Source organism: Emys orbicularis, chromosome 1 (assembly GCF_028017835.1).
Source record: "Emys orbicularis isolate rEmyOrb1 chromosome 1, rEmyOrb1.hap1, whole genome shotgun sequence".
In the NCBI taxonomy this organism is placed as follows: Eukaryota; Metazoa; Chordata; order Testudines; family Emydidae; genus Emys; species Emys orbicularis.
This window is the reverse complement of record NC_088683.1, coordinates 314975956-315041372: the sequence shown is the minus strand read 5'-3', so window position 1 is coordinate 315041372 and position 65417 is coordinate 314975956. Positions and strand designations below refer to the sequence as shown.

Here is a 65417-nt window from a genome sequence, read left to right as displayed (position 1 = left end):
GGAGACACAACAATGACACAGGGACACTGAAGAGCCTAACATGCCTCCAGTGCCTTCTATGGCTGGTTTAATCCTTGTCAAGGCGAGAGAGGCAGTGAAGGGGGGAGATCAGGGCTGTGGAACATGCAGGTGTTGAGAAATTATTTTTTTTAAAGAACCAGGAAATTAATTGCCCAAAACCTTTGTTAATGCAGCTATAAGATTGCCTAGTGGTGCTTTGTGCCTTTCCAGAATATCAGCTTTAGTTACGTTTAAGCATCTGAAAACCAGGAAATACAAAGGTAAAGGTACACACCACTCCTGCAAGGCAATCTTAACTATTCCCTCTTTGAGTGATGCCCCAACATGCCAATAACATACATGCTAGCATTCTTTCCTTATAAGTACTACGGAACACTGAGAACAAAGCATAGAGGCACTGTAGGACAAAGTCTACAGGGATCGCCAGGGAAAGCCCCTGGCGGGCCGGGCCAGTTTGTTTACCTACCGCGTCCGCAGCTCCCACTGGCTCACCGTCCCAGGCCAATGCGGGCTGCGGGAAGGTCGGCCAGCACATACCTCGGCCTGCAGGGCTCCGGAGGCGATTTAAAGGGCCCAGGGCTCCCCGCTGTGGCAGGAGCACTTGGCCCTTTAAATCCCCGCACAAGCCCTGCCACCCCGTGGGTAGCAGCAGCATGGCTCCCACGGTGATTTAAAGGGCCCGGAGCTCCGCGGCGACTGGAGTCCCAAGCTCTTTAATTCACCCCTGAGCCCTGGGGCTCCCAGCCGCCTCTGCAGCTGGTAGCTCCAGGGTGATTTAAAGGCCCTGGGGCTCCCAGCCACAGCCGGAGCCCCAGGGCCTTTAAATCTTGAAAGGCCCCGCCTCTTCTGGTTGAGGCCACGCCCGCGCTCAGGACTCCGGCGTACCGGTAAGTCCTTTAAGTTACTTTCACCCCTGGGCAGGGAAAGGCTCCGTCAGCTGGCAGAGCCTTTCCCCACTGCAGTGACAGACTCCTGCAGTGGGGAAAGGCTCAGCAGTGGGGAGCCTTTCCCTGCTGCCTCCCCACTGCTAGAGCCTTTCCCTGGCACATGTAGCTACACACCACAGTGTGGGCATAGCCTCCTTGGTTCACTGCGGCGTCTGCCCAAGAACATGTTGTTCCTTGATGCCAACAAGGTTTCTGAAACAGAGTGTTGGAGCATTAAGCAAATTGAAATATTGAATATTGAAACTTTAAGTTGAAATATATTTAGTGTTCTGCCTTTTCAGTTTTTACTGATTTTCACTGATAAATTACCAGATTTTTAATAAAAGGAGTTCAGTTGTTACTGATTTACACCCATTTATTGATCCAGTCAGTATTTTGGGGGAGGGGGTACTTCTTTTTGTTAAACACTAACACTTTACGTGACTGTTGTGTCCTGCAGTTCTGAGATTGCAGCAGTTCTATAGAGTAAAGCACAGAACACATACAGGGGAGGTTGGGAAGAAAAATCAAACGTTAATATTGCGCAGTGATTGGCTCGCAAGGAGATGCTGCCCACCTATTTCTGTGTGTCAATTTAGTGTAGCGCTGAATTTAAACAATCAAGCCTCCACAGATAAAAATATGTAATGCTCCTATCCACCCGGATACCTCCTTTAGTGTCAATCTCCTTACGGGTTTGGCTGGACTGGGCTGGGTTCTTCTGGATCCCCACACACCCAATCCTGCCCTTTCTGTGGCTGGCTCCAGACTACCCCCAAAATGGCTTCTCCCCCCTCCAGGGATCCCAGGGGAGGGCATTTCACTCTCAATTGGTCAGGCTAGCTCTTCTTCCTGGGCTTTCCCTTGCCAATCATTTCACTCTGCCCCATCCTCTGAGCAGGACCACCTGCAATCCTTCTCCAAACCAACAGGCACCCCTGTTCTACATAGTGCCTCTCTTCTCTCCCCCTTGGCTATCTAGCAGAGTCTGAGTTTGACCTTGGCTCTTCCTTACTATCAGGGACAGTGTGTCTCTCCCTGAACTACCAGCACACAGAGCTCCAGGAACCTAGGTAAACTTCTTGGTGGTTACAGATAGATAAGCTAAAAAGGTAAACATGGGGTGAAAATGCAAATCTATGCCTGAATACCAACAAGAAAATCAGTGCTTATTAATTTTCAAGAGAAGTAAAGATGAGCGTGAAGAAGACTCATTGCACTGCAAGTACTGCAGCATTGAGGTCAGTGCTCATGCTGGCCAAATAAAGGAGCATGTCGAAAGCAAGCGACACAAGCAGCTTAAAAAAGAGAGCGAGTGTCGGGATAAACAGTCAGTATCAGGATCTTACACCAAGGCTTTAATGAAGAACACAGCACAATTCTGTCAATGAATTTGTGTGTGCTCTTTGTTTTGCCAGACAACCGCTGTTAATTGCAGGAGCCTATTGGTGACTTTGTGTTACAATACTGTCCAGCAGCAAAATCCCTGCCTAATGCAGACAATCTCACTCGTACGAATCTAAAAGAAAATGATGCTTTAGTATCTAAATCGATGGAACAAATTGATGGAAATGTGGTGTCTAGTCTGATTTTTTACAGGTCTCCTAATGCCTTGGACCGTCTGATTCTTGGCCTTGTTTTCATTTTTTGATTTCAAAGCAAATAAACCCGCATTGTTTTGTGCTGATGTGACATTCATCCCTTCTGCTGACAGCCGTTTTGTCAATGCAGCAATCACTGACATGTTTGAGATGTACCAACTAACTTGGGAAAATGTGGCCACAACTAACACAGATTTTGCTTCCTACATAGCTACGTTTGCACAGATTTAACTCAATCAGAAACCAGAGCTGCTAAGCATTACCTGTCCTGCTCATCTGATTAATGTTGTGCTGTCAGCAGCTACTGTTACAGAAGAAATGAAAGACATGACATTTTGCCATCATTGGATTCGGGGACGTTTTCAAGCATGCGAACAACTTGAAGGCTTTGTTTTACACAATGCGAGACAAGTGCAGAGCTAACTGCCGATTACCTACCCTTCTTGTGCCACATCAGTGGATGAGCTTGGATTTCACTGCCCATCATGTAAATAATTCATGGGCTGTGCTAGTGCGTCTCCTAGATCATCCTGAGTTTGTTGGTTCTATAGCAGAAACTCTGAAGAGACTGGCAAATAACCAAAACGACCGCCAGATTCAGCACACAAAGGTAATGTTCATTGTTGAAACGCTGGAGTTTTCTCTGACTACTGCCAACACGTTTGCCAATACCGACATTTACCAGATCCTGACAAGCAAAATCTCAGCTGAATTGAGCACAAAAGGTGCAAGAGAAACATATGGCAAGAAAAAACAGCTGTTTTTGGAAATCTTTCCAACCCCGGAACATGAGTAAGCCAAAAAAGCATTCAAAACCTTCAACACATCGCTCAGTGAAAAATGGGAGGGGACCATGGTCCCTAAGTTTGGTGACAAAGATTGTTTTTGGAATGTTGCCCGCCTTCCTCAGGGTGAATTTTGCAGCAGACTATGACCGTTATGCCAGAGCATTTCAACCATTTGCCTCTAAAGATGAAATTTCAAATCTGAAAAGGGAATTTACTACTTTGCCTAACCCTGACAATGTGAAATTGGATGTGCTAGTTTTTTGGAACAGTCATTAAGACACTTCCCACTTCAGCAAAGTGGCACAGCAAGCTTTGAGTGTATCCTCTGGATCTATTGACACAGAGTGCATATTTTCAAATTTGGACTACCTCCAAGACAGCAAGAGACTCAACATGAGTGAGGACACTTTGGAAAAAAAAAAAAAAAAAAATCATGTGAGCATACGCAAACCACGATTTAGAGAAAAACTACTAGCTCTGAGAGAGACAAAAAACACCTTTGTACAAAAAACAGAAGTTTCAATTATACTGTAGTAAAATGTGTATATTATGAAAGTTTTTGGGGTTCTCTTTTTTCCCCAATGTTTCTCATTTTTTTTAAACTCGATTTCATCCCGGTTTTAATATTTGGAAAATAAACACAAAAATATTCCCAGAATTTTTTTTTTTAAACAAATAAAAACTGAAAACATGGAACTAAATATACTGTACTGGTGATCACTGTTGCTTGCATTAACAAAATCAAGGTTACTGAAGTTCCTTATCTAATACTGATTACAGTACTCTATGGTAAAATATTCACAAATCAGTAATTGATGTGGGAAAGAGTATGGGAAGCAAATTGACATTGGCTCTTCTGGATAATTTTTAAATAGGCTTTTCCTTGTATTAACTCCCAAAGGAAAGCCTGTACATCTGGTGTGAACTAAAAGACAACACTTGACCTGCACTTGGATGCCTGACCCAAGACATTCTAGTGCTTTATAAAATTCATCTCCAGAGAGTTTAAATATCTGCTGTATCTTTGGAAAACGGAACTAACTGAGGTGGTTCACATTTTAATACAGCTGGGTCAGAAACAGTCTCCCTACATGGGGAGTGAAGTGGGTAGCCAGAATCACATATTTTGTAGCCAAACCACAGCCAAATTTTCAAATTTTCTATGTATTGTATACAAGTATCATATCTGATGCCTAATATTTGTTGTAAAGCACTATAAGAAGATTAGAGATTTTACAGGCAAACTCAATGACATAATATACCATGGCCAAATTTGGATTTGATGGAAACAGGTACAGCAACTGCACTGTCTTCAATGGAGTCACAACCACTTACACTAGATCCAAATTTGGCCAATTGCCTTAATGTTTCTGGACATGTACTACATATCCTAGCCCCCAAAATGGTGCAGGTTCTATGTTTGACAGTATCTATCCTCACTAACACACAATGCTTATCTTCCAAGATATTAAATTGAAACAAGAAACCTTATCTGTTACCTTATCTTCCTCCTCCTGAAAACTAACCAAGTGCTAGACAGTAATAGTTGTGCAATGAAATACAGTTTTGGAAAAAGACAGCTGAACCCACAAGATGACCTCAAAGAAAAACGAGGCTGCTCGGCACACTCTAGGATTGAGCCCAAGTTGAAGAAAACATTGAACAGACATCTCCTCTCCCAGCTTCAGTATCAAAGCATGTATGCAGCAACTGTTCTGTCTTGCTTTGGAAGATTTTCATACACTGATAAGTTAGATTTCAGACATTTGAAAACAGCTGTGTCACTCTTATTGCTGTTGAGAGTTACATGCAGTTTAAAGTATTATAGAATCAAATAATGTATTTAAAATACTGCTCTGATTCAGACACACTCAGCAGGATATTTGTTGTATTATCGCACTGTTTGTTTTTAAGTAACTAAATTATTTCCAGCATAAAATTCTACATTATACCATAGGATCTCTCATTTCGATTAATCGAAAGATAAAACTTTAGGAAATTTTTTTGTAAAAAATTGTTTATTCAAGTGTTTTATAAACTACTAGGCAAATAGTCACTAAAGCCTTTGTGCCATGAGTGTAAACTTATTTTAAAAAATTGTGTTAAAAACTAATACAGGAATTCCCATTAATGTTTTAAAAAAGTTTGTTCACACATTGAAAGAAAATACATTAGCAACGTCTTCCAGCAGAATCCATCTTTAAAAAAGTAAAACTCTAGGTGCAGAACTGTTCTACAGTATATCTTCTACAGTTTATTTTAAAACCACATGATTGCATATCATCTCTATTGTCTTTTAGAACTTGATCAAGAGTTTTTCTTAAACAGATGATATTCAATGATGTGTTACACACTGCCACAGGTACTACAATTATTATGAGTGCACACACTGCATTTTACTTACAAAGCAAGACCTTTCCATATGCTGTGTCATACCATTCCTAGCCAATGCAGTTAATTCAGTTATTTACCTTTAAAATCATGTACGTTTTCCAAAGAAAAATGCTAAAAATCCATAGCCCAAATTCTGCACTCACTTACACACTTGCTATTCCATGGAATATAACCAAATTTTGGTTACATGAGTGTGAGAGCAAAATTTGGTCCATGACTGTAAACATTCACAAAAGCCTGCAGCAAACAGTGATGGATAGGTAGTCTATGTGCAATACAATTACTTCCATTAACATAGGGGGATGGTAAAGAGCATATCCTGGAGACAAAATGAAAGGCTTGTTTGCATTTCTGTAAAGAAGTGTTCCTCACTAGCTAAACTTTACTCAATTAAAAGTAACTAGTTCCTATCCCAGAATACAGTACAGCATCATTGTCTGGCTTCCTTCTGTTCTGACTCAGATAGAGGAGTATTCAGCAGCAGGTCCACAACAGTATTTCATATGGCATTTTAAGAACCTGATCTAGTCTCCCCTCAACATACTATTGATACTAATAAAGAGTTACTCATGCATATGAAGGAGAGAATAAATCCCAAGAGCCATACACGGACCTTGATCTGTGCACATAACTCTTACTGATGGTAACGAGAGATGTGCATCTACACTAAGGATTGTCTACAGCTTTAAGTGTCTAATTTCAATCTAGATGTTCTTTCTACATTACCACACATACCATACAAATTTGAAAAGAATGATGGGTGAAAAATACCACACACTATTTAGAATACCATTTTCCCCATACCGTTTGGCTGCCAATTGTTCTAATTACACAGGAAGTCTGTGTTTAAAGGGCCTGGTCCTATGAGGAACCAAACACCCAGCTCCCCAGCTACAGAGGAAGTTGAGGATGTTCAGCACATCACAGGATCACATCCCAAATTGTTTAAAAGCAAGAGTAATCATGGATTTGTTTGTAATCTGACACAAGAACAGTTTCCCAGAAGCTCTTCACTCTCGTCTTGCTTCTCTGTCCCAATTTCTGGGCCAGATCATGTCCCCATTGAAGTCAATGGGTATTTTGCCATCGACTTAATGGCAACAGGATCAGACTCTGTCAAGCCACCACTTCAGTCTTCAAATATGTCTTGCTTGTCAAGAAAAAGATGATATTTATTGCCATCCACTCTGGGGTAGACTTGTCTGCAGTGAAAATGGTGTTCCTGGTGCAGAGGGATAGCTAGTAAAACCATCAGGCTGAGCTGGATAGTTCTCTAGAGCTGAAGCTGAATGTGCCTTCAATAAAGAGAAAACAAGCAGGTTAGGAAGGAACTTTTAAAAAAGCAAAAAGCCATGCATAGAACTATTCCTGTTCATGGTACAGAACTTTTAACAAGAGAAGTTTCAGAATAGCATGTTGGGTGTGCTGCAGAGGAGGGAGATGGGAAGGAAGTATATCTAAGCGTAGGCAGTTCTTTAACAACCCCTCAGGGATTGAACTCACAACCCTGGGTTTAGCAGGCCAATGCTCAAACCACTGAGCTATCTCTCCCCCCAAAATCTAAATCTTCCTTGCTGCAGATTAAGCCATTACTTGTTCTACCTTCAGTGGACACGGAGAACAATTGAGCCCCATCCTCTTTATGACAGTCCTTAACGTAATTTGAAGACTTTTCGGGTCCCGCTCCCAGTCTTCTTTTCTCAAGACTTAATATACAGAGTTTGTTGGGGTTTTTTTAGCCTTTCCTCAGCGATCAGGTCCTTTTACCATTTTTGTTGCTCTCTTCTAGACTCTCTTCAGTTTGTCCCTATCTCTCCTGAAGCGTGATACCCAGAACTGGACACAGTAGTCCAGCTAAGGCCTCATCAGTGCCAAATACAGCGGGACAATTGCCTCTTGTGTCTGACACAAGATATTCCTGTTAATACACCCTAGAATGATATTAGCCCTTTTTGCAACTGAATCACATTGTTGATTCATATTCAATTTGGGATCCACTGTAATCCCCAGATCCTTTTCTGCAGCACTACTGCCTAGCCAGTTATTTCCCATTTTGTAGATGTGGATTTGATTTTTCCTTCCTAAGTGTAGTACTTTGCACTTGTCTTTATTGTCTTGTTGATTTCAAGACAATTTGTTACGGTTATTTTGAATTCTAATGCTGTCTTCCAAGGTGCTTGCCACCTCTGCTACATTTTTATAAACACACTCTCCACTCCATTATCCAAGTCATTAATGAAAATATTGACTAGTGCCCGACCCAGGACAGACCCCTATGGACTCCCACACACACACCAATACATCTTCCAAGTTTGACAGCAAACCATCGATAACTACTTCTTTGAGTAAGTCTTTGACCCAATTTTGCACCCACCTTACAGTAATTTCATCTAGACTGCATTTCCCTAGTTTGATTATGAGACTGTCCTGTGAAACTGTATGAAAAGCTTTAGTAAAATTAAGATATCATGCATACAGCTTCCCCGCATCCACTAGACCAGTAACCCTGTCAAAGAAGGAAATTAGGTTGGTTTGGAATAATATGTTCTTGACAAATCCATGCTGACTATTCCTTACAACCTATTATCCTCTACCTGCTTATAAACTGATTGTTTAATAATTTTTTCCAGTATCTTTCCACGTATCCAAGTTCAGCTGACTGGTCTATAATTTCTCCAGGTCCTCTTTGTTCCCCATTTTAAAGACAGGTACTAGATTTGTGCTTCTCCGGTCCTCTGAGGCCTTAACCATCCTTCATGTGTTCTCAAAGATAATCATTAATGGTTCTGAGATTGTTTCAGCTAATTCCTTAAGTACTTTAGGGTAAATTTCATCAGGCCCTGTCAATTTAAATACATCCAACGTATCTAAATAGTCTTTAACTTGCTCTTTCCCTATTTTGGCTTGCATTCCTTACCCCTTGTTGCAAATATTAATTTTGTTATGTATCTGGCCACAATTTACATTTTTAGTGAAGAATGAAGCACAATAGGCATTAAACATCTCAGCCTTCTTGATGTTGTCCATTATTAGCTCTCCTGGCCTGCTAAGTAGAGGACCTACACCTTCCTTTGTCTTTCTCTTGCTCCTGATATATTCATAAACCCTCTTCTTATTGCCTTTTATGTTCCTTCCTAGGTGTGACTCAGGCTATATCTATGCTACAGCCACTACAGAACACTAGGAAAGCAGTCTGATTCACAGAGACGGTAAAGAGGGGTGGTTTTCCAGATGGCTTCATTTGAGACTGAGGTTTTAAGAAGAGTTTCACTAATTTTCTAATCTTAAATCTTCCTTCACAACCTTATTGTATTTTTAACTAAGATCTATATTTAAGTTATAATTTCAGTGATCAAAGCATGCAAACAAGAACAATGTCTTCTATTCGTACAATATATATGGGTATAATTTTAAAATCCTGTAGGTAATTCTTTGTTCCCTTATCATTTTCCATCTGTAGATCTTAAAGACTTTACAAAGCAAACGGTTTCTCTGTCTGTAAAAATGAAGCACAGATTAAGTGATTTGCCTAAAATCACAAAATTAGTGTTAGGAACAGAACCCAGGTCAGTGCACTAGATCAAGATATTACAAATTTTACAAGTCAGATCTGTCCCCTTCTTTCCTCCTCCCCACTTTTACAATGCCACCCATAAGAAAGAATTTGACACATCCATAGTCTTTATAGAAAGTCAGCTGAAGTGCCATTGATGATAGCTGTTGCTCTTGGGGGACAGGACTATCTTCAGACAACTGGATGTTGGATTATCAGAGTGTACTGTATCAGCCTTGTAGCCAATTCTTTAAAGTAAGCTGTACTTTCTAAAAGCGAAGATTTGATTGAACAATTAATGCTCCAGTGGGGCCTTAAGGCAGTGAAATATCAAGACATATGCAGCTTACCTGTAGTAGCGCTGATTGCGCTGCTGCACTATGCTGCAATTCCTGCAGGGAAGACTGTGCGGCACTTTGGGTAAATCCAGGGATACCAGGAAGAGACAAGAGTCCAGGGAAAACTGTATTTCCTGGGGTTTGCAGCCCAGAAGTCAAGCTGAAATAATCAAGACATGGCAGTCATTAGGAACACTTTCAACAATATTTTATCCTAGATTTCTTATCTTGCTAGAGCACCAGGGTTTCTAAACCTCAGTTAACTAAGTTTCCCAAACAGAACACCTAAGCTGCCACCCACACAATGTTTGCATGTACAAGCCAGGACACTGGTACACACCTGCAACTTGAGCATGCAAGCCAGTATCTTGTGTGCGGTTACCTGCTTGTGCATGAATATTTTGTAGGTGAAAATGTAGTGCTGGATGTTTTTCTTGACACAGAAAAGGCTAGGATATTGTCTGCTATTACCTGAGTATGTCAATTGATACATATTTTAGACCCATTCTTGCAAAATCCTAGCATGTTGTAGGAGATGCCACGTACCCTCAACATGGCGCTGAGGACACTCATCACCTTGCAGGATTGGACCTTATAGAAACTGTAATCCTGTACACTAGTTGCAAAATATAGACTGGCCTCCTCATTTAAATTCTAAAGACAGATGAAAATCTACTGCTGAAGTAAGCATTTAAAATATTAAAAGTACTTTATAACTATGCCTGGAAATACCATCTATGTCTAAAGTAAATCAGTGTTTTGCCGAGAAAGAAATGGTTTTGACCTCCTTCAGAAACAGAAACATACCCAGCCTGTGCAACAAGTGCAGAGTTGAAGTTTGAGCTAAAGGCCGAGGCAAACCCTGGCAGGACCGGAGCCGGAGATGGGGCTGTGGCAGCTGCCGGCAGCGGTGCAACTGCTGCTACTGTAGAAGATGCCTGGAGGCCAGGGAAAGAAGGGAGAGCTGGAGTGACAGTGGGTGTGTTAGAGACAGGGAAACCAGGAAAGGATGGGTTTGATGATCCCAGAGGCCCCTGGGTGACAGAAAATAGGGAGGGGACGGCACTGGACAAGTTAAGCGGAAAGGGTGGAGCAGAGACTGTTGCTGAAGCAGAGAGTCCGGAGAGAACAGCTGCTGTAGAATTCACATGAGAAGCAGACACAGATGAAGCAGTTGTAGATGGAGTGGCTAACAAAGACCCTGGGACAGTGACCGGTGGTGTAAGTGCTGGGTTACCAGTAAAAGCAAAGTTACTGGTCAGAGACGTGAAGGGAGGAAGTCCATTAAATACTGGGGCAACTGGAGCAGAGGAAGCATGTGGGGCAAGGGAAATGGAGGCAAGAGACGTGGAGCTGTTTAAGGGAGCACTCAAAGAGGAGAGACCTGATAATGCTGGATTAAGGGAACTAGGTAAACTGACTGGCACTGAAGTTGCAGAGGTATATGCACGCCCAAGCGCTGACAATCCTAGCGTGCCATGAGATGGGCCAGCCGAATGAGAAGGGCCTTTGAAGGCTGAGAGAGTAGGGCTCATGGGTTCAGTTTTGACCAGAACTGGAATACCTGTGGCAACTGGGGCTGATGAAATCTGATGCTCGGGATTAGTAGGGCTCGCACCATGCAAAAGCGCAACAGAGGCACCACAGCTGACTGGTATAATAGATTGTGAAGTGGTTAATGGTGACTGAGTTGGCAATGTTGGGGGAGTGGAACTAGGATTAGCTACAGAGGGAGATGGAAGACCCGGGAAAATGGCCAGCCCTGGCGTGGAAGAACGTTGAGGTGTAGGTGTGGCAGATGGGGTATAACATTTGTTTACAGAAGAGGCAGGAGGCTCAGAGCTTTGATTAGCAAGAGCAGATAAAGAGGCAAGCTCACTTGTCACAGCAGAAGGTAAAGCACTGATTAATGAGGTATCATTTGATGTCAGAAATCCCTTTAAGACAGACAGAATTGGATTAGGCAAGCTAAGTGGGCCAGAGATGCTAGTGGCAGGAGAGCTAGCAATTGCAGAGGGAATGGGACTAGACACCCCTTGAGGAGTGGGGGTCAAGGACAAAGGGAGGCCAGCAAAAACTGATGACAATGGAGCAGGATTATTAACTGAAGCAATTGAAGAGGTTGCAGAAAAAGGGAGGCCAGCAAATGGTGCAGAAGCAGATGCAAAAGCTTCATTAGAGGCAGGTGTGGCACATGGTGTGGAAGAAGCTTGTGGAGCTGGCGTAGCAGCAGGGATAGAAGCCAGTCCAGAGAAAACTGCAGGAATAGGGATGGAGGTTGCACTATGAACAGATGTGACAGGAACACCAGACAATGAAAGGGATTTGATGACAGATGGGGTTGGGGTGGATGGCTGAGATGTATGGATGGAAGAGGAGACCTGCCCTGGGAAAACAGGAAGCACAGGGGTAGACATGCTCATCCCAGGGATGACTGCATTGGCAGGTGCTAATGGATGGCTTATCGCCTTGACAGGGGATGGGGTAGGGACTGGAGTAGCAGCAGGTGTTGAAGGATTAGAACCATGAGGAGTAAAGAGCTGATTCGCTTGTGCAGAAAAAGCTGCAAAGAAACAAAACTGGTAAGAATACTTGAAACCCACAGAAATGTTTCAATTAAACAAATGCATCTTATATAATTATAAAATATGATACACAAGCAGTAACTAACATGTTTGTATATACACAATCTACATGGAAGGCTATGAAGATAAAATATAGAGGTATCTACATATAGGTGATACATGCCAAGCAGTATACAGTAAGTAGACTACATGTATCTATGTGTCTCCCTTCAACGATTATCTATTGGGGGAGGGATAGCTCAGTGGTTTGAGCATTGGCCTGCTAAACCCAGGGTTGCGAGTTCAATCCTTGAGGGGGCCACTTAGGGATCTGGGGCAAAAATCAGTACTTGGTCCTGCTAGTGAAGGCGGGGGGCTGGACTCGATGACCTTTCAAGGTCCCTTCCAGTTCTAGGAGATAGGATATCTCCATTTATTTAATTTTTTTTTTATTTATTACACGCACTAGCAATTATGTCTAAACCACTCTATAGCATTTACAATTTCTTAATGAGCTAGTGCAAGAGAGTTTAGATCTTCAAACATGCTCCCAGAGATATCGCTATGTAAGACAGGTAAACAGCTAATTCCTGCCCCTAACATCTAGCAGCACCCATAATAGCATGAGCATTCTGCTCTCCACATGAGCTCTATATGAAGGTCTACACTAATTCTAGAACAGGTAGATTGCCAGGATTTTACAGAGGTTTGTTGGAATCCAGTCCACAACTGCAGAGTACATAATTTTAGGAGAAGTTTGGTTTTTATTTTATTGGTAGGTAGGTTTAAATCTTTCACTGTTTTTGATTCTGGATATCACAATCTGGACAGTAGAGGAAGTACACTACGAGATTCATGTGTGCTACAGGTGTACTAGCTAACAATGAAACCTGCTCATAAAAACAAAGTCTCTAAAAAACAGTTTGTTCCAACTGAGGACTAAATGTCCAATCTTCAAGTACCAATGCACTATAGCTAACACCAAGAATTTCAGTTTATATCAACCCTACAAAGTAAATAAAGAGGAATGTTCTCTGGAGGAAAGCAGGAAGGCACACTACCAGATTAAATGGGCGAGAGGACACTAAGTCTAGGTCTGAAAGCTGGTGTCTCAGAGCTCATTATGGGTCTTGAAACTCTTACTAAATGTGAGTAGCCCCATCACCTTCAATGTGGGCATTTCCATGAGTAAGAACTGTTTGACCTCAACACCCCAAAATTTGTGCTAAACTGTGTTTTAACTAATTTGGAGTGCTATGTAAATACTACACAAGGATTGAGCCCTTTAATTCTAGTAATTTCCATAGCATTTTTATAACACCTTGCTCTCCCTATAAATGCTATCATGTTCTTTGTTCCCATTATTTTTAATATAATTCCCTTGCGGATTAGAAATAAGGCATGTAGTAATCTAATCACTGGTCGTTTCCCTTAAAAAACAACTTTTATATTTTGTTAAGAAATTAACATTTTCTGTTTAACCATGAACAGAACACTGACCCAGGAGGCAAAACTTACTGCTTCTTTAACTCCATATTATATCTTAAATTTACCTCTCCCCCCTTTATAACCTTAAGTTTTCCACCACTGAAAACTCAGCCCTAAGATCTTCGGATACTGTTTAAATTGATATAGGCAAATACTCTTAATATTCTGAAACTTAAACATTTTAGATATTTGCAAACAAAATGAAAAAGGTTCACTTCTGTCCTTTTCTACAAAACCAGGATCTGTGCCCCATGTCCTGGACTCTCTTTCCACAACCTCATCCTGAACTCCAAATTGAAAATTAACTAGGGCTGTCAAGCAATTAAAAAAAGTAATCGTGATTAATCACACTGTTAAACAATAATAGAATACCATTTATTTAAATATATTTGGATGTTTTCTACATTTTCAAATATATTGATTTCAATTACAACACAGAATACAAAGTGTACAGTGCTCACTTTATATTTGTTTTTGATTACAAATATTTGCACTGTAAAAACAAAAATAGTATTTTTCAATTCACCTAATACAAGTACTGCAATGCAATCTCTATCATGAAAGTTGAACTTACAAATGTAAAATTATGTACAAAAAAACCTGCATTCAAAAATAAAACAATGTAAAACTTTAGCACCTACAAGTTCACTCAGTCCTACTTCTTGTTCAGCCAATCGCTAAGACAAACAAGTTTATTTACATTTGCAGGAGATAATGCTGCACGTATAATTCTCCCCCAAGGAGTTCAGTCACAAATTTAAATTAACGCATTTTTTTTAAACGAGCGCCATCAGCATGGAAGCACGTCCTCCAGAATGGTGGTCGAAGCATGAAGGGGCATACGAATGTTTAGCATATCTGGCAAGGAAATAAATTGCAATGCTGACTACAAAAGTGCCATGTGAATGCCTGTTCTCACTTTCTGATGACATTGTAAATAAGAAGAGGGCAGCATTATCTCCTGTAAATGTAAGCAAACATGTTTATCTTAGCGATTGGCTGAATGAGAAGTAGGACTGAGTGGATTTGTAGGCTCTGAAGTTTTACATTGTCTTGTTTTTGAATACAGTTATGTAACAAAAAAAAGTACATTTGTAAGTTGCACTTTCACGACAGAGATTGCACTATGGTACGTGTATGAGGTGAATTGAAAAATACTATTTATTTTGTTTGTCATTTTTATAGTGCAAATATTTGTAATCCAAAATAATATATACTTTGATTTCAATTACAACACAGAATACAGTATACGAAAATGTAGAATAACATCCAAAATATTTAATAAATTTCAATTGGTATTCTATTGTTAAACAGTGCGATTAATCACGATTAATTTTTTTAATCACAATAGTTTTTTTTTTAGTTAATCGCGTGAGTTAACTGCGAATAATCGACAACCCTAGAATTAACTAATGATCACAGTTCTTGGCTCTGACCCATTAAAGTTGGTATCAGAGAAATCTAGGTTCAAGATAGCCAAGGATTGTTGTTGGTACTCTGGTTTTCAATGAGGATGTTGTCCTTTTAATTGTATTGATTTACCTGTGTATCTGTCATAAGCGTATAACTAAGTGTGTCTTTAAGTAGCAAAATTCCTGAGCAACTACACGTGGGCACAGAGGATGGAGACAAAACAGACAGAGAACATTCTCCCAGAATTTTTAATGTTAGCTCCTTTAACAGGGCCATTTTACTTTGTTTTGGTTACTTGCTTGTGTGCATAACAGAAGACAAATTCAGCTTGAAAAAAAGTTCAAGTTATTTTGTTTTTAGTTTCTGCCACATAATAGGAATGGCACAAGTAGCAGCAATGAAACCTTCCCCACATACTGGATTTAAAAAAGTTACAAGCTGTGAACATATTGTGCTATCAGTAAAATTTGGCGGTTGTGCATTCAAATCTCCCACTGTGACTTACATACACAAAAATCCTACTTGCCCCAGATTAGGCAAAAAGCAATTTTTTCAGCAACTGAAAAACAGTTGCTAATAATGAATTTCCGTGCACTGCATTTCTAAGAGTATTTTGTCTTAGTTGTTTGCTATATTATCTGGACAAATAGGCACACAATTAAAAATACAAAATATTAATGTTCATTCAGATTAAGTTAAAAATCTTGAGGTTTAAAAATAATTTACAACTTTCTGAAAGGAATGCATTAAATTGCATCAAAATACAGCAGATTTTCCCTGAAGAGCTGCACTTTACCTTGATTTTGGGAAGGTTTTGCCTGATTGGAAAGGTCTTCGTTTTCTATGTAGAGAACAACAGTTATTTAAGGGCAGAACAACTTCAGAAATAAGTTATCCATTCTCACATTTAAAAACATTTGTTTATGCCAACATTTATACAGACACACATGCTTTACCTGATCCCACTTGATTAGGGGTATATGGTGGAGGAGCTGGTAAGCTTGGTGCTAGGACACTGGCCATTGGAACTAGACCGGCACTGTTGTAAGCACCTAAAAAAAACCCAAACACCACACATATGCGTCAAACAAAAGTCAATAAATACAAACAGATGATTTAAGGGTGGACTAGTCAGTATTATTCTGTTAAAAGGATACTTTCAAGGCTCTAAAATGTTCCCTTATTAGTTAAAGCAAAGCCACTTAACCCTCCAGGCTACATAGGATGAGAGGCATGTGTTCCAATGTAAGTTTTAGTTAGGGTAACTCTCTGATGGCTCATAAGAACAGTGTCAACGGAAGACTGAGATAAATGTATTTCTTGCTCTCTGAAGCAATCTGGGAGAGCAAAATTCTTGCCTCTTTCAATTCCATGCTGTCTTACAAGAAAAGAGATGGGAGAAAGGAAGTGATACGAAATGCATATGTGGGTCACAGTATTTATTGTTATTGTTCCCACCCTAACAACTCCCACCCCAAAGCTGTGACAACCCTTGTTTTTGGAGGGTTGATAATAAAAAACCCACCAACACTGGCAAGGAGATGTACATGAAAAAGAGAGTCCTTTCAAGGTAAATGTCATACTTTGGAACCGTCGTCCTTCAACATCTCTTTAAATGATAAGGTACTAAACTGGAATAGCAGGTGATCTTGATAGATTAGGTATAGTAAATGTTTCCTATCATAAAAATAGCTTATTGTCCTATAATGTATAGTAACTGACACACGCTGTTGTACTGTTTTAGCGCTTAGTTACTGCAGTGAAGAGGGACATCAGAGCTTATATAAAAATATGTATCCACACCCCCACAAAAGGGTGTGAAAAACATATATGCAAATTCACACATATAAGATACAGACAGCACTATCAACACCACTCAAAACATGGAAAGGAGCTTTTCAACATCAAGTAACTTCCGATATGTGCACTTTTCATTCATGCTACAGGTATTAAAATTCCTTGCATGACTGTTTATGGCAAAGATCTAAGGAGCAGTTTATATTCACTGAGGGGACAAACACTCCCCTCTGATATATACCAAAACACCTTACACATAAGTTTTGCTCATGGCTTAAAAACAGTCAAGTGAAGCAAGGCTCAGCTCACTTTATTTACTAACTAATTACAATGCAGTTTCTTAATGCAGTGTAGCATTTGATCAAAGGAGCTTAAAGCAACTGAAATAAACTTACTTCTGCTTGACCATGTGGTCTTTGCCTTTAAGGATACATCTACACAGCCTGGGGCAGCGAGCCTCTGAGCCCAGAGTGACAGACTCAGGTTCACAGGGCTCGTGCTACCACACTACAAATAGCTTGTAGATGTCGTGGCTCAGGCTGGAGCTCATGCTCTGAAGCCTAGAGAGGGAAGCGCGTTTCAGAGCCCAAAGTTCTAGCACAAGCTGCAACTTAAAAGCAATCTACACAGCTATATTTAGTGGGGTAGCATGAGCCCAAGACTGTTGGCTTTGCAGACATACCCTAAAAGGGACAGCATATCTTTTTCATGGCCAGATTCAAAGAACACATCCAGCTTTCCAACAACAAACTTTGTATTGGCATTTATGATACAGAATTCAAATATTTATATTCAATTGAGTTCTAAGAACTCTATAGTTATCATCCTCATCTTTTCTGAAACGCATGTCACCTCCAGTAATAAGAGATTCTACAATCAGAATGGCGTTGACAGTTCTCTGAATGATGCACAAGCTGGAAAAGAAGCCAACACACTCATCGTATTGGCTTTACAGTGGTAACAGGAGAAGTTAGAGCTAGGACGCAGAATACACAAAGGGAGCACAGTCAACTAAAAAGCTAACTATGGTCAGAAATGTATCACCACACTAGAACCTTTTTAAAAGAAAACAAATAGATCAAATAATAGGATCAAGCTAAAGCACAAAGAAGCCTTACTTGGTGCAATAGTTGCATGTGGCCGGCATGGTGGGATGGGGTATGGAACAGGTTTGTGTGGGTTGTACGTTGCTGGAGCCTACGTTAAAAAATGTGAAAAAGCATTAAGTAATATGTTTCTCCACCAAAAATTATAGCATTTAGATCAGGGGTTCTCAAACTGAGGGTCGAGACCCCTCAGGGGGTCACAAAGTTATTACATGGGGGGGTCGCGAGCTGTCAGCCTCCACCCCAAACCCCGCTTTGTCTCCAGCATTTATAATAGTGTTAAATATATAAAAAGTGTTTTTAATTTATTGGGGGGGGGGGGGTCGCACTCAGAGGCTTGCTATGTGAAAGGGGTCACCAGTACAAAAGTTTGAGAACCACCGATTTAGATGCTTAGATACTGTACAGATCATTGTTATTTATCCTGGGAAAGAGAATTTGCTGTATCGAATCACATTGCTGACTCATTATGTTTGCTACCCTGACTCTAAAGCTGCCAATACTTGAATGCTTCTAAAGAAGGTGAAATACTGTGTTGTAATAACATAGTTGTGTAATATAGCAATAGGAAAGGAAAAAAGGAAAGTCTTTCCTGATCCATGCAGCTTTCATGCCCTGAAGCACTGGATTCTGTTTCCCTTCTCTTAATTTGCACAACCACAAATGTAAACTATGGCCATAAAATTATCCAGTCCTTAAAATAAATACAATTAAAAATACAGCCACTAGATTGGGAAACACCTGGAAACAGAAGTACTAGTCATACATTTCTGCAATACTTCTCAACTCACACTGAAAACGTCAGATTCAGTACTTTGCTGTCCATTTGTTACCAAAAAAAAAATTTTAATCAGAAATTTAGTTGTGTTGCCACAGAATAAATTTCCTCATAACGCACCTTATTTCAGGAGTTGTATATTAGATTTTGATGTGGAAAAGCCTCACAGATCATGAAGCAAAGCCAGAAAGGCTGTTAAAATTTCTAGACGAGGTCATGATGGAACTACGGGATCCAGCTTGGCTTTCCTTACTAGCCTAGTTGATATTGTGTCCTAGAATGCATGCATAGTGTATCGAATGGAAGCCCCTGCAGAATTTATTTCTTTATAGTTAATAAAATTATAGAAATACTGGGACACTGCATAGCATTCTTATTACAGTTAAGAAGAATAAGTAAAGCCATCAATACTTAATGACAAGAAAGTAGAGATGCAGCTTCCTCATACCCTCTTCAAGTCTTTTTATTTTCTAGTGATATGACAGCATTTCATAAGGAAAAAAAATCATAAGGCTTAAGGCGTACTGGTTTGGATGGTCCAAGTATACGGGCTGCAATTCCCTTCCCTTCATTAGTACATTCTTCAGTCTCCTTTTTGATAGGCGTTCCCTAAGACATAAAAAACATCAGTTATTAAGCATTTTATTTAGAAATAAATAGAAGAAAGCAGAGAAAGATTTTCACCTTAGTCTTATTCTGAATAATATTCAAATTCACAGCTATTCTGATAGTCTCAATTAATCACACATTCCAAAATACAGAACTGTGTTCTGGATTAGTTGCATCACAATTAAAAAAGTTCCAATTAGGCTGCATTATAACACTGGGCTTTTGTATGCAGAAACATATTAAATAGTCACAGTTTTTGCTACACCTGGAATTCTGCATTCAATTCTGGGGTCCTCGCCACCAGAAAGACAAGCTATAAGGAGTTCACAGACAACATTTAGCATAGGACATTTAAAAATGAGCTGAGATTAGTAAATGTATTGCAGAGACCAATCACATATTATGTCAAAAAGTTCATCTACTAATAACCCTTTTACACCTTTAGTTTCCATGATTCTGTATAGCAAGTTTGTGGTACAAGTTTTTCTATCTATTTCTTGTATAAAAGGAGGTTTTACATAGAACTCTGAAGGAAAGAAATCAGAGTTCTTTTTAATTGTTCACTATGAATGGTTACTGGGCAATACATGACAAAGTTATTGCTTTTAATTCCACTCATGCCAAGTTGTCCTCCTTTCATTTGATTGAACAGCAGTTCAGGTATACTACAGTACATTCTAAATCAAAAGCACTTTTGAAGAACTTAAGTAGACTTCACATACTGGGAAAATTCCATTTATCCGGCTTGGTTTCCCCTTGGGATAAGGGTTTCCAGGAATCATGCCACAGGAAGATATCATAGCGTGAGGGGCTTTACAACCTCCTTTGGAAGCCTGCAACATAACCAAAGAAAGTAGCATTAAAACTCTACAAATTCAGACAGTATTGCATTATTTAGTGTCTGAAATTCAGCACTTTTAAAAGGATATGAATTGTGATATTCAGCCTTCATGAATAATGAATGTACCTACATGGAAATCCAGATTCAAAGCTCTCCATAGCTTTGCTTACCCTGTATGTTAGTTCTTCTTTCCATCTACTCCTCCCCTATTCACTGCATGCTCTATCCAGTCCCACCTTGTTTTGATGGCTCCTTTGGGCCCAATTCTGCTCCTACTGAAGTCAATGGCAGTACTCAGAATGACTTTAAAGAAAGTAGGACTGTGACCCTAGTCATCTCTCACATTATCATGGCTTTTTTCCTACACAACCCTTGTGTGAAAAAGTCTTCCTCTTCTCGTACAACCACCAATTATTTGCTCTCCTCCTTCACAGAATCACTTCCTTCAGATTGTCAACCAACAGTTTCCATTAGCTATTAATTATATGGGCCCTGATCCTGCAGTGACCATATGGATGGAAATAACACAATATCAGCGAACATCTTCTAATACCTGCTCAAGAATTCTCCTGCACCTTTTCTTCTCTGACATGTTAATCCTGAACAGGTCCTCAATAAGGCGGTAATTCTGAGCATCAACAATGTTGCTACAAAGGAAACGGTTGAACAGTTACTGTCATTTCTTATACCTATCACACACACATGATCAGGAACTAGCAGCTGAAAGCCCATGCAACTGCACAGGCATGGGGGGGCGTGTGTGTAAAGAGAAAATGTCTGAGAAGTTAAAAATTGGATGGTAACAGATCACAAAACCCAGTGATGGATCAACCTGGTGATATTCTGAACCAAAAGAGCTCTCGACCATGCTTGTAGCTGCTTCCACGACTCTACATTATCTAACCAGACATTTTAGGCTTCACAGTGACACACAGAGTGACATTCCTGGAATATTATATACACCTCTACCCCAATATAATGCGACCCGATATAACATGAATTCGGATATAACGCGGTAAAGCAGCGCTCCGGGGGGGCAGGGCTGCGCACTCCGGCGGATCAAAGCAAGTTCGACATAACACGGTTTCACCTATAACGCAGTAAGATTTTTTGGCTCCCGACGACAGCGTTATATCGGGGTAGAGGTGTACTAATCATTTTTGAATAGTGCATTATTTGTTCAAACAGTTCTCAGTAATATATTAATATATATAATTAGTCTGTGCACAAACTATTATTAAACCTGTGTAGTGCTTGATTTCTCCCTCTTACAGGTCAAGAAATGAATTCAGCCTTACATATGTCACCAATGCTTATGTCTTGAAATAGGGTCTCTCAATTATTTGTAAATTAATACAATACACAGGAAAATACAAACTTGAATTTCTGAGTGGCCAAAACAGCCATGTTGAAAGGATGAGTAAAACCTAAGTTTATTGTCATAGTTCACATTAGCAGCTCTCACTCCGACTGATGCACAATTCTTATCACAGCAGCAAGGCTGCAGCTACCAGGCTTGGCACAGGCTCCTGCTCTCCACCATCTGGTGGCCTGGTGACAGATTCCTGCAGGATCAAAAAGAGGCTCTTGGCAGTTACCTCCATGCTGTGGAGTGGTGGTGAAACACTGCAAATGTCACATCAAAATTTAAATAAAGAAATATACCAAACAACTAACATTTCAAAGTGCAGCAGGCATCCCAATACCTGGTGTCACCGTTTTGCCTAATGACCCTGGTAGCAGCAGCCACACTGCTGTCACAGATGTTCCAGACTAGCAGCAGGGAGAGCTAATAGCAAAGAACAACTATGATTATAGTTACTTTCCATTAAAATAGATTTCTTGATAGAGGAAAATGTGGTGTAAATGGGATCATCATGGTACTGAACAAAGCTGTTAGCCACACACAAGCACAATGGTGTAAAATAAAAGTGGATCAACTAACTTTTTTTCTGGTTTGTTAGTTTGCACCACAGCCATAACATGAACTTAGTATATTTTTTATGGTGTTAGTGTTCTTTGTTTTAACAGCTGCTCATATCAAGAATTGGCATACTAAGAAGTCCTCAAATAGGCTTTAACACTGAACCACAGTACAAGAGTCCCCAAATATAGATTTATATGATAGACAGATCCTGGAGCAGTTGTGTTCCATCAATAATCCCAAATGTATGTTTACATGGAAACCTTTTAAAAACTGTTCTGACCTAGCAACTGAACGTGCCTATTTAAATAGGTGTTTACATACTTTTAAAAATGTGAATTATTTGCCAAGTGTAAATAAATACTTAGGGAGCTTTTAAAATGCAGAAGGCGTTGGGTATTGGATAGATGACAGTGAGCTAATGCCCTGTGTAGGAATGGCTTGATATGAATTGTTGGACATGGGTGAGGCCTCATCCCTTGGGAGAGAGGATTAGAATCTGCTGACTGGAAACAGAATGTCTATACTAGATAAGATAAGGGAGGGGGGAATACCCAGGGAACCATTTACAATGGACAAGATAACAATGGATAAGATAATGCTAGAATATAAAATGAGGTAAAGAGTAATCCTAAATGCATAGTGCATGATGTACAGGGATTGGTTCCTACGACGAGACTAAGCCAATCCCAAAACGTGTGATACAACTGATAGTATATGCAATATAATGTGTAAATGCATATAAAGGAAGAGGTTTGCTGTGTAACTTTGGATGTGTCGTATGCCCTATACCAGAGGTTCTCAAACTGGGGGTTGGGACCCCTCAGAAGATCGTGAGGTTATTACATGGGGGGTCGCGAGCTGTCAGCCTCCACCCCAAACCGCACTTTGCCTCCAGCATTTAAAATGGGTGTTAAATATATAAAAAAGTGTTTTTAATTTATTGGGGGGGGGTTCACACTCAGAGGCTTACTATGTGAAAGGGGTCACCAGTACAAAAGTTTGAGAACCACTGCCCTATACCAACCCCCTATGCTTGAGTCCGATCAACTCAGCATAGCTTTGCCATGTGCCAAATAAAGGTATCTGAGTCGGACTGAATTCTTGGAGAACCAAGTGGGAGAGGTCTCAGGGGAACCCTAATACACAGTTTTAACCCACCTGGACTACTTTTGGCATAGTTCAGTAAGTGGAAATGAGTTTGATAAGCTCTGCCAAGTTTCTAAGTGTACATCTACACTACACACTCCTTATGGAGATATACCCATGCTATTGGGGGGCATGTAGTGTAAACAGTAGTGTAGACACTGAAGCACGGCTTAGGTGACTAGAGTAAAGGCACATCTGAATCCACAGGGTCTGTACCCTACATGGCTCTCTACACATCCAAAGTCTCCTGCTTCTCTTTTCTTGAGCAGGTCCTGCCCGAGGGTGCTCTCGGCCCACCTCTCACCCTGGCCCTCTAGAAGTTGTCATCAGGCCCCTGCCTGAGCCCCTCTGGCCATTCCAACAAGCCACTTGAATAGGCTGAATGCCATCCAGCTGGTCTATCTCCGAACTGCACCCAGAAAACATCTGTACACATGCTTCATACCATCCACTTCCTCGCCCTTGTGTCCTGCCCCGACACCAAGTTCCAGGACCTGCTGACACCTGAGGCGGGTGAGGAACCTCGGTGGGCCAGCCTGTACTCCACTCTGATATCACAGCCTGCTGGGGATATTAGTTGGCAGCTCCTCCATGGAGCCGTAAGTACAAGCATGTATTTGGCATTATTTACGAACTCCCAACACCTGTTCTTTTTGCGGTGAGAGGGAGACACTGGCACACATTTAACGTAGAGTGCATCAGGCTGCAGTTCCTCTTCCAGCTCCTCCAGAACCTCTTACTGAGGCACTAGCTGCACTTTCCCCCTCACTTGTTTATCCTAGCACATTCTAGCCGCAGCCCCACAAGATCATGAGACCTCATCAACCTCCTTTTCGTGCTGGCCAAGATGGCCAACCATCAGACCAGGAGGAGGAGGAAGCTGGATGGCAGGTGCTCTGCTACTGTGGGACCTATTTCTGGTTCCTTGTCCAATCCCGGGCAGAGTTCCTCTGGGTGGTGTCCACTGACTCCTCAGACACCTTTGAGGAGCAGTGGGCATTGTCAGGGATTCTCTGCTCAGGATCCTCCTCTGGATCCTTGATTTTTAACCTTTAAGCTTCACTTCTGTCTCTTTTTTCCCTCATTTGTTGTCCTCAGTATTTAATTGTGGCCTGGGTTCAATGGCCCCTTTCCTTCGGTTGAGGGAGCAAGCCTTTGGCTTTGAGTGGGCTTAGGCCTGACGTCTCCCAGCAACCACAACAGGTACACGGCCAAGAAATGCCTCCCCCCTCTACACTGCTAGTTTTAGGGTTGTAGTGTCCCGCTGCCAGAGTCTTTCCCACAGCAGGAAACGCTCAGGCAGCGGGTAGCCAGTGGGAAAAGGCTTTGGCAGCGGAGAGCTGCTGGGGCATTTCCCTGTTGCTGCCCCGCCTGCCAGAGCCTCTCACTGAAGCCTGTAGCTACACACTGCCCTACATGCTGCTGCCAGTGATATGCAGTGTAGACATAGCCTAAAAGGCTTTTGAATACATCATTAACTTTGGCACAACAGTCAGTTTTCAATCGGGTAGCAGGGGTATTGCAGTTCAGGACAGATGAACTTAGGAAGTTTGGCAACGCCTATCTCCATTATTACAAGCTACAGCTATTACTTTTTCCATTCATGAGCACCAAATCATTTTAAAGCAAGTAGGTGTTTTGCCTTAATTGTCCAAAGTGGTTCCTCTGAAACTTTCCTTTGTCTGACATATTCAGACATGAGTAAAAACGGTAACATCTCAATAAGTAAATACAACACATAAAAGAAATACTTACGAAGCTAAGAGTTCTAGAGCAACAAGCTTGTCTTTACTAAAGGTGAAGCAGTTAAGGATATTAACCACTTTTGATGCTTGAACAGCTACCATTTTCTGACAACACAAGTAGGGAAAATAAAAAATAAGACAGGATTCTTATTTTTAGTACAGTATGTAACTTTAAAGTTATTATCAGGAATTTCAATAAACAATCATCTTACACCCTCTGAGGAACAGTATTCTTATGTGCTAAGTGCTGAAAACATAATAGAGCCCCAATTCTGGGGAACTGTATGCTACTGCAAAACATTTAAATTAGTCATAATTACCAAGAACTAGATTATTCCCTGGGATATATGGTGCAGAAAGTGTACAATCAAGATACTCCCGATAGAAGCAGAGAGTAAGAGAAGCAACACAGCATAATGCCATCATAAGAGAAAGCGGTGAAAAGGAAAGCACACAGATTATAAACTATGCCCATGCAATGGGAATACAGATGTGGTTATGGAAATTAAAAGCAGAGGAAACAGGTGGGGACACTTCAAAGGATTGCTCCATGAAAACATACATGTTGTAAAGCCTTCATTGCCTTTAGTTGTGGTTCAGCCCAAGAAAAGTATCTCAGTAATTCAACAATCTGAAACAGAAAAACATACAGTTCACCTCTTTATATATATATATATATATATATATATATATATATATATATATATATATATACACACACACACACACACACACACACACACGTTCTGCTGACAATGTTAAATATCTTTGCTGCCACTCTACTCGTTGAGCGTGGTGGGATTTTGCTAGGCACTGTGTGCATATATAGGCAATATTTGATCAGGTGTTATTACACAACAGTATCAGCCATTAGCCAGGATGGGCAGGGATGGTGTCCCTAGCCTCAGTTTGCCAGAAGCTGGGAATGGACGACAGGGAATGGATCATTTGATGATTACCTGTTCTGTTCATTCCCTCTGAGGCACCTGGCATTGGCCACTGCCGGAAGACAGGATACCAGGCTAGATGGACCTTTGGTCTGACCCAGTAAAGCCGTTCTTATGTTCTTGTCCAGTGTGTTTTTTTGTTTCATCTAACCCTTAAAATCCCATTGGGTAGCAAGGTAGATTTTGGGGTAATTATTTTAATATTCTTGTTTTTATATACACAAATATCTGACCAAATATCACACATGCTAGAGTATTATAGACTTTTAAAAAAGAAGCCTTAGAGAAGATTATAATCATTTAATTTCAAAAAGAGTAGCATCCAAATTTATACACAAATATATATACAAAAAAATCCTGTAACGTTATCTTACTTGGCACCAAAGTAACAATCTTTACTTATAAGCTTAGAAGATAAAGACAGGTTCAAAATATCCCATCATCATTAAGGTCCTGAATTCCATGATAATTAACTACGGATATTTCCCGCCCACATGCTAAGAGCCAAAATCTGATCTCTATTAATTGGTACAATCTGGACCCCATTATTATGTTACTCCAGATTAAAACTGGTGTAACTAAGAATTTGTCACAAATCTCCTAAATTAGTAAAAAGGCAACTAGTGAAATCTGATCTGGCTTTGCATAGAAGGAGGAATTGTCTATGTACATGAGTGTATAGATCAAATCCTGAATTTTACATTTTCCATAAATACATAGCAGTATGTAGAATATTACCTGTTCACTAGAGAAGTATCCATGCACATATTCTATAGCTTTTAATTTGTATTCAGTCAACACAGCCTAAAAGGCAAAGAAAGACATTTAGCTGACAAAAAAAAAAAAAAAAAAAAAACAATTAAAAACACACCATCTGCAAGACAAATGTATTCCAGAGAAAAACATCTAATCTCACAAAAATTTGCATCAATTATACTGAAAGATTTCTATACCACAGAATATTCCTTGAACAATTACGTGAATATTTTCAAGCAGAAGGAGACTTAAAATCTCTTTTACTTTGTTAGTTTCTCTATTAAGAAGTTCACTCTGTTTAGGTTCAGACTGGAAGAATACCATAATGGTCCTCCTTTCAAGCTTTAGATACACTGGCTTTAATATTAACTCTCTAATGGCTCTTGAAACCAAGAGATGGCAGTTAATTACTTCAAACTGCAGCTTATGTATATTCCTATTTAAGGCATTTAGTTGTACATCTTGCTTTAGTTACTTTTATGAAGAATCTAGAGCAGCAATCGGCAACCTTTGGCACGCGGTCTGCCATGGTAAGCACCCTGGCGGGCCGGGCCAGTTTGTTTACCTGCCGCGTCCGCAGGTTCGGCCGATCGCAGCTCCCACTGGCCGCGGTTCGCCACTCCAGGCCAATGGGGGCTTTGGGAAGCAGTGCGGGCTGAGGGATCTGCTGGCCGACGGTTCCCACCGCCCCCATTGGCCTGGAGCAGCGAACTGTGGCCAGTGGGAGCCATGATCGGCCGAACCTGCGGACGCAGCAGGTAAACAAACTGGCCCAGCCCGCCAGGGTGCTTACCATGGCAGACCGCGTGCCAAAGGTTGCCAATCCCTGATCTAGAGCCACTCACTCTGGGCATTTCTTGGGGACAGGCTGCTAGAAATATAAAGGTGATAACTAAAATTATGGTCATGAAAGTTAGCTCTAGAGAATGCTGCGATCTTGTCAATATTCTCCTGTTACACATGTTTAATACACACTTGTACAAAACATAGGGAAGCAGAGTGGCACAGTGGTTAAGGAACTGGACTGGTACTTAGGAGATTGGTTCTATTCCCCTTTCTGCCACTGACCTGCTGTAAGACCTTGGACAAATCACTTCACCCTTCTGTGCCTCTGTTTGCCCATCTATAAAATGGGGATAATAATTATCTCCTTTATAAGATACTTTGAGATTTGCAGGTGAAAAATCACTACATAAGAGCAGTTATAATAATTAGGCCAGGTCTTGGGGTCATGTTTGAGCAAAGGGTGTTCTAACTACTCCAACAGTCCAAAACTAAAAACATATTCAGTGATCATCATTGCATGAGGGTGTCGCAAACCTGAGGTAGACAATCCTGGGGCAAGTTATGCTATCTTTAGGCCCCGCACAAAAACTGTACTAGACTGACCCATTATTTTTATATCAGATGTTTTTTGATACCATGATATCTGTTAGATGTCTAAGCTTATGGCCCATGGCAAGATCTTCAAAACTAGAGACAATATTATTTCAGTGCATTCCTACCTAGCAAACATAAGTATTCTGTTGTGAAACTCCACAATCAAGTTGTTAAACCCAGCTTAACCATAACAAAAGTAATCACGCTGGCTTTATCCCCTCTAGAAGTTAAAAGAAAAGGTAGAAAGGAAAGAAACCATCTCTTTGTGTACAGTACATAGCCTCTCCCCCCCGGCCCACAGTTCAGGCCTCCAGGGACTACAACAAGAAGTGCTCTCTCTCTGCACCATACCACTCTAGTATGATCAAGCTATTTACAAAGAAAATTCATCTCTACACAAAGTTGAGGATAAATAACCCCATTCTTACTGAACTCCTGCATTCCTATTCCCCTGCTTCCATTTAAAAAGTTATTTCCAGAAATCAAGACATCATCATAACATGTGGTATGTTTGAAGGAAGTGAAATAGGTTACAGGCCTTAGAATGATACGAGTATCTCTTTTTTTTTTCTTCTCCTTTTCTTTTTTTTAAGATTCTGGGAGATTCTTATTTACTTATACTATGTCCAAATATCCAGGAAGATCGCATAAAATTTCAAAATATTACACATCTACACATCTGAAAAAATCTTGTTTCAGAATTTTATTCAAATACAGTTCTGAACTTGCTCCCAGAACTTTGTTTTTATTTACAGTAGAACCCACTATGTCCTAGGCGCTTTAAAAACAATAAAAAAAGGTCTGTGCTTGAAGGAGTTTAGTCTCAGGATAGAAACAGACTGACAGGGAAAGAGAGGTCAACAGTCACTGTAAGTAGCACAGCAGAAGTGGTTCTTTCAAGGGGACTTAAATGAGGAGTTTAGAGGCCTTGTTGATGGTCATATGAATAGGGGGCTGTGTGGAAGAAAGTGGGGAAATGATTGTGTAATAAGACAAATGGGTCAACAAGGCTGAGAGCACTAGCAGAGTGGAGATGGGCAACATGAAACTGGACGGAGGAGCAAAGTTACGCAGAGATTTACAGGAGGTGACGAGACGCTTAAGTTTAATGCAATAGCAGACGGGGGACCAGTGGAGGGATTCAAAGGTAAGAGTTATCGGATCAAATACGTGTGTTCCAGAGATCAGTGATGAGATTCTGAACAAAAAGGTTTGGCTGCAGGGATGGAAAAGAATAGAATGGAACTTGAAGGTTCTGAAAAGGCAGCAGCAGGAGGATTCGGATATGGCCTTAATATGCGAGGGAGCAGAAGTCAAACAGTCACAAGATTATAGGCCTGAGAAATGGCGAGCATGTTGCTGACAGTGATGAAGAACTTCTGTTTTGGGCATATTCAATTGGAGATGACAAGACATCCAAGGAGAGAGATATGATTGGAGGGAAGGAGATAGTGGCGAAGCTATATCTACAGGTCATCAGCATAAAGATGATGCCTGGTGTCATGTGGTTATGTCTATACTACAAATTACTATGAATAATTTACGTCGCTCAGCGGTCTGAATAATCCACACCCCTGCCCGATATAAGTTATACCGACCTTAGCACTGGTATGGACAGTGCTATGCCGGCAGGAGAACTTCTCCTGCCTACATAGCTACTGCCTTTCACGGAGGTAGGAGTTAAGATGACCAGCTTAGAGCGTCTTCACCAGAAGTGCTACAATGGCGCAGTTGCACCACTGTAGCTGCTGTAGTGTAGACATAGCCTCAGACACATAACACAGTTGCTCAAGTTCTTTTCCAGTTAGGAATAAGTTATTCAAGATGCAGCTCAAGCACTGGACTGTTTCCTTAATTACACCCCAGCACTTGGAAGCCGGCATAATTATGCATGGTCTCAAGTAGCATTCTAAAGCTACAACTCTTTGGGAAAAAGAAAAAAAATATCAGTGATATTGTTACAGCTTTAGACTAGCAGTAAATGCTGCACATTGGTAACTCCCCTTGAAAACAAAAGAAATTGAAAGGATATATTCAGGGGAAGAATGAAGTGATATTCGTGCCAAAATAGGTTGCTGTTCAATTACAGATCACATTTTAAATTATTTATTTGCAGTTTCATAATAAAAGGATACAAGAATTATTTGTCATTGTGGTACAGAGCTGGTCTTAAAATTTTTACACAAGTGATTCTAGTCAGTCGATGGGGCCTACTCATCAAGAAAGGGACTTGGATTGTAGGTACAGTACTTACAAGAAACAAGGATAACCTTTACTTCATTCACATGTTCAGAGCTAAGTTGCTAATAGTTTGAGTAACAATAGCATGATAAAACTTGCATTTAAGGTATTTTAAATTAAATCAATAAGCAGTTGGTATCTCTAAAATATAACTCAGAAAACTGAACTTTATTTAATGGGAGGCTGTGTGAAAAATTAATGCTGACAAAAAAAATTACTATTGTTACAAGTAGCATAAGACAACTAAAACACTACAGAAAGCTGAGGTTTCCTTTCATTGGCATGAACCTTTCACATAATGAAAAGCAGAGAGAACATATTTTTAAAATAATAAAATAAAATTGCAAAAATTTACGTGTGAATTCAGGGAGACACACAGTATCTGATACTGTACTTTCGATACATTTTTAAAGTTGACTAGATTTCAAGTTCACCCTGAATACTTAGTCTCTCTCTCATATACATATATACCACTTAATTACTTCTACCGTGCCTTCAGTACTAGGATCTGAAATCACTTACAAATAATTAGTTAAGACTCACAACATATCTAATGTTGGGACGTGTTAATCCCATTTTACAGATTAGGAAATGGAGGCAAAACAAGTTAAGCAACTCGATCATCAGTAGTTAGCTCAGCAGAAAATTCCAGTAGACCATTTCAGGCTAGCGGTTTGTCAGACAAGTGAATGTTTAACCTACTTTTAAAGATTAGAGACCCACATTTAATTTAACCAACTAGCAAGCTATTTTTAAAATTGCACTTTTTATGAATTTCTTCTTCTACCGTTGATTAAAAAAAAAAATATTTGCTGGGGAAGGTTTAGCCTCATGCCCATAATAAGTATTTAATGTCACTAACACTAGGTAAAATTTGATTTTTCAAAGCATTATATCCTCTAAAAGAATTGTAGTTTCAAGATTAACAAAAAAAAATAAATAAAAAAAAATGCCAGTTTAGGCAGGGCCTTTCACTAATGGGGTAACAAATTAATTCAATGTATGATTAACTTTTAGGGGTGCTCTTTTAAGATACTGAATTAATTTTACTTGCAATCAAAAACTGTATTTAAACATGAAACTGGATGTTGCTGCCACTTTAAAAACAACTCAATTCTAAACTGAACACCTACGATGTACAAATCTATATTAAAAAGATAAAGTGTGGGAAATAGATAAAAATAAGATGTATTACATATAAGGACAAATACATGTCAGTGTTAGTCAAATTTCACATGGAATAGTAGCAGTATTTAACTTTCCAACTACCTTCTATCCCATGAATTTTTAGCTTAATGTAACTTTAAAACATATTCCTTAAATCTGGTCAAGGAAGAAAGTGATGCAAATTTAAAATATACCTAAAATAAATGGGTCATTTTGGTGTTCCTTAAATCTTCATCACATCTGGGATGAGAATGCAAGCTATAGAACAGACTAGTCCACTTAAACAATTTAAAGTTCGCCAGTATCAAACAAATGTTTTGCTAGAGCATGATCCAGTATACTATTAAAATGCCTGTCATTTAGTCTCAGTTTTCTGAGCAAATGAAAAGCGTTCGAAAACTTGTTCATACATGACCAAAAGTCAGGGAGGGATTACACATACTTCTTTAAAAAGCACAAAATGCACAATATAGCATTAATATTGAAACCTTTATAATATGTTGAACTTCCATAAAAACCTTTCATCTAAGAATCTCACAGCACTTTATAGACATGAATGAACTAAGTCCCATAGCATGCCTCGTTCTATGTAAAGACTGAGGAAACCTGAGGTTTCAAGAGACCGAGGACTTGTCTACACTTACCGGGGGATCCACACGTGGCGATCGATGCATCAGCGGTCGATTTAGCGGGTCTAGTGAAGCCCCGCTAAATCGACCGCAGATCGCTCTCCCGTCGATTCCTGTACTCCACCTGAACGAGAAGAGCAAGAGGAGTCGACGGGAGAGCATCTTCTATCGACATAGCGTAGTGTGGACCCCGCAGTAAGTAGATCTAAGTACGTCAACTTCAGCTACGTTATTCATGTAGCTGAAGTTTCATAACTTAGATCGATCTCCCCCCGTGGTGTAGACAAGGCCTAAGTAACTAGATAGACACTGCACAGGAATTCTAGAACAGCAAGAAATATAATGCAGATCTTCTGTCTTTCACTCTCATGCTTTAACTATACAATATAATATATACTACTTACAAGTCCAGAACAAAATAATTTAAAACAGTGATTTTCAACCTGTGGCACTGAGCTCAGGGGTCCGCTGACTATATCTAAGGGGTCCACAAAAGGCTGTCAATATACAACAGTGGTTTTCAACATGTGGTCCGCAGACTAAGATTTCCACCTCCATTTGAAATTTTTTAGGGGTCTGCAAATGAAGAAAGGTTGAACCCACTTTTTAAAAATATCTATTATACAGTTATATTTTAACCTTTTATGAATTAGTCAAGTTTCAACACAATCTCACAAGATACAATCTCTGCCATGAGGCATGCAGATGGAAACAAACATGCCACACAAGAAAGAGTCTCAACTAGACTAAATTTGGTTTACATTCAGCAAAAACTAGTATGTCTTATCAGCATATCATTCTGCTCTTTGAAGAGTGGGCAATAATTTGACTTTTACTGCCTTCCAGAAGGAACAACAATTAAGGCAAACTGTGTTTAACCAACTGTACTCCAGCAAGGAGTTTTGCATTTACACAACCAAACATGTAAAAAGATAAGTTACCTTTCTAATTTCATCAAGCACGGTCTCAAATGATTTCTTATCCATCTTTACTCGTTCATCCAATGTAGATTTTTATTTAAAGAAAAAATACATCCAGGCAAGACTCTTTACTGCAGAAGCGTCTTTTTTATTGTAGAAGAAAAGGACCGAAAAGCGACACTTTACAGAGATGAAAAAAATCTTTTAAAACAGTCAATAAGAAAAAGGGTCAGGGCAGGGGATGCGACTCTTTTGGACAGAGGTGCGGATTTCAGTCACGATATAAATGCTTGGTCCAATGCACGGTTCAGCAGGAGACGGAGATTAACGCTCCTTGCCTCGGAACTGGCACATTAAAGGGGGGAAAGAGTTACATGGTTTTGTGAGGACGGAGAGAGAAAGGGGACGAAGAAGAAACAGAGGAGGCGCGGAGCAGGGAGAGAGGGGACCCCAGAAAGGGGGGTGAGAAGCGGGGCAGCGCCTGGCTCAGGTGCCGCCGGGCATACGGGGCGATAGAGCTGTGCAGCTGTCTCAGCCTCTTGCCGCTCCCGTCAGCGCGCGGCCCTCAGGCCCGGCAACCCCCGGACCCCCCCGCTGCCCATCGCCTGCAAAGCTCCCGGCTCTTTGTTACCAGCAGCAACAAAAGCCACAGCGCTGCGCGGCTCCGGCACAAAGTAGCCCCGGCTCCGGACCTAGCACAGCCAACCCCCAGCCCGCGCCGCACCGCGCCCCGGGACCGCCGCCGCCGCCGCCGCAAGTGAACTGTAGAGCGCCCTGCACAAGCAATAACCATCGGCGACGAGGTTCCTCCTCGCCACTGGGGTCCACAATGCCCATGAATCGCACTCCAATGACATCATCAACCAACGTCCATTGTATCTCTCGGAGGACCCCTCATGCGGCAGAAACCCTAACAGTAAGTTGCCTGAGTAGAATGCCTGAATCCGGGCGGAATGGTCCCTCTGTTACAGCGATTATAACCCTAGCTACTGTGCTCCTAGCATCCTGCCGAAAGGACTGGTATCGATTGCTTTAAAATTCCTGGATACCGGCCATTGTTCTCCTGCGCTCAGGCACTCAGGCGGACAACCCCAAAGGAGATTAACAGGGTATAAAAAATTGGGAGGGAGGCCTGACCTCGCCATCTCCAAGTCACGTGACTAACATGAGCCTCCTGTTGTCATGTGACAAAGCTGCCGTCTCCCAGACAGGAACCAGTAGGAGCCGTGGCTCTGCCTGGAGCCTGCCATAGCATGCCCGGCTCGCGCACGCTGAAGGGTGGGGCCTCCTGCTGACGTGAGCCACCAGCGGCTCCGGGATGGGGGCGGGGGAGACCGAGCCCCGGCGGTGACGCTGTCCGGGCTCCATGAAGCTGCGCGGCAGGCCCGGCCTGGCGGTTGCCATGGGCAGCGCGGTAGTAGCGCTGCTGGTTTTCTATTGCGCGCTCTCGGGATCCCAGGTGGGTCTGGGCAGGGGGGCGGGGCTCCTCGCTCGCTAGGCCCCGCGGAGCGGGCGGGGGGGTCCACCTACAGGTGGGTGGGGTGAGCTTGGGCCCCCTGTGTCTGCTGGCTCCGTACCCCCACCCCCCCATCTTCCGTGTCAGTCATCCCACCCTGGGCCACAGCTGCGCTGGGGGGCTGGGCCACGGCCATGGGCAGGAGATGGCTGCTGGAGGAAGGGGGAGCCCGCTCCCTCCTCTCTGTCTCTTCCCAAGCCAAACCAACAAGGAGTCTGGTGGCACCTTAAAGACAGATTTATTTGGGCATAAGCTTTCCTGGGTAAAAACCTCACTTCTTCGGATGCATAGAGTGAAAGTTACAGATGCAGGCATTATATACTGACACATGGAGAGCAGGGAGTTACTTCGCAAGTGGAGAACCAGTGTTGACAGGGCCAATTCAATCAGGGTGGATGTAGTCCACTCCCAATAATAGATGAGGAGGTGTCAATTCCAGGAGAGGCAAAGCTGCTTCTGTTATGAGCCAGCCACTCCCAGTCCCTATTCAAACCCAAATTAATGGTGTTAAATTTGCAAATGAATTTTAGTTCTGCTGCTTCCCTTTGAAGTCTGTTTCTGAAGGTTTTTTGTTCAATGATAGTGACTTTTAAATCTGTAATAGAATGACCAGGGAGATTGAAGTGTTCACTTACTGGCTTTTGTATGTTACCATTCCTGATGTCCGATTTGTGTCCATTTATTCTTTTGCGGAGGGACTGTCCGGTTTGGCCAATGTACATGGCAGAGGGGCATTGCTGGCACATGATGGCATATATAACATTAGTAGATGTGCAGGTGAATGAGCGCTTGATGGTGTGGCTGATGTGGTTGGGTCCTCTGATGGTGTCGCCAGAGTAGATATGGGGACAGAGTAGGCAACGAGGTTTGCTACAGGGATTGGTGTTTCTGTGGTGTGGTGTGTAGTTGCTGGTGAGTATTTGCTTCAGGTTGGGGGTATGTCTGTAAGCAAGGACTGGCCTGCCTCCCAAGGTCTGTGAGAGTGAGGGATCATTTTCCAGGATAGGTTGTAGATCGTGGATAATGCGCTGGAGAGGTTTTAGCTGGGGGCTGTATGTGATGGCCAGTGGTGTTCTGTTATTGTCCTTGTTGGGCCTGTCCTGTAGTAGGTGATTTCTGGGTACCCGTCTTGCTCTGTCAATCTGCTTCCTCACTTCCCCAGGTGAGTATTGTAGTTTTAAGAATGCTTGATAAAGATCTTGTAGGTGTTTGTCTCTGTCTGAGGGGTTGGAGCAAATTCGGTTGTATCTTAGGGCTTGGCTGTAGACAATGGATCGTGTGATATGTCTTGGATGGAAGCTGGAGGCATGTAGGTACGTATAGCTGTCAGTAGGTTTCCGGTATAGGGTGGTGTTTATGTGACCATCACTTATTTGCACTGTAGTGTCCAGGAAGTGGATCTCTTGTGTGGACTGGTCCAGGCTGAGGTTGATGGTGGGGTGGAAATTGTTGAAGTCCAGGTGGAATTCTTCAAGGGCCTCCTTTCCGTGGGTCCATATGATGAAGATGTCATCAATGTAGCGCAAGTAGAGGAGGGGCACTAGGGGACGAGAGCTGAGGAAGCGTTGTTCTAAGTCAGCCATAAAAATGTTGGCATACTGTGTGGCCATGCGGGTACCCATAGCAGTGCCATTGACTTGAAGGTATAAGTTGTCCCCAAATCTGAAGTGGTTGTGGGTGAGGACAAAGTCACAAAGCTCAGCCACCAGGCGTGCTGTGGCCTCATCAGGGATACTGTTCCTGACAGCTTGTAGTCCATCCTCATGTGGAATATTGGCGTAAAGTGCTTCTACATCCATGGTGGCCAGGATGGTGTTTTCAGGAAGAACACCAATGCATTGTAGTTTCCTGGTGGCAAATTTAACACCATTAATCTGGGCTTGAATAGGGACTGGGAGTGGCTGGCTCATTACAGAAGCAGCTTTTCTTCTCCTGGAATTGACACCTCCTCATCTATTATTGGGAGTGGACTACATCCACCCTGATTGAATTGGCCCTGTCAACACTGGTTCTCCACTTGCGAAGTAACTCCCTTCTCTCCATGTGTCAGTATATAATGCCTGCATCTGTAACTTTCACTCTATGCATCTGAAGAAGTGAGGTTTTTACCCAGGAAAGCTTATGCCCAAATAAAGCTGTTAATCTTTAAGGTGCCACCAGACTCCTTGTTCTTTTTGTAGATACAGACTAACACGGCTACCCCCTGATACTTCAAGCCAAACCCTCTCCTACCCCCACCTTTTCTGTCTCGCCCTCCCAAAGAGCTGAACTTGGTTCTCTGTTCCAAGCTCCTTGCTCCTGGTTCCTAGTTAACTTAGTCAAAGGGCAACATTATTTTAAAATAATATCAGTGTAAGAGTCAGTTTTTAGAAATATCACCTAATGGGGGAGGGGGAAATAGTTCAGTGGCTTGAGCATTGGCCTGCTAAACCCCAGGTTGTGAGTTCAATCCTTGAGGGGGCCACTTAGGGATCTGGGGCAAAATCAGTACTTGGTCCCGCTAGTGAAGGCAGGGGGCTGGACTCAATGACCTTTCAGGGTACCTTCCAGTTCCGAGATAGGTATATCTCCATATATTTTTATATTTAATGTGAATAATGTAAATTACTCATTACTTTACTAATTAATCAAGTAAGAAGCTGGGTGTTGACTGGCTGTGTGTGACCATATAAGCCTCAGGTCACCTAACAGGCGTGTCCCTGCAACAGTCAGCCTGTTCTGAAGGAGCTGGGGCACCTCGCTCACTGACCCCAAAGCTTTGTTCCTGTGCAGTGTGCTGTTGCATAGCACCCCATCCCACTTCCATAGTGTAAATGGTGATGGATTAAGGAAGTGGGTTTGACTGGCTGTGCATGACAAACTCTTTCCCAGGTCACCCAAAGTGACACATTGCCACAACCATCTGAATGTTCGGAAGGAGCTGGGCTACACTGCCACTCACTGACCTGAAGCTTTGTTCTTGAGCAGCGTGCTGCCACTTGTTATGCCCCCACCCCATTTCCATATTGTAAACAGTGCTTGAATAGAGAACTGGATTTTGACTGGCTGTATGTGATAAAATAAGTCTTTGGTCACCCTAAGTGACACGTCCCCACAATCATTAAGCTGTTCTAATGTAGCTGAGACATGGAACTGCCTTACTTGAAACTTTTATGGTGCAAAAAATTGTGGCCCATTACCCCTTCCCCCCACCCCAACACAATCTCTCGTGAAATAGGCTGCACTTTTTGCAAAGAGTTTCAAGTAAGGTACAGCCAGTCAAAATCCAATTCCCTAATCAAGCACCATTTACAATATGAAGTAGGATGGGGGCATAAGAGATGGCAGTAGTTAGGGTTTGCTGTCAAACTGGGGGGATGTATCTAGTGGGGTCCTGCAGGGGTCTGGCACTAGTCAATATTTTCAGTAATGAAATAGCTAACGGAGTGAAGAGTATGCTTATAAAATGTGCAGATGACACAAAGTGGGAGAGGTTGCAAGGTATTGGAGGAAAGGAACAGAATTCAAAATGACCTTGACAAAGTCAAGAATTGGTTGGAAATCAACAGTATTAAATTAAATAAAGACAAGTTCAAAGTGTCACAGTTCATGGCAACTGCATTTGTATTCCTCCTCCATGGTCCCACAAGGGAACCTGCTCCTGGCTCCTCAGCTGTCACTTCTCTTGAGTAGAGACCCATATTTTTCTCCCTCCTAACCAGGGGTGCACAGTTCCCTAGCTACACTGTGAGATTTCCAGCATCTGCAGTTTGTTTGCTCTTTGAAGGCTATGAACAGCATAATTGCCTTCAGTTGCAAGTTACCATATAGCCCTTTATAAGCAAGCACATTTATTCTTAAGGTGAAAGCATCATAGAGAAAACATTAAAACAACAAAAGAACCTACATGCATACCAATAAGCGTACTACTGATCACCCTCAACTCCAACAAGGACTCTGGTAGGAGACAGTCCTTCAAACCCCACAAATGGGTTTTTCTGTGGTTACAAGTTCATAACAACCTCAGCTCACAACCAGAATTGCTAGGAAAGTTCACTCTTTCATTGATCTTCAGATTCCAGGAACAGGTAATCAGTAGACAGTGAGCCCCTCTGAAGAGCATAGCTTCAAAAGTCTGTTTTTTTTGCATAACCAGAGGTGGGAAATTTTCATTCACCTCCCCCTAGCGATCCTCAGGAAAGTCACTTGACACTACCCCAATTGTCCATTCTTGTCTGGCCCATTGTTCAGTATACTCCTCTGAAATTATTAACACTTCCTGATGTTTACATCCTATCTCTCCCCTAGAGAAGTACAGACAATCCTAGTCCACAATAATACATAACCATTGCATTTAATGCAATGGACTCAAATATACTTAACCTTAATTCAGGAAGGTTTCCCAAGGATATTGCAGGAAATTGCCATATCTGTCACACAAAATACTATACATAGGAAGGAAAAATCAAATGGATAACTATAAAATGAGGAATAACTGGCTAGGTGGTAGTACTGCTGAAAATGATCTGGGGGGGTTTAGCGGATCACAGATTGAATTTGAGTAAGGCTACATTTTAGTCACTGGTATTTTTAGTAAAAGTCACGGGCAGTAAACAAAAATTTACGGCTCATGACCTGTCCATGACTTTTATTATATACCCCCGACTAAAACGTGGGAGGGTGCCATGGGTGCTTTGCGGGGGGTGGCTGGGGGAGGGCATTGCAGGTACTGGGGGCGGTGACCCGGGGGGGAGAGGGGGGCGCATTGCAGGTGTTGGGGGTGGGGTTTGGCGGGGCTGGGGCAGGCTCCCTACCCGGCTTCTGAGCTCCATGTGCTGCCTTGCCTCCGCTCTGCCCCAAGCCCCGGTTCTGCAGCTCCCATTGGCTGGGAAGCTGCGGGGGCGGTGCCTGCTGGTAGAGGCAGCACATGGAGCTAGGAGCTGAGGGAGGGAAGCCCCCCCCTCCAGGTAAGCACCACTCACCCCAGCCCTGAGCCCTGCCACACCCAAACTCCTGCTGCTGAGGGGCTGAGGTGGGGAGACTGCCCCAGCAGCAGCCGGTGCGCCTGGCCCGGGGCGTTGCCTGAGCTGAGGTTTGGCCCTCAGCGGGGCTGTGGGGTATCCCACCGCCTCGCTCTGGTCTGCTGTCAGTCCTGGTCCAGCGGTAGTGTGGGACAGCAAACACACGGTTAGGGGCTCAGGCCCTTAAGCAGGGGCTGAGCCAATAGGTCAGAAACAGCCCCGGGCCCTCAATCAGGGCGGGGCAGCAATCACGCAGTCTGGAGCTCAGGCCCTCACGCAGGGGCTGAGCCAATAGTTCGGGAACCCAGGCCCTTAAGCAGGGGCTGAGTCAAGGGGTTGTAGCGGCCCAGGCCCTAGGTCAGGGCGGGGCAACAATCAAATAGTCAGTCAGGAACCCAGGCCCTTAAGCAGGGGCTGGGTCAGTGAGCAACAGGTCCCAGCCTCTCTAGGCCAGGGAAAAGGGGGAGTCTGCCTCCCAAGGAGTGGGTGGCAGGGGGGACGCAGGCCCTCCCACTCCACTGCGTCCCAGCCCGGGGCCCTAGCAGCGGCGGAAACTCGCTGCTGTCAGTGGGGATCCTGGCCGCAACACACTGACATAGTCTCTGGCAGTGCTGCAGCCAGACTGGGGTCGGCTGCCCCCGGGCTACTTCCACACTCCCCCTCGTAGGGTACCTGGACCGGACTAGTGTCCTCGGTGCTCTACACCAGCATCAGTTCCTCTGGGTAGGTAGCGAAGGGTGTGCTCGGCTCCTCGGGATAGCAGGAAAGGGGCAGGCTCGGCTCCTCCTTGGGGTAGCTGGAAAAGGGCAGGCTCGGCTCCTCCTCGGGGTAGCTGGAACGGGGCAGGCTTGGCCAGTCCTCCTCGGGGTACCGGGCGAGGGGTAGGCTCGGCAGGCCTGGTGAGTCAGCAGGTCAGTCGCGGCCTGCGGCTGTCTCCCAAGCAGGAGCTCGGCCACAGACGTCTGCTCTCTCCGCCGGCTTGTCCTCCACTGAGCTCTGCAGGCGGGCTTTTATACTTCCGGGTCGGCGCCGTGACCTCTGAGGAGCGGGCGCCGGACCCGGTGGCTCTGCCCACGTTGGTGTTAGGGGAGGTTCGGCCCTCAGCAGGGCTGTGGGGTATCCCACCGCCTCGCTATAGATGGTCTAGGTATACTTGAGAATCTATGAAACCCTGTTACTGGCCCTTCTGCACGCACACCTTTATCAAAGTTTCCCCCTCCATGTGGATGTTTGGCGCAATAGGTGGTTGTGTCAGGATTACAGACCATAAAGCAGCAGACAGCACCAGATTATGCAGCAATTCTGTGCAGAAATTTATGAAGAAACGTCCTTTCTGTGCAAAATGGGGTCTGACCATACAGATCCTTAGGAATGCTTAAATATAGGTGTCACCAATAATCAGCACTAACAACAGCAACCATTGCTCAGTTAATTAAAATATTATAATAAATAGCAACATCTATACTTATTTTACAATTTCAGAGTAAACATGAACATATGCAATGGATTACGTCTATTGAGTACACATCATTTCATTAATGGTGACCCATGCATCTTATTCATTATTGTTAAGTCTGATAACAGAAAGATTCAAAAATTTTACCGTGGGTTATTTCCAGCAGAGATTTCCAGCATGATAGCAAGTAAGTTGAAAGACAACAGATGCATTTTGGTGGATGTTTTTCAGAGTAGTGACTTGTCTTTTTCAAATACCATTTATTGAATATTCAGACAAAAATGCAGTTCCCCTACCACAGAAAAATACGCCAACTGCCCTTCCTGTAGTACCTTTTTATGTAACTTGAATATAGTATTAATATTTACAGTGTTTCAAATATTGATTAGTTCAATAGAAGTCATCAATATTATTTGTATCAACAGTAAAGCTTTTTTCTTGTGTAATGAGCAAAACACACAACTCTAATAAACACAACTGGGTTTATGTGTGTAACAGAATTTAAAAAAATTTTATACCTTTTTCATCTAAAAACAAACCAAAGTTCTTCATTTGTAACTATCATATAATTCCTATGAAAACATTACGGCCTGATTTGCAGCAAATTCATTGAATACTGATTCTGTTGATTTTTATATGCAATATTACATATTGTATGTTAACTAACAGAGAAAACACACACAAAAATTAGGGCAATATATCTGTCAGACCAGAAATAAAGATTCGCCTCTGGAAGGGGCATATCCTCATCTCTTCATAATGAAATAACTGTTGCAGGGACTTGTCACTTGGAGTAACTCAATACGTATTTTGTCCCATACAACCAGTCAAAAGCCAGCTTCTTATTCACACTCACTATGTACAATACGGAACTGGGGTGGGGATGAGACGAGTGGCAGTATATTGCTGAAGAACAAATCCTTGGGTTGGCAAGTGGCATAGAATCCTAGAACCATTGGGTTAAAAGGGACCACAAGGGTCATCTAGTCTAACCCCTGGCATGTCTCAGCTACTTCAGAACAGTCTGACAGTTGTGGAGATATGTCACTTGGGGTGACCCAAATTGAATTATCTCACGTATAGTCTGTCAAAACCCAGCTCCTTATTTAAGCACTATGTACAGTATGGAACAGGGGTGGGGGAGCATATAGCCCAAGAACAAACCTTGTGGTCGGCAAGAGGCATATCCCAGCTCCTTCAGAACATCCTGACAGTCGCTGGGCCATGTCACCTGAAGTGACCTGAGACACATTTTGTCATATACAGGCAGTCAAATCCCTGCTCCTTATTCAAGCAGTGTGGAATAGGAGTAACATGTGGCAGCATATTGTGTAACAACAAAGCTTCAGGTTGGCTAGTGGGATCTCCCAGATTCTTCAGAACAGTCTGATGATCACAGGGACATGTCACTTGGGATAACCCGAGACACATTGTACAGCCAATCAAAATGTGATTCCCTATTCAATCTTCATATACAAAATGGAAGTGGGTTGGGGGTGTGACATGTGGCAGCACATTACGCACGACCAAATCCTCAGATCGGCGAGTGGCATGGCCCAGCTCCTTCAGAACAGCCTGATAGTCATGGGGAGGTGTGTCTCGGGTCACCCTCAATGACATTTTGTCATGTACATTTAGTCAAATCCTAGTTTCCTTATTCAATCACCATTTATAAAATGGAAGTGGAGTGGAGGTATGACATTTTGCAGCATACTATGCAACAACAAAGCTTTGGGTCAGCGAGTGGGATTCCCAACTCCTTAAGAACAGTCTGATGGTCACAGGGATGTGTCACTTTGTGTGTCCCTAGACTCATTTATTCACATACAGTCTGTCAAAACCCACCTCCTTATTCAAACTCTGTGTACGATATGGAAGTGTGGTAGGGGTGTGACATGTGGCAGTATATTGCACAGGAACAAAACCTGGGGCTGGGGAGTGACTTCTCCCAGCTCCTTCAGAACAGTCATGTGGGTCAGAACAGAACATGTCATGGGGACATGTCACTTTGGGTGATCCAAGACTTATTTTGTCACATGCGGGCAGTGAAAACCCAGCTCTCTGATTATTTACTTGATAAATAAGGAATTAGTAATTAAAATGATCACATTGTCACATTAATCTGATGACTTTTCTAAATATTTCATCTTACATTGATGTATTTTAAAATAATGTTGGCCTTTGAATAAGGAACTGGGAACCATGAATGTGGAGCTGGTACCACAAATAAGGAACTGGGAGTAAGGAATCAACTTCAGCCTTGTGTCTCTCCCTGACTCTCTTCCCTTGATTAAGAAAAAGAATACCAGCTATATTACAGTAAAGGGTGAGGTTTTAGAAAACATTTTCTCTCTCTTTGTTCCCTCTACTATATTTTCTATCAGGTGTCTGCAAGTCTAACTTTTATTAGGAGAATGCCAAATTAAGCAGCCATAGAATTACAGAGTCCAGTGGGCCCTGATTGAAATGAATGGGACAAGTCACCCCATCAGAGCTATTGTTTCAGGCTCCCTCCAGATGCTGGTAGATGATGCAGACAGTTTATGCTTGGCTCACATTTGAGTTTTCCTCCGTGATTGTAAGGGCTAGAACATACATTTTATATATATAATATATATATATATAAATGTCAGATTCTGGAGCACAGTTCTATGGTAAGGAGATAAATTCTGTAGCAGATTCCATTGTCATGGAATCATGGAGTGTCCAGGGCCCTGCATATTCCTTGCTCTTTTTCTTGTCTTTATGCTTCTTGCCCTCCTGATCAGTCTATGTTCACAGGATTCTGGCTTTTATCCTTTTTTTCACTTCCCTGCTCATTCCTTCTCTCCCTGTGTTTCAACCTATTCCTCTCTTTCCGCTTTCTCTTTGCCACACTCATTCTCTCTGTACTTTGTTTTCCCTCTTCTGTCCTCTCCTTAAACTAAGTCCCCCCCTCCCCCCGCCGCCTTTGCTCACTTGCCCTGCACAATCCAGCATTTTACCTTTGGAGAGAGGAGGTGAGGTAAAGCATAGATGCCTTCCCAGCTCTGCCAGGATCAGTAGCCAGCTGCATATTGTGGCCAGGAGGCTGAGTTGCTTGCAGGGCTACTAATCAAGTGTTTCCTTAAGAGTTTTGGCTCTCCTTGTGTGTAAGGAAAGGCTGAAGGTCTGTATGGGAGGCTTCTGGGAGGGTGGCAAAATGTGTTAGACCTGGTTGGATGTGGTCTTTGAAATGCACGTGTGCTCATCCTGTCTACTGTCACCCCCTTCATCTCCAATGAACCGTCTCTGATCCTTTCGTCTATAGTAACGTTCTGGTTTTATGTGTACAAGAGAGTGAGCATGATGTTGTCCTTCAGTGAAGACCACCAAGAGCATAAGGAGCCTACTACTAGAATAAGCCACTAGAGATCTTCTTTAGCTTAAGTTGTAGAGAGCTGTAGGGAGCTGAAGAACTAGAATTCCAGGCTGGCTGTAGCAGAATGGAGTCATGTTGAACTCTGTGGTTGTGGCAGCAAGAGTCTTGAGATCCATTGGATGCTTTGTGATGGAGCTGTCAACTACCTATTAACACAACCGGGTGTTATGCAGTGAAGGTCCCTTGATAATGGAAACCGCTTTAGGAAATTAAATCTAGCCACCACCCAGTTCACACAACCTCTTTAAACACAGGTGGTATGACTTGTTTCCATATTACCCAATTCAAAACTATATTACTGCTCAGGGTGCTTGGGGTGAATTGTCTTGAACATGATTCTGATCAACATGGTTTAGCCAGCACATCAGATACAGCTACTGGAAGGCTATTGTGGACATACCATCCAGAATTGTTACAAGAGCTTAGCAGTTTTTAAAAGTTTTAAGAAAGAGCTCAGCACATTTTGAGTGCCAAGAACTACCCAATTGGGAAACAATCGTGTAATTTTGCCTCAGTAATTCTACAGCATCCCTGCACTCTGTTTAGATACAATCCCATGTCAGAATAATATTTGTTATTGAGTAATTGGTGGATGTACACTTGATTTAACATTTCAAGTGTGCTGATTCACTTGGCTCTAACAAGGAAGATTTACAAAGGACCAAAAAACAGCTAGATGCCTAACATCCATTGACTTTCAATGGAAATTAGACACCCAACCATCAAATTTGTGTCTTTGAAAATCTCACCCTAATAATAAACTGAAGGATTATAGAAAGTGGAATTTCATGGAATTTAACTGTTAATGGTTTTTTACTTTTATATTTTTAAGGTATTAAGAGCAATTGCTTTTTACTCCCCTTGGAGGATAGAACAACAGCTTTACAAGCTGGATGTAGGCTGGCCTAAACGTCCAGAATATTTCACTGGGCAAACATTTTGTGTTGCTGTTGACCCTCTCCATGATCTGGTCTATGTTGCACAAGTAAGTAATAGCACTAGAATTTTGTCCTTATTAGCATTATATTGTTTTTCCTGTGTGGAGTTACCATTTGCATTTATATTAAGATAATTATAACAGTTTATTGTATTAAATTCTTGATGTAAATTTGACTAAGGTTATTAATAGTATACATTTCTTTAAAGTAGTCCTGGATATGAAGGTTCTTCCTGTGCATATTGGGCTTGTTGCTTTTATGTTTTTTAAAGGCTTAAAATTAAAAAAAAAAATAGTTTTGAAATGGCAAGTGCCACAAGGAAAGATACAAATCAGATAGCCTACAACATGGAAGCCTGCTAGGAGAACGGAGGCAACTGTATATGTCACTTCTGCTACTGTTCTTCGCCTCCCTGCCTCAACTCAGTAAACCGCAAAAGAAGGATGGCTGCTGTGGGAGACCCGGGTTCAATTCCTGCACTGCCACAAACATCCTGTGTGAATTTGGGCAAGATACTTATAGGGATGTAAAAAGTTAACCGGTAAGCATAGTCTTACCGGTTAATCGCCTTAACCATTAACCCTGGCTGTCCCCAGCGGCCCCGCACCGGCCGGTCCAGTGGGCCCAGCTGCGCAGCCTGAGCAGCGCCACCTGCCCAGAGTGAGCCCAGCTGCAGCACCCGGACAGAGCGGGCCCAGCCGTGCCGGCCAGATGGGCCCCAGCCGCTTAAACGGTTAACCGTTTAAATGACATCTTTTTAATTGTTCAAACGATTCACGTTTTTAACAGTATTTACATCCCTAGAAACTTAGTTGTAAAGGGTATTTACATCCCTAGATACTTAGTCTCTCTGCCCCTCTTCCCCATCTGTAAAATGAGGATAATAATACTCACAGGAATGTTGTGAGGATTAATAAATCAAAAACTGTGAAGTGCTCAGATACTCCAGTGTTGGGGGCTGTCACAATTCAGGGTAACTGCACCTGCATTCACCTCCATGGTCCATGAAGGGCACCCCTTCTAGGCTCCCAGCTCCTCAGCCATTAACTCTCTTGGGGAGAGACCTTATCTCTCCCTCCTGACCAAGGGGCTTTCTAGGTTGCACAGTTCCCTGGCTACACTGTGATATTCCCAGGAAGCCAGACTGCCTAAAGAGGGCAAGGTCTGCATTTTGCTTTCTCTCAAGGCAATTATGCACAACATAATTGCCAGCAGTTGAAAGTTACCACACAGCCCTTTATAAGCAAGCACATTTAATCTTAAAGTGAAAGCGCTACAGAGAAAACATATTAAAACAACGAAAGCTCCTACATACAAACTAATAAGCTTACCAGAGATCACCTTCCAACTCCAGCCAGGGCTCTGGTAGGAGTCAGTCCTTCAAATCCCATTTCAGAAGCATTTAGAAATACATCCATGTCATCCTCCTCCCTAAAATGAGGAAGAAATTTGGAGTCAATGCCATTCACCAGGACAGGTAGCTAGTGACTGGCTCCACTTACCAGACTATGGTTCTGCTGGTGCAGTTTCTCTTTTTTGAGCTGATGTTATTGAACCTGGTCCTACTGGCACAGTCTCTCCATCTTGACAATACTTCTCCTTCTCTGCGTGTTTGTGCTGACACTGGCACTTTTCATGCTGGTGCTGTTGCTCCTTGTCTGCAAACAGCTGGGGTTCCAGATGCAGTCAGTCCTTCTCCAGCTGTGTCCTGTCTTGGTCAGCCTGTGGACCTGCCCACGATCCCAGTTGTAGTGATGGATTCGGTCTGGACAGAACATAGTTGCTGCCTCTTGTCAGCCTCTTCCATGCTGCCCTGCAAAGTGTTGGCTCCAAGATTCCCCTTGCCTGCTGGACCCTGCGCCAGTGAGTTGAATGTTTCCTACCAACCTGGACTTCATATCTCTTCCCATCATCAAAATACAGCAAACCTACTAGCTGTGTCTTTAGTCCTCTGTGTTGAGCTGCCTGTCTGTGCATAGCTCAGCCAGCTGACCTTTCTTCAGCTGTTGATAATTCATTTTTGCCTGGCTCTCTTTTCGCTATTCCTTTCCACCAAAGACTATGACTTCACTCTGTGGTTTTTCCTTCTATGGTACTTGCTTTCACTGCTGTTAGCACTTATGGCAATTCACACTGCCACCATATATGTCATAGTCCAGGGCAATTGCACCTGTGTTCCCCCTTCATGGTCCCTCAAGGGCACCATTCTAGGTTTATGGCTCCTCAGCCAACAACTCTTTTGGTCCGAGACCCACATCTCTCTCCCTCCTGACGGGGGTGGAGGGGTTTCCTAGGCTGCACAGTTCCCTGGGTACACTGTGATATTCCCAGCAAGCCAGACTGCCTAAACAGGCCAGCATCTGTGATTTGCTTTTGTCTTCACAGGCTATGAACAGCTGTAATTGCTTGCCATTATAAGTTACCACAAATCTTTTTCTAACCAAGCACACTTATATTTAAGGTGAAAATTTTAGAGACAAAACATATTAAAAACAATAAAGGAACCTACACACATACTAAAAAGCTTAATAAAGATCACACCCAACTCCAACAAGGGCTCTGGTAGGTGTTAGTCTTTCCAACTCTTCTGCAAGGATTGGGCCACCCCAGGTGAGTTGATTTAAATCAGCATGTGGAAAGCCTCAATCTAAATCAGGTGTGGGGAACCTTTTTTCTATCAGGGGCCACTGACCCACAGAAAAAATCAATCACGGGCCACATACAGCCCCATGGGGGACACGGAGGCTCGGGGTGTCCCACCCCAGCAAGGCGAGCCAGTGCTCGCAGCTCCAGCCCCACGGGGGAGGGGGGGCAGAGGCTCGGGGCTTCCTCCAAGCTGGGGTGGGGCCAAAAATGAAGGGTTCAGGGTGTGGGACGGGGCTCTGGGCTGGGGCAGGGGGTTGGGGTGCAGGAGGGGGGTGAGGCATTTGGAGTGCAGGAGGGGGCTCCAGGCTGGGGCAGGGGATTGGGAGGTGGTTCAGGGTGTGGGCTCTGGGAGGGAGTTTGGGTGTGGGAGGGGGCTCAGGGCAGGGGGTTGGGGTGTGGGAGGAGGGTCAGGGTGTGGGCTCCGGGAGGGAGTTTGGGTGCAGGAGGGGACTCAGGGCTGGGGCAGGGGGTTGGGGTGCAGGTGTAGGTATGGGTTCTGGAGGGATTTAGGGTGTGGGAGGGGAATACGACCTGGAGCAGGGGATTGGGATGCGAGATCTGGGAGGGAGTTAGGGTGTGGGTTCCGATCTGGGGATGGGGTTCAGGGTGCGGGCTCCGGCTGGCTGGCGCTTACCCCCAGTGGCTCCCAGTCAGTGGGGCTAAGGCAGGCTCCCTGTCTGCCTTGGCTCCACGCTGCTCCCAGAAGCGGACGGCATATCCCTGCGGCCCCTAGGCAGAGACACGGCCAGGCGGCTCTGCGCAGTGCATGCTGCCCACGCCTGCAGTTCCCATTGGCTGTGGTTCCCAGCCAATGGGAGCTGGGGGCGGGGGCAGCGCACGGAGCTTCCCTGATCGCTCCAGCGCCTAGGGGCCGCAGGGACATTCCATCCGCTTCCGGGAGCTGCACGGAGCCAACTGGACTTTTAATAACCTGGCAACCCTAGCTTCCCCCCGGCAGCGGGGCAAGCCGGCGCTTGTGGCTCCAGCGTCACAGGGGGTTGCGGGGGGTGCTGAGGCTCAGGGCTTTCGGTCCACAGCGTGGAGACTTGCCGAGGGCCGGATGATATGAAGCAGTGGGTCAGATCCGGCCGGCAGGCTGTAGGTTCCCCACCCCTCATCTAACTGATTGATTTTAATCTACTTTTCCATTTTTACTTCAGTTATTTTCTAGGGAAAGGTGCATTCTCATTGGTTGATATAACCATTAAAACGTGTTGATTTACAACTAAATAGAGCCTTTACACTAGATTTGGTACATTCTTTTTACTACCTAGGAGGTTACACTATGACTATATACATTTATTTAAGCAATTATATAGCTTAATATTTTCAAATTCTTATTGTACATTTTTAGTATGTTAGAAGATGGTGAATGATATATTGCTTATTCACTAGATAATTAACTTTTTTCTCATGATTTGTGTCAAGCTGCATTAGGATGGTAACTAGAATTTAATTAAACATACAAAACAGCATATCAAAATTATTTTTATTTAACAAAACAAGCCCTTAATACAGTACATGACCTATTGTGCTCTATCTATAAAGCTTGACGTCAAAAGTTAGCTGTTTTCCCCCTGCTTCTTTCTTTATATAGAAATGCAGTCTTTAACTCAGTTTTGATAGAGGCTTATGGATTCAGCATATTTATTTTTTATTTAAATGTTTTAAGAGATTATAATAAGTTTACGTCTTAACATATTTTGTATTAAATTCATATTTCATTTTAAACAGGTTTATTTTTATAAAGAAAAACTTATTAAAATTTAAATAAAATAATCCAATTTAAATGAAAAATTTCTTTATTTTTTTTTTAACAAAATCATTGATTTTTTACCCTCTCACTCCCACTCCTCCAGATAGAAGGTTCTGTACATTGTGTAAATCAGAAAGAAGGCCCAAGTCAGTTTAAACTCAGGCTATTTATCCCAAAGTCATTTCTTTGTCTGTTGGTCTGTGAAAAATCTAGTTTGAGCTAGTATATGCAAGCATCCCCAGGAGGTGGTACCTCTTTTGGGGATTACAACCTGGCTGACTTACCTTAATCACCATCCACTGTTTTTAGTTCCTGTAAGAGCTGTGGTCGCCTTCCCCCCTGGATGGAACACAATAAAACATTCATTTAAACAGTGGACCCCAAAGATACACATGGGGTTGCAATATTTGTCACATCTCTCTCATAAAGAAATTACATACAGTCCCAGCCCACAATAATAGATACATAAGAGTTTCAAGGATATTGCAGGAAATTACCATATCTGTCACAGTGGCCACATCAGTACCTAGGATGGATAGACAGAAAATCATCCATCCCAAGCAACTGTTATAATAGAATTTTACTAACTGTACTAGTCATGCCTACATGTTGGTATCTAGATTCTGGTTGAGACCCTCTCTCTTCAGCAATGCAAACAAAAGTGGTGAGATTTTCATTTATAAAACACAGCCATGGCACCTGCAATCCTGGACAATTAACTACAATTAAAAATGTTGTGTGCCCATCTTGGGAGACCTAGGGCATGATGTTTTTTTCAGAGATGGTGTGCAATCACAATTCAAAATGAAGACAGTGAGAGCAGCAGGCTCAGCACCTCTGAAAATCAGTCCGTAAGTGTCCCAAAATTAATGAACACAGTTGCAAACTTAACCTTTCTGTGTCTTTCGCCAGCTGTAAAATGGGGTTAGCAGTACTTGCCCACATCACAAAGGTTGTTGTGAGAATTATTAATTAATGTCTGTAAAAGTTTTTGACATAAAAATTACTAACATTTAAACAGAATTGTCAAAGGTGAGATTATTTGCTTGATAAGATCCTTTTTTCAATTGACTATTTTTGTACACCTTCAGAGAGGGGCTAATGTACCAAAGGTACTAGTGTTTTCAGATGAAGGAAATTTCCTGCATGCCTGGAATTCCACAGTTGAAATGCCTCATGGTATCTTTGCAGTCAGCACCCCTACAGATACCTCAATATGGATCACAGATGTTGGAAGCGGTATGTATAATGGGAACATGTTAAAAATATTATTCCACAGAGAAAATAGGTTTTTTGCAGGTATCCCTTTGAACAGTAATTTTAATTGTTTGAATAAGGTAATTGTCAGGGTTCCCTCTCCACTCTGAACTCTGGGGTACAAATGTGGGGACCCGCATGAAAGACCCCGTAAGCTTATAAGTACCAGCTTAGGTTAAAAACTTCCCCAAGGCACAAATCCTTTCCTTATCCTTGGACGGTATTGCTGCCACCACCAAGTGATGTAGACTAAGATTCAGGAAAAAGATCACTCAAAGTCCCTATTTCCCCAAAATATCACCCCCAAACCCCTTCACCCCCTTTCCTGGGGAGGCTTGAGAATAATATACTAACCAATAGGTTAACAAAATGAGCACAGACCAAACCCTTTGGTTTTTAGCACACTAATTCTTAAAAGAAGAACTTTATTATAAAGAAAAAAGTAAAAGAATCACACCTGCAAAATCAGGATGGAAGGTAACTTTACAGGGTAATCAAAAATTTTAAACACAGAGGACTCCCCTCTGGACTCAATTTCACAGTTACAAAAAAACAGTAATAAAACTACCTCTTAGCATAAGGAAAATTCACAAGCTAAAACAAAAGATAATCTAACGCATGTCCTTGCCTTTACTTACAATTTCTGTAATTTTAGATGTATCATTTCAGGTATCTTTTTAGGAGCTGGTTTACCTGCTTGGTCTCTCTCTCTGTCCCGAGAGGGAACAAACAAAGAGAGCACAAACAAAACGTCTCCCCTCCCCCTCCCCAATTTGAAAGTATCTTCTTTCCCCATTGGTCCTTCTGGTCAGGTGCCAACTAGGTTAATTGAACTGATTAACCCCTTACAGGTAAGTGGTTCTGTACCTCTGGCCAGGAGGGATTTTATGTTACTGCATACATAAAGGTTGTGACCCTTCCCTTTATATTTATGACAGTACCAAAAGAACACTAAGCCAGATTCATGCTCCCCGAGTCCTAATTGTGCACTGATCCAGTTCCCCAGTACAAGGTAGAGCAATTTGAAGGCTCATGAGTTGTGCCATGTGCTCATTTGCCAGAGCTGATAATCTTGGCCAACATTTCCAGATCTTAATCAAGGAGCAGGGCCAGAAAAGCATGCATCTCAATGCATAATTTTTGTCCTCTATCCCATCCTGATAGCTCCAGTCCTGTGCACATGTACATTTGATGCCTCACTAATCTGAAATCATTCTCTTACTACAGAGTTTTCTTAGGGTATGTCTACACTACGAGAGTAGTTCGATTTTACTTAAATCGAATATGTGGAATCGATATTACAAAATCGAACGTGTGTGTCCACACTAAGGACAGTAATTCGACTTTGTGAGTCCACACTAACGGGGAAAGCGTCGACATTGGAAGCGGTGCACTGTGGGCAGCTATCCCACAGTTCCCGCAGTCCCCGCTGCCCATTGGAATTCTGGGTCGAGCCGCCAATGCCTTCTGGGTAAAAAAATGTGTCGAGGGTGCTTTTGGGTAACTGTCGTCATCCGTCCGTCACTACCGCCCTCCCTCCCTGAAAGCGCCGGCGGGAAATCAGTTCGCGCACTTTTCTGGTCAGTGACAGCGCGGACGCCACAGCACTGCGAGCATGGAGCCCGCTGCGACCATCGCTGCAGTTATGGCCGTTATCAACACCTCGCAGCTTATCATCCACCTTTCCCAGAGGCAGATGCAGAGAAATCAGGCGAGGAGGCTACGGCACCGCGGTGAGGACCTGAAGTCTGAGAGTGGCACAGACCTGTCAGAAAGCACGGGACCCCACGCCGAGGACATCACGGTGGCAATGGGTCATGTTGATGTTGTGGAACGGCGATTCTGGGCCCGGGAAACAAGCACGGACTGGTGGGACCGCATAGTGCTGCAGGTCTGGGATGAATCACAGTGGCTGCGAAACTTTCGCATGCGGAAGGGGACTTTCATGGAACTTTGTGAGTTGCTGTCACCTGCCCTGAACCGCAATGACACCCGGATGCGAGCAGCCCTGACTGTCCAGAAGCGAGTAGCCATAGCCCTCTGGAAGCTTGCAACGCCAGACAGCTACCGGTCAGTCGCGAACCACTTTGGCGTGGGCAAATCTACCGTGAGGGTTGTTGTCATGCAAGAAGCCAACGCAGTCGTTGAGGTACTGCTCTCAAAGGTAGTGACCCTGGGAAACGCGCAGGTCATCATAGATGGCTTCGCCGAGATGGGATTCCCAAACTGCGGTGGGGCTATAGATGGAACTCACATCCCTATCCTGGGACCGGACCACCAGGCCAGCCAGTACATCAACCGAAAGGGCTACTTTTCAATGGTGCTGCAAGCACTGGTGGACCATAGGGGACGTTTTACAAACATCAACGTCGGATGGCCGGGCAAGGTTCATGACGCTCGTGTTTTCAGGAACTCAGGTCTGTTTAGACGGCTGCAGGAAGGTATTTACTTCCCGGACCACAAAATAACTCTTGGGGATGTGGAGATGCCTATAGTCATCCTCGGGGACCCAGCCTACCCGCCAATGCCCTGGCTCATGAAGCCCTATACAGGCGCCCTGGACACTGAAAAAGAACTCTTCAACTACCGGCTGAGCAAGTGCAGAATGGTGGTGGAGTGTGCTTTTGGCTGTCTCAAGGGGAGATGGAGAAGCTTACTGACTCGCTGTGATCTCAGCGAAACCAATATCCCCATTGTTATTGCAGCTTGCTGTGTGCTCCACAATCTGTGTGAGAGCAAGGGGGAGACTTTTATGGCGGGGTGGGAGGTTGAGGCAAATAGCCTGGCTGCTGATTACGCCCAGCCAGACAGCCGGGCGATTAGAAGAGCCCAGCGGGATGCGCTGTGCATCCGGGAGGCTTTGAAAGCTAGGTTCCTGAGTGAGCAGGGTAACCTGTGACTTTTAAGTTTGTGTACAGAGAAGCTGAACCTGCCCCCGTTTCTTTACCCACTAAATGTTCAGTATCCTCTCCAGTGACATACCCCGTTCCCCCCCTTCCAACACACGTTTAAAAATAAAATCACTTGAATTTTGTTAATGAACACCGTTTTCTTTATTACTGTTTTCGCGGGAAAGTGTTGAACCTGGGACGCAGACTGTGGTGGGGAGCGGGTGTAGTGTAGTGATGCAAATGACGCTTCTAAACTCCAGGAATGACAGGCTCCGCAGTGGTGGACTGGTGGTTTCAACGGAGCCTGCCACCCCTCCTGTTCGGGACTCTGTGGGGGGGGGGGGGCTATGTGACTTTGTGGCAGGGGGAGGACGGTTACAGATCCCCTGCTGCGTGGCTCTGTGATCCAGGATAAGGACCGCTGCATAAGATCTCTAACTGCCCTCCCCCGCCACAAAGTCACAGAGTCGTCCTCCCCCCCCCCCCCCCCCAGAACAATAAAACCACCTCCCAGACTGACCAGGGTAACTAGTGACTGCAATGTGTGTGTGCCCTGCTGCTGAACCTGCCCCCGCCTCTGTACCCTGGTAAAGGTGACTGTCCTGTCCAATTACCAGCCCCCTTCCCCCCCTTCAGACAGACTCTCCTCTAAAAGAACATGTTGGAAACAGTAATTAACAGAAACGTATTTTTTATTAGCAACTACACATGAAACTGGGGGGTGAAACTTGGACGGGGGCTTGGGTGAGGCGGGAAGGAAAGGACTTGTCAAATTTTGGGGAATGAGAGTCTTCTAGTAGTAGAGCAGTCTGCAGGGGTGGAGTGAGAGTTTTCACGGACTCTGCCGCCCCTCCTTCTTTGGACTTTGGGTGAGGGGGGTATGGGATGTGGTGGCGGGGGAGGGCGGTTACAGATAGACTGCAGCGGGGCTCTGTCCTCCTGCCTCCGGTCCTGCAGAACATCCACAAGGCGCCGGAGCATGTCCGTTTGCTCCCTCATTAGTCCAAGCAGCGTTTGAGTCGCCTGCTGGTCTTCCTGCCGCCACCTCTCCTCCCGTTCCATGTGTGATCGGTGCATTTGGGACAAGTTCTCCCTCCACTGGGTCTGCTGGGCTGCCTGGGCTCGGGAGCAGCCCATAAGTTCCGAGAACATGTCCTCCCGTGTCTTCTTCTTCCTACACCTAATCTGCGCTAGCCTCTGGGAGTGTGATGCCAGGCTAGGTTGGGAGACAGTCGCAGCTGTGGGAATGGGAAAAAGGGAGTGAATTCCTCAGAAAGATAAATTTCGTTGTGAACAAAGAACATAGTCTTTCTCTGTGAACAAGACCATGCACAGCACCTATCACATGCGCACTCAGGACAAGGTCGAATTTTCGGCCTTTGCATTCAGTGCCTGGGGTCTTGCAGTGCAGATCAGAGAAGCGGGGCAGGACACCGGAATTTGTGTAGCAGGCCAACATGGTAAGCCGTAGACTTGTGGCTGCTTAAAACTTTAATAGTAGCACTGGCCTCCTTTCACATTGAAAGCAATGCCAGTCCCTGCTGCCAGCAATCCGGCAAGCATGAACTCTGCCCCTGTCCCACCCCCTCGCGGCTGTCCCAGGGAAAGATCCCTGTATGCTGCCCCTCTCCCACCTCCACCGCGTGGCTGTAAACCGCCAGTTACAGTTCTGTAAAGGAACAGGCAAGCAGTCCCAATACTAACATTCCCCTACCTAATTCAAAGCAGGTCACCATGAGCGACATCACTCTGATGAGGATTTCAGAGACGGAAAAAGAAAGGATGCTTCGGGAAAGCCTGCAAAGACCAGGGCCATATGCCGCCATGCTCTGCAGGGCAATGATCCCGGAGTACTTGCTTGTCTCCTGGCGCGGAAATGTTTGCTACTACGGAGGACCCAATAAGGCCGCTCTCCCCAGGAACCTGATGCAAAGGCTTTCCAATTACCTCCAGGAGAGCTTCGTGGAGATGTCCATGGAGGATTTCAGCTCTATCCCCGGACATATAGACCGGATTTTACTGTAGCTGCACTGGCAGGGACTAAACGGTAGAGCGGCTTGGGCAGAACAATCATGCTAAACTGGACATTGTTAGATTTTTTTCAGTAGTTGCACTGCCAGGGACTGAACCGTTAAGCGCCTAGGGCAAAGTAATCATGCAAGACCCATTGTTAATATTGTTAATATTCCTGTTCTGTTAAAAATAAATGTTTACATGTTTAAAACACTTACTGGCTGATCCTTCCCCTGATTCTGTGTCCGGGTTAACGGCTGGGGACGGTTGGTAGGGGATCTCTGTAAGGGTGATGAAGAGATCCTGGCTGTCTGGGAAATCAGCGTTGTAAGCGCTGTCGACTGCCTCGTCCTCCTCATCTCCTTCCTCATCTTCCCCGTCCGCTAACATGTCCGAGGAAGCGGCCGTCGACAATATCCCATCCTCAGAGTCCACGGTCAGTGGTGGGGTAGTGGTGGCGGCCGCACCTAGGATGGAATGCAGTGCCTCGTAGAAACGGGATGTCTGGGGCTGGGATCCGGAGCGTCTGTTTGCCTCTTTGGTCTTCTGGTAGCCTTGTCTCAGCTCCTTGATTTTCACGCGGCACTGCGTTGCATCCCGGCTGTATCCTCTCTCTGCCATGGCTTTAGAGATCTTCTCGTAGATCTTTGCGTTCCGTCTTTTTGATCGCAGCTCGGAAAGCACGGACTCATCGCCCCACACAGCGATCAGATCCAAGACTTCCCGATCAGTCCATGCTGGGGTCCTCTTTCTATTCTGAGATTGCATGGCCATCTCTGCTGGAGAGCTCTGCATCGTTGCCAGTGCTGCTGAGCTCGCCACGATGTCCAAACAGGAAATGAGATTCAAACTGCCCAGACAGGAAAAGGAATTCAAATTTTCCCGGGTCTTTTCCTGTGTGGCTGGTCAGAGCATCCGAGCTCGGACTGCTGTCCAGAGCGTCAACAGAGTGGTGCACTGTGGGATAGCTCCCGGAGCTATTAGCGTCGATTTCCATCCACACCTAGCCTAATTCGACATGGCCATGTCGAATTTAGCGCTACTCCCCTCGTTGGGGAGGAGTACAGAAGTCGAATTTAAGAGACCTCTATGTCGAACTAAATAGCTTCGTGGTGTGGACGGGTGCAGAGTTAATTCGATGTAACGGCGCTAAATTCGACATAAACTCCTAGTGTAGACCAGGCCTTAGTTCAGTTTCATTCTTAAAGTGACCAGGGATTTTTATCTTGTTATTACTGTGTTGATGTTGAAGAGCCATGGTTTTGCTGAGAAATTTCTATGCCTTTCTTTAATACAGGGGAGTATGGGCACACAGTTAAACAATACAGTCCTTCTGGTAAACTTATTCAGATCCTGGGTACTCAAGGTAAAGCTGGCTCAGGTTTAAATCCGCTGCAGTTCGATCAGCCAGCAGAAATATTTGTGGAACAAACAGGGGAGATCTACATTGTGGATGGAGATGGAGGGATGAACAACAGATTATTCAAACTGTCCACAGGTATGTGAAAAGGGAACGTACACAAGAGTTGACATTTGAAAATGTAGAGGCCTAGTAGTTTTAAACATCAACATTGCTAACTGTGGGCCTGATCTTATGGCAATTAGAATTAGTTGACAGACTCCCCATTGATTTTGATGAGCTTTGGATCAGAGCCTATTTCACTACTGATCATTTTAGCAAAAATACCCAGCTAATCAGCTAACTCCTTGATTGTCATGTTTTTAATGCACCTCTACCCCGATAGAACGCGACCCGATATAACACGAATTCGGATATAACGCGGTAAAGCAGCGGGGAGCCCCGGGCCCTTTAAAGCGCCACCCAAGACCCGCTGCTTTACCGCCTTATATCCGAATTCGTGTGGAGCCCCGGGCCCTTTAAATCACCGCCCAAGCCCGGCTGCCAGAGCGGGCCGGGCTGGTTTGTTTACCTGCCGCGTCCGCAGGTTCAGCCGATCACGGCTCCCACTGGCCACGGTTCGCCACTCCAGGCCAATGGGGGCTGCAGGAAGCAGCGGCCAGCACATCCCTCGGCCCGCGCCGCTTCCCGCCACCCACATTGGCCTGGGACGGTGAACCGTGGCCAGTGGGAGCCGCGATCGGCTGAACCTGCGCACGCAGCAGGTAAACAAACCTGCCTGGCCCGCCACGGTGCTTAGCCTGGTGAGCCGCGTGCCAGAGGTTGCCGATCCCTGTACTACATAATAAAAGTGAAAACTACTTTTTCATTATTTATTCTGGTTTCTACTATTAGATTTCCAGGAGATATGGCTGCGTGGGGAAAATGGTACAGGTGTTGGTCAGTTCAAGATTCCTCACAGTGTCACAGTGGATTCTGTTGGACGGGTAAGGAATTAAAACTCTATTTTTCAGTGTTTTAGAGACAACTTTTATGCCTTGTCCTGTATATGTCTACATGTATTTTTGGTACTTAATGTCCTTTGGGGGGGGTGGGGGCGGGGAAAACAACCTAAAAAGTGCCATTCTTTCATCTTTGATTATTGAGATCTGGCCTACTGCATACAATTTTAATCACGTGAGCAGTCATGCTTAACTTTTTCACATTGAAAACTTTTTCTTGACATGGTTGGGAGGGTAAGAGGAAGTCTTGACAAGCTGCCATAATCTCTTCACATACATATATACACGGACTTCCTACAGACCCCAGGAAGAGGCTGCTACTCCTACAGACCTTTAAAGGGTTTGCACTGCAAGGGGGCAAGAAGAAGGAAGTCCCCCTAACATGCTGCCATCCCCATCCTGTTCCTGTGCATCTTATGGGCTCTGTAAGGTGGGAGCATTGACTCTGAGAACCTTTGGTGTTGTGGCTCCAAAGCTCCTTCAGAGAATCTTAGGACAATTTAAAAACTAAGAAAATTCCCTGACATACAACTCTGATGGGTTCTAACTTAGATAGAAGCTTAACTGAGTGCCTCAGAGGTTGAGTACACATTGTGACACTTCCCAGGTAAACACAGGGTTATGTGGCACCTCACTACCACCTGCCCTTAGTGTGAGGAAGCCTTGTCTGGGACTGCTGGGGATCAGCTCTCCAACCTTACTGGCCACAGGCAACACAAGTACTCCCCTCTAGGCCTTGCAGGCTCTGCTGTCACTCTACAGGTTAACGATAGGCCACTGGAACCGTTGAGCTCTCCTAGTGTCTCCCTGGAGTGTCCAGACTTTTGTCCATGGGACACTCGCAGTATTCACCAATCCGCTGCTTCCAAGAAACTACAACCCACCTTGCCAGTTTAACTTCAGATCACCACTTTGCTTAACTCGCAGCACTTAGATTTGTTTATAGTGAAATCAGGTATAAATTTATTTAACAAAACATAGACATTCAAGTAATAGCAAGTGGAAATATTGGAAACAAATGATTGTATGTAAAATAAAATCATAATATGCATTCTGGAGCCTAGACTTAATTGACAAGATACCCTCATATCTAGTAGGATAGGATACTGCTCGCCCAAACTCCTTGCAGCACTTTACAGCTAGGGTGGCTATGACCCTTCTTTCATGAGACATACACGCTGTAAGTTTGCCTCCGAGATGAAGGATTCAGTGTGTCTCTTAGCACTCCAAGATATACCAGACCAATTCTTTGTCTTTATTCATAAACAGGACACACCCCTACTCTTTGTTTCTTCCTATAAATTTTCTCTCTTGTATATTTCTCAATCTCTCAATTTGTACCTGGCTCAGTATGCAAATAGGCATACAGTGTGTGGCATATAACACACCAATGGCCAGACAGGGAAATAGATATCAGTTACCTCCTGTGTGAAAGGAATATCTTTGAGGTATGCCACTCCTGGTGATCTGCCTTAACTCCAAGACCGTAAAAACATAATTTTCAGTATATATTAGGGAATCCCTGTAAAAACATGCGTGCCCCCTGTGCCCTCTGCCAGTTGGCACCAGGCAGGGAGTCCCTGGGTCACACACAGTCTTACAGAAATGCTTTAATTTCTCAGATAAATAAATACATAAATAACTTTTAAAATATAAACTTTTTTTTTTAAATTCAAAGTATGGAAATTCACGGGTAAAGTACACAAACTGTCACTTACCTCTGCCCCTGAGCAATAATCTGACCTCAGCAATAATCTGAGAAAGCTAAAATGTTTGATGGACATGATTGTCTATAACAAAACAGTTTCATCTTGTCAGCGATTGCAATAAATGGGATGCCTTAATCTTAATAGTACAGTGTTATTACAACCCATTCACAGTCCACAGAAAGAAGCCTACTCCACACATTTCTGTTTAGCCCAAGGGCATACTGAAGATAACCAATCCCCAGAATTCCCTGTGCCAGCCAGTTTTCAAATTGTCATTGCGCACATATGTATTTACATATGCAAACCTCCTAGACCCTGCTCATGAAATTAGATCACATGGCTGAAAATAAAGAGCAATTATTAGTTTGGTAACATCATACTTAGTATTGGATATGTGTATGTATATGAGCACTGAAAAACCTGTGTTTTGTGGTAAACATTTCTGTCTTGCACCCACAAAAGAGGGGAGCATAAGACACTGGCATCTCTATTGGGGCAAAGTAAAGTAGTTTGTGTATCTTACCTGTGATTTTTGATATTTAGTTTAACTTCATTGTAAGGTTTTTTGATTTTTTTTTTTTTTTTTTTTTTTTTTTGAGGGGGAGTCTGAGAATTAATACATGGTTAGTCAACTTTGTAAAATAAAAGTTGAGCCAAATTCATTCCTGATGTAACCCTCTTTTCTTCATTATATTTGGCCCATTATGTGTAAAGAACATCTGATGCTTTTGATGTAGCTATTTATAGCTGTATATACTGTATTGATGTATTATAGCTATATTTACTGTGTACAATAGGTGTGGGTTGCTGACCGAGGAAACAAACGAATCCAGGTTTTTGATAAAGTCACAGGGGAATGGCTGGGGTCCTGGAGTAGTTGTTTCGTAGAAGATGGTCCCTCTTCTGTCAGGTACTGTAATTATGTATTTCCACAAACACATTTCAAAGGAAACAGAATGCGACTTTTTCTCCAGTAAGATTCCACATTACTTTAAGTTGATAGCAAATGCTTGATATCAGGCTCTGGAATTAGCAAGTGGAATTGCTGTGGAATTAGGTCCTGACTCCTGATCCTTCAATGGGATCTGTAAAGGTAAATCCTTGCAATCATATGACTTCATAAGATCTGCCTATGTGGATCCATCTGGTGGATTGGGACTTTCATTTTAATTTAAAGCTGTGAGTTTCATAGACATTGGGGAACATGATTAGGAGCTTGATATTGCCCCCCCTTACTCAGATGTGTAAAGGCTACAGGCACAGGCCCTAACTTCCTTTGTGTAAATTCCTATTAATTTGCTGTTACACCAAAATCTATGGCTCCAAAGAGCAGCAGCAGCAACAGCATGTAGAGCAAGTCCTGCATGCTTACTCTGTATACTCTACAGCACTGTGAGACTGAGAATGTTAGAATCGTTTTCATTTGATTTGAAAACTTCAGCAGCTGGCAGTTAAGTGACTGACACATGAGTTATACATGAGGATACCCTAAAACTCAGATTTGAAGTCCAAATCAGAAAGTTAGAAAACTGATTGCCTCCTCTGCACATGAATGCTGTTTGCTTACCTAGATATGGATAATAATTTTTAAAGCACATAGCAGTGTTAACATGAAGTGTTCTAAGAATATGTTAATTCTAATTTTATTTATTTATTTTTAGATTAACTACCAATGAGGAATATCTAATTGTAGCTCAGCTGAATATTAACAGAGTGTCTGTCTTGGCAGCACCACCGATAGGATCCATTGGAGATTGCCATGTGGTAAACACAATCCAGCTAGCTGATGAGGTTAAACCACACCTTGTGGATGTAAATGTGAAGACTGGAGCAATTTATGTTGCAGAAATTGGTGCACAACAAGTACAAAAATATGTACCCTTAAACTAATGGTTTTCTTTGGTTCATTCAGCACAAGCCATTTCTTCTGGATTACAAGACCTGTGCTGGATTTCCTTACATTCATTGCAGACTGTGCTTCCATTCATAAGCACAGCATGTTGCAGCACTAGAATGCATAAAATAACTGTTTTGTGACCTGCTCTCACTCTTATTTTCTTTGTCAAACTCAGGGAGCTATTTTCTCTTGATCTGTCATTATTCGTCTTTACTGGCATCTTTTGTGTGTTTTGTTTCATTTTTGTTAGTTGTTGGGATTTGGAGAATGCATTTGATATGCATATTAGTTCCATTTTACCCTGCTTTTAACTTCAAGGTAGTTTTTCCCCTTGTCTCTTAATATATCATAAGACATTAGGTTTGTAATTATTCTGCTAGTCTAGACATAATTTCCATTGTTAATCCATATACACTCTACCTCCAGTGTCCGGGGTGAATCTTGTGACTTCTTTGCCTAGCCAGTGCACTCTGCTACCTCCTAACGTCCTAGCTGGCAGAGAGAAATGTCTACATATTTAATTTTCCAGAAGCCTTGTCCACTTGAGGCTCTGGACTCTAGCTTAACATTGCTTCAGGTTTCCTTGACTCTTTATGCTAACATTGTCCAACTCAGAACATAAAGATGTAGCATGTCATAGTCTCCTGGGCTTCAGTGCGACCTTTGACACTTATGGCCAGTGCTGAGGTTTTAGCATCTCTGGCATCTATCTTAGGTAATCATTGATACAGCTGTTGACATCAAAGGCATCAGTTCTTTACTGATTTAAGCTAACTCCATATAAAGCACTTTAAATGAAATTAAGAGTGTCTTCACAATGAGGTGACACTGATTTTTAACTAACTGAGTTTCTAAATTGATTTAGTTAAATCGGTACAAGTTTTATGTGTAAGCAAGGCCTCAAAGTAGAATGTGTTGAAGTTTAACATCTGAGATCCCTGAGGCACATACTGGGGATTTACTAGGAGATTTTTAATCAACCTTAGGCCAGGATACCTATAACATGCTTCTGTCCTCTTAATCTTGTTGAAACTTAGACACGTTGTCTACAGCAATATTTGGCCTTTGGATTCTTGTTTTTAGAGACCAGTCTGATCTTTTATTCTGCCTTCAGATTTTCATGGACATTCTTTCAATATTAAGCTGTGACTTTCCATTTCTTTTTGAGGGACTTCTGCCAATACATCAGCAGCTGATTTCTCTTTAGCACAGAACTTGCAAACTTCTTTGTGACTGTTCCAGAGTCATTGTCTTTATATTTCTTCCCCTGAATCCAGTTTGGGTTTTGAGTTGAATAAATTAGCTTCATTATCTTCTCCAAAAAACATACACCAGCATCTTTCTGTCCATCCCTTCCCTAGTCCACAGTAATTCCAAAGCCTTTTAGGTGTTGCTGGACAGCCTTTCAGAGTATCCTCTCTTCAGTGTAGAAGGGGTGAAAAAAGAGCACCAGTTCTTTGATATATTTCTAGTGGTCAAGAATGACTCTCCTGGTGAAAGATTGGATGCATCTTAAGAAACTGTGGACCCATCCTCCTTGTTCAGTCAGGAGTTATGAATGCTTTTTCCTTTTCTTTTCACATAACTATCCTGATTCCTTGGCTATTTTGGGTGCTAGTAGTAGGTCAAGAGAGGCTAAGCTGTTCCACTTCCCCAGGTAAGGAGTATGGGAAGTGGAACCATGGTTCACCATCATGGATGTCCCAGCAGTTGAATGTGGTATTGCTTAGTTCAATACCAGGTTAACTAAAATTAAGGTTTGCTCAGTTTAGCCTTGAAGACCTTTCTTGCCACAGTGTCCAGATCCTTATGTAACATTACAGCAAGTCTACATGAATCATCAAGGAAGAGTCAGATTTGGTTGCCATGTCTGGATATTATTGCTGCTTTGGAACCAGGCAATCCTGAACAAAGAGGACTTTGTATAGATGGTTGTGATACTGAAAAAGACACTGTACTGGCAGATACCTTCAGATTGGCAGCTCAAGAAGCCTTCCAAGTGATGCAGATCATGAAGTTCTGCATGTGCCTTAGAGACTTGACTTTGAGACTTGTCACTCAAACATCAATTTTTTAAAACCATTTTTGGCTGACTTTTGCTGCCCCCCTCATCCTTGGAATCAGTGGGAGCTAGGTGCCTAAATGCCTTTGAGAATCTGGGCCAAAGTGTGTTTGTTCAGTTTATAGGTACTTGTGGTATGAACAGATGTCACCTGGTGATTAGTAGGAGGCTATCAAACTCCTTTTCACTGCTATACTTGTGACCTAGTTCAAGAGGTGACTGATAAGTGCTTGAAATTGTAAAAATAATTGAGCAAAATTACATTTTAGCATAATTTGGCAAAAAGTAAGTAAGGCTTTCACAATGGGGGACCTTATGGCTTAATTTGAAAGTGCTCCTCATTTCTGTAGCTTGGTGTGATGACTTTGGCTGCATGGGATTTTTTGATCTGGGGAAAAGTGGGGGAAAAAATCAGACTGGTAAACTTGAACTGTTCATCTAAATGACAATGTTTTGTATAAAAAATGTTTTTAAACACATTTTGCCTGATTTGCACACAGCTTAGTAAAATTACTTACTTGGAAGCTAAAATTCTGTGTCCCTTTTCTCTTCCTACCTCACCACTCTTGTGACTCTCTTGTGACTAAGTGATTGGGCAACAAAATGGCAAATGAAATTTAATGTGGATAAATGTAAAGTAATGCACATTGGAAAAAATAACCCCAACTATACATACAACATGATGGGGGCTAATTTAGCTACAAGGAGTCAGGAAAAAGATCTTGGCGTCATCGTGGATAGTTCTCTAAAGATGTCCACGCAGTGTGCAGAGGCGGTCAAAAAAGCAAACAGGATGTTAGGAATCATTAAAAAGGGGATAGAGAATAAGACTGAGAATATATTATTGCCCTTATATAAATCCATGGTTCGCCCACATCTCGAATACTGTGTACAGATGTGGTCTCCTCACCTCAAAAAAGATATTCTAGCACTAGAAAAGGTTCAGAAAAGAGCAACTAAAATGATTAAGGGTTTAGAGAGGGTCCCATATGAGGAAAGATTAAAGAGGCTAGGACTCTTCAGTTTGGAAAAGAGAAGACTAAGGGGGGACATGATAGAGGTATATAAAATCATGAGTGATGTTGAGAAAGTGGATAAGGAAAAGTTATTTACTTATTCCCATAATACAAGAACTAGGGGTCACCAAAAGAAATTAATAGGCAGCAGGTTTAAAACAAATAAAAGGAAGTTCTTCTTCACGCAGCGCACAGTCAACTTGTGGAACTCCTTACCTGAGGAGGTTGTGAAGGCTAGGACTATAACAATGTTTAAAAGGGGACTGGATAAATTCATGGTGGCTAAGTCCATAAATGGCTATTAGCCAGGATGGGTAAGAATGGTGTCCCTAGCCTCTGTTCGTCAGAGGATGGAGATGGATGGCAGGAGAGAGATCACTTGATCATTGCCTGTTAGGTTCACTCCCTCTGGGGCACCTGGCAT

At 43.1% G+C, this 65417-nt stretch overlaps 2 protein-coding genes across 3 annotated transcripts; one reads left to right on the top strand and one right to left on the bottom strand.

Moving 5' to 3' along the window:
• Positions 1-5350: 5350 nt before the first annotated feature.
• PROSER1 (proline and serine rich 1) lies at positions 5351-33763 on the bottom strand. Of its 2 annotated transcripts, XM_065408476.1 has the most exons (14): positions 33097-33763; positions 26721-26786; positions 25598-25666; positions 25046-25140; positions 20771-20864; positions 20099-20209; positions 19293-19376; positions 18002-18080; positions 16043-16138; positions 15883-15927; positions 10429-12184; positions 9634-9781; positions 8614-8616; positions 5351-7025 (listed from the first exon to the last, which is right to left on the bottom strand). In XM_065408476.1, exons 1-14 carry the CDS (start codon positions 33139-33141, stop codon positions 6903-6905), a joined length of 2814 nt encoding a protein of 937 aa, XP_065264548.1. In that variant the 5' UTR covers positions 33142-33763; the 3' UTR covers positions 5351-6902. The 2 variants fall into 2 exon arrangements, with proteins under 2 accessions (XP_065264548.1, XP_065264555.1); XM_065408483.1 differs by lacking the exon at positions 26721-26786.
• A 651-nt stretch (positions 33764-34414) lies between these two features.
• On the top strand, positions 34415-64497 carry NHLRC3 (NHL repeat containing 3). Its single transcript, XM_065412944.1, has 7 exons — positions 34415-34534; positions 45280-45432; positions 50879-51026; positions 57246-57446; positions 58203-58294; positions 60816-60928; positions 61680-64497. Exons 1-7 carry the CDS (start codon positions 34442-34444, stop codon positions 61906-61908), a joined length of 1029 nt encoding a protein of 342 aa, XP_065269016.1. The 5' UTR covers positions 34415-34441; the 3' UTR covers positions 61909-64497.
• Positions 64498-65417: the final 920 nt, after the last annotated feature.

Bases quoted from the DNA above. Each gene is read 5' to 3' on its own strand.
- NHLRC3 (XM_065412944.1), top strand. From the start codon at position 34,442: ATGAAGCTGCGCGGCAGGCCCGGCCTGGCGGTTGCCATGGGCAGCGCG. The intron at 51,027-57,245 runs GTATGTATAATG...TCTTTAATACAG, and splicing joins GATCACAGATGTTGGAAGCG to GGGAGTATGGGCACACAGTT. The intron at 60,929-61,679 runs GTACTGTAATTA...ATTTATTTTTAG, and splicing joins GATGGTCCCTCTTCTGTCAG to ATTAACTACCAATGAGGAAT.
- PROSER1 (XM_065408476.1), bottom strand. From the start codon at position 33,141: ATGGATAAGAAATCATTTGAGACCGTGCTTGATGAAATTAGAAAG. The intron at 26,787-33,096 runs GTAACTTATCTT...TTTGCCTTTTAG, and splicing joins TGCTTGATGAAATTAGAAAG to GCTGTGTTGACTGAATACAA. The intron at 25,141-25,597 runs GTATGTTTTCAT...TTGTGTTGTCAG, and splicing joins CAATGAAGGCTTTACAACAT to AAAATGGTAGCTGTTCAAGC.